Raw genomic sequence first — 72,089 nt, forward strand, 5'->3', positions numbered from 1 at the left:
GCAGTTGACCTGGAGAAACAACAGAGATAGGTGGATGTTGAAATATGGTTGCAATGGATGTTGCCAAAGTAGCCTGTGCCATGAATTCACACTGCCAGTTGTTTACCAATCCCATATAAGCTCTTTCATGGACGTTCCACACACTCTGGGGTAGTAGGTTTCGGGAGGGGACAGTTGCAGCACAACTGGGCATGTTGGTCATTCAATAGAGGTAATTCAACAAGCGCACAATGTAAGTTCAGGCATGATTGTGGAAGTTCCCTGTTATGGAGTGCCTTGGGCATCTGCCTATTGGACATCAAAGAAAGCATTCTAGGGTTCGAGGTCAGTTGTGGGAAAAGAGGCCTACACCAGTTAACTTTGAGATACAGGCTTATTGGTTGAAAGTATGCCTATGTAAGTAGGAAGCAAAATCGTTGTACTGGTGTTTTTTTTTTATAAACACATTTTTATTGATTTTACAGAAAATACCAGCCAATCACCACGATACCACAATAACAAAGAATTACTTGCATTACTCTGGACAACCTAAAGACCGTGGACATACAAATTCAGAAGGGCGGATAAGGGAGCATCCCCATCAGAATCAGGCCATACCGCCCAACCACTTCCCCCAGACCCTGCGATACTTCTTGGGGCAGCCACGTGCCTTGTACAGTGTCTTCTCGTGCGTGGTGCACCAGTCTACTGCGGCCCGCCACTTCCCCACGGAGGGAGGGTCAGGGCACTTCCATGCGGAAGCTATGTCTCTTTTGGTGACTACCATTGCTATATCGTAAAAAAGTTTTTCGTGTCTGGTCTCGTCCAACTCGTCAGTGATGCCTAGCAGTGCATGTCTGGGGGCGTGTGGGACCTCCCACCCCAACACCTCAGTGAGTTCCACCTCAATGTCGCAACAGAAGCGCGCCAGATTTGGGCAAGTCCATACCATGTGAAAGAAGTCGGCTGGCTCATAACCGCACCTGTCACAGGAAGGGGTCGGCCGGAGACCCGCGCGGTGTAAGCGTGCCGACGTCAGGTAGGCAGCGTGCAGAAAGTAGAGTTGTGTCAAGCGCAATCTAGCAGAGGCGGTGACTGTCCTGGGGGACATAAGGGCATTGTGCCAGTCTTCCTCGTCCAAGGAACCCACCCATTCCTCCCATTTGGCCCACAGTCGGTCAAGAGCTGTAGCAGTGTTATTATTGAGCGACCGATAAATGCGGGAGACACCCCCTCTCTCCAGGTCCCCCAGCATAATTTGTGCCTCGGGAGGGCTATGATCCGGGAGTCATGTGCCAGTCGTAAAGTGTACTTGAAGGGCATGGTGAAGCTGCAAGTATCTGTATAACTGCGAGCGATGCAAGGAATACCTAGCCCGGAGGTCTTGGAAGGACCGCATGTGGTCACCCACCCAAATGTCGCCTAGTTGGGAAATGCCCATAAGGTCCCAAGACCGAAAACCCTGCAGCCCATTGACTTCTCTAATCCAGGTACCATGCCACGGGGTGTGCACTGAGTCAATGCGCAGGTCCACCCGGTATGGCGCAGCGCGGCCAGGCCAGGAACACCGAACGCGTCACCTCCGGCAAGCGAGACGGGACAGGCGCCCCATACATCATCGACTGGAGGTTAGACAAGCCCAGTTCACTAAATTCTAATCTGTAGGCCGGATCTGACCATCCTCCGTTGAGCCAGTCGTGCAGGGAGAGCAGGCGTGTGGCTAGGTAGTACAAGTATAGATGGGTCATCCCCAAGCCCCCATCAAAGGAGGGGATCTGACAAACACCCAGGGCCAGTCGAGACCTGCCCTTTTCCCAGAGGAATTTTGAAGCCAAGCTATCGAGTTCCCGGAACCACGCTCTCGAAAAGTTGATGGGTGTGTTTTGGAGCATGTAGAGGAACCTGGAAAGAACCATCACCTTAAACAGAGCAACTCTTCCCATGGGGTTCAGTGGCAACGACTGCCATTTCGACAGGTACGCCTTGGTCCTTTTCACCAGGGGGGTAACATTGAGGGCCCAGCTGAGTTCGGGGAGGAAAGTCACCCATATCCCTAGGTTCTTAAAGGATTGGTGACGGAGTGGTATAGTTGATTGCCAATCAAAACACTCCCTGGACATATGAAGGGGAACCAGGACCGATTTCTCGGGATTGAGCCGGAGGCCCGATACCTGTTCAAAGGACCGGAGGATCTGGAGGCAATGAGGGCCCGAGTTGGCGAGTCCACCAAGTAGAGCAGGACATCGTCCTCGTAAAGGGCGATTTTATCTGCCTCCGTGTTGGGCCACTCCCAGCCCTGCACCGGCCCGCTGGAACGTATCAGAGCTGCCAGAGGTTCCATCATCAGGGCAAAGAGCAGGGGAGAAAGGGAGCATCCCTGCCTCGTTCCCCTTCAGATCAGAAAGCAGTCTAACAGAACGCCATTCACAAGGACCCGCGCCCACGGTCGAGCGTACAATAGTCGGACGTAACCTCGGAAGCAGGGACCAAATCCCATTGTTTCCAGAACGTCGTCCAAGAACCCCCAGTCCACCAAGTCGAAGGCTTTCTCAAAGTCTACCAAGAGGAGAGCGAGGTAAGGGTTGAGCAAGTTGCGGTAGGCCAAAGCGGTATGGAGCCACCGCAAACAATGACGGGTGCGACGCGCCGGCATGAACCCACATTGGTCCGGGTGGACCAACGTACGTAACATGGGCTTAAGACGCTGGGCAAGTATTGTAGCGTACAACTTCAGCTCCGTGTTAATGAGGGAGATGGAACGATAGTCCGCGCATCGAGGCGAGGGTGGTTGGGACTTGGGACGGACCACAATGGTGGCCATATCGGTTTTGAAGGGAAAGGAACCTGTCTCTGTCGCCTCCCTGAATAGTTGGGCGAGATACAGAGCCAAAGTCTCTCTATATAGGGCGTAGAATTCCTGGGGGAGGCCGTCTGGTACCGGCGTCTTGCCGGACGAGACGAGGGTAATCGCGTCCCCAATTTCTGCAGGGGTGATGGGACAGTCTAGATCTCCCCGGGCATCGGAGTCCAATTGAGGGAGGCTACAGGCACCAGCCTGCAACAGATCTGTAAGGGTAAGGGAGGGAGTCCTGGCCGTATAGAGCTGGCAGTAGTACGTCACAAAGGCCTGGGCCATGTCGGCCGGGGAATGATGCACCGAGCCATCCTGATCCGCTATTTCTGGAATTATTCGATTCGCTCTAGGGTAGGTGACTAGTCTGTGGAGGAGAGAACCTTTCTTGTCTCCCCATCCATACACCCTGGCGACAGACCATCGCCAGAGAAGCTTAGCCGCGTCCAGCAACAATTGGCAAACTTCTCCCGAATGTAGGCAAAGAGCCTCACTTCGGAGGCATCTGGGTTCACGGCAGTAGATCGCTCGAGGCGCAGGGCCTGTGCTTCACGTGAGGTGAGCTGCTCCAGCTGTGCACGCCGCTGGGTTTTGAGTTGTCCCTTGGCAACCCCACGTATCGCTGCCTTACCGGCCTCCCACAAGACGCCCGGAGACGACACCGACCCCTCATTTGTCTGGAAGTATTGTTTTAGCTCCCGCCCCACCACCTCGCAGAGGTCTTTATCCTGGAGAAACCACGCATTTATTCTCCATGTCTGATGCATCGATGCGGGGGGGGTACCCACAGTGAGTAGCACCAGGGAATGGTTCAATATACCCCTAGGGAGGATAGCGACTTCCTGCAGCAAGAGGCAGTCAATCGAGGGAATGTAGAAGGTGTCAACACGCGCGTGCGTGTGGTACGCGGCTGAGGTGTGGGTGAACTGTCTAGTCCGCGGGTGCCACACACGCCAGGCATCGCAGAGACCCAGGGATGCGGCCCAATCTGTTAGGTGTTTCGCATGCGCCAGTCTGCCATGTGAAGAGGGCCCAGTCGTGTTGAGCGCAGGAGAGGGGACCGCGTTAAAGTCACCCCCCAGGAAGATGGGGCCCATAGGCAAGGAAGCCAGGAGTCCCGCGGAGGTGGCCAGGGTTGCAGTCAGCCGTGATGGGGGTGGGGATTACAACAACACCAAGTTAAGGGGTGCTTCATTCAGGGTACCGGGCAGTGCCACAAAGGTGTCCTGGTCATCGTGTACCACTTGTGTCGCCACAAACTGGAGGGAGCGCTGCACCAGAATCGCAACCCCGCGGGACCGGCGTACAAAGCCCGAGTGCCAGACCCTGTCGTACTCATACCTCGCTAGGAAAGGGCAGTGGTTACCCAATAGGTGTGTTTCTTGCAGCATTAGTACCTCCACCCCCTGTCACTGCACATATCAAAGTACCGCAGATCGCTTGAGACGATCAAGGAGCCCATTGACAGGATGTGCAAGGATACACCCTGCTGGAACATGACTGTCATCTTAGTGGTTTGTCTCGGGTGGGGGGCGGCCCTGGTGCAGCTCCTGGGTGTGTACCTGGAGATGCGCCACCTGCCCCTTGAGTTGTTGAACGTTGTCTTCCACTGATGATATACGGGATTCTGTTGTTGTACTGGGTTTTTAAAGAAGGTTGTCCGTTGTGTTCCAAAGATACAGATTGATGTAAATGGGCAAATAATTTGAAATGTGCTGGAGGCAGTCCTTTGGTGGTGCAGCACATGACAGAAAAGGAGCTACAGAAGGGGTCCTTTTTCATATTCGCCCTTGAATAATTTAGCTAGTTCCCTCTTAGCAACAAGGTGAATTCAGATTCATACACCATTTATTCTGGCCTGAGGGTGATTCCATTAATAATGTTTTGCTACTCAGGATTTAAGGGTGAAGTACGCTCAGCTATGATACAACTGCCCTGTTCAGGAATTGTGGGAAAAGGGCTGAGCTGGCAAAGTCTGATATTAAGTCAGCTTTCAGATTGTTACTGGTTTAACCATATCATTTTTCATTATTAGGTTTACAGTTTGAGGGACACGTTTTGTAGATAGAATGCTACCAATGTGCTGTTTGGATTGTTTCGCTCCTTTTTTTCTGTGAGTTTTAATTTTTTTAGGTTCAGCCCAATTTTTTACTCAATGTTATTACTTGTTTTTAGACTTTATACACTGGGGCCCTGGCACCCAGTACCAAGTGTATGTGCTTTGACTTCTAAAACATGTACAATTGTCTGCTCCCTGATTGGCAGTTTTAACTCTCCTTATCCATAACGTATAGTGTAGAGACTAAATCCATGCCATGGAAACTGAAAAGTCACCTGAGGACTGCAGCACTTATTGTGCCGTCCACTAGTGTGACAAGGAAAACATGGCTTCAGAGTTACCAATGTAGCCTGGCACCCACAGTTTAAACCTGCAGCCCGACTTGTCAAAATAACCCTTTAAACAGGGATAAAACCTTTCATTTGAATATTAATAAGACACCTCTAAGTAGGCAGTGTAGTCTACAAGGTAGGATGCCTAGTATTTTAAAGTGGGACATGTAGAAATGCAATGTTGGCATGTCCCTACAGCGACTAAGCTATTTTAACAGTTGAAGGCTTTGGCTGTCATACAAGGAAAACTAGAGTGCCGAGTATTTTTAGATTATTCATTTTGCTAACTCAGGATTGGGATAAATTAGAGAAGTGGTTCACCTATTATTTTTAATATATATTCTTAAAAAAACAATTCAATGGTGAACTTATATTTTTTTATAAATAATAGGGAAAGTAACTTGTAGAAAGCTACTTTTTCACACGTGAAGATCTAAGAGGCTAATTTGCATTAGCTTGCAAGTGCTTGATCTCAATGGGGTGTGAAAACTGCTCTCAGAGCAAAGATAACGACTTAGGCCTGGTGACATGATGGGCTGGGGATGAGGTGTGTGGCGCCTGTCTGCCCAGGAAGAAAAGCTGGGAGAGTTCAGCATTTAATTCACTTAAAAAATACAAGGGTGAGATCTGTTCATTCACAGTCAAGTGTAAGGGGAAGCTTGAGGAAGGGAAGCCTTTGATCTTTAAGACCTCTGTATCTGATTGGCCTTCGGCCGGGGGGGGGGGGGGGGGGGGCTGATCCTAAAACCCTATTGATGTAGCTGAGGAAAAGGGAACTGCTCATTTCCCTAAACACAACTGTGGCTGGCCCACTCACTCCCTTCAGTGGCAAAAGGCCTGTGCCATTTTCAATTTCCCTTGAAATAGTGCAATCAAGGGTAATTTGCAGCAAGCTCAGGATGTACTAAAAACCTGGGAAGGGTTGTCCCATGGAAGTTTTTACTCTTTAATTAGGGAATGTCCGGGAGTCGCCCCCACCCATCAGCAAGTGACAGTTGAAACTTGCAGGGCTATTACCTTACTCACAGCTCAAGAGAACACTTTCTGGACGTCCAGAAGAACAGAAAATGACTGAACCTGCTGTCTGAAACCTGCGAAGAGACCCGGAGGCTGGAACTACCCCCATTTATGCCCAAAATAATGAAATGGACTGCATGGGTCTGCAGGCTGATCTCCTGTGTACTAGACAAAAGAGAGGGGACCCATAATCCGAGGGGATGGAGAAGAAAATAAATGAATCGCCTATAGATCTTCAAGCAATCAAACCACAAACTTTTATCATACCACAGAGCCTGTAACCATAAATTCATACCACAGCAATTTCAAGTTTGCAAAGAGTTTTAATTTCATATTGATTTCCACACAGGAATTAAAAAATGCTAATGTACACAATTATATTGTATAACTAGCAGCCCGTCCCGACGTTGTCCGGGTATGAATTGCTGCCGGCCAGTAGTATATTGTTTTGTAGGATTTCGTTTTGATAGCATTTCTTATCTGTGACAGGCCTGTGAAACGCTCGATTCACAGTGCACTGCTGATGCACTTAAGAGTGCGCGTTTAGTAGTGTGTGAACTCGAGTTTCCCTACTTTATTTTTCCTTGCAATATTATTTAGCGCGAACTCGACAACATGGCATGAGCCCAATTTACATTACAGAAGAACACATTAATTTGCGGTAGGCACGGGGAGACAAAGCGATTTGCCTGGAATCACAGGATGTTGAGCTGATGCCGAGATTCGAACGTAGCTCCCCAGCTCTAAAGTTCGCAATTCTAGAACTTGTGGCGGGAGGTGTGTCTAAAAGTGTATGTCGGTGCTGGCCATCAATGAGAGAAACCTGTGCATTTTTCAAATAAGTGGTGAAAAAATATGAGTATGTTTCTGGAGATGTGGGCCGCCGTGCCACCAATGTACTTGACGGGGGAGGGTAAACACCCATTATTCCGCAACTTTCTTTCCGCAAACCATGACTCCGCATACTTTCATTATGATAGTACCATGACTCCGCGATGCCATTATAAAGCATGGCATTACATTTTATATGCTTTTACCATTCATACATTTACAATTCGTTGTAAATGCATGAATGGTAAAAGCATGTTTTTTTTAATGTTAGGATAAGGTAAGTTTTTGTATAGGGGTATATGTTTTGGGGTACTGAGGTATATGTTTTGGGGTGTTTGGGTATTTTAAGGGTTCAGATATAGTTTAGGGTTATGGGGTACGGGGGTAGTTTTAGGGTTTAGGGATAGGTATGGGTTTTGGGGTACAGGGGTATTTTTAGGGTTCAGGGCTAGGTAAGGGTTTTGGGGTATATGGCTATTTTTAGGGTTCAGGGGTAGGTTTGGGTTTTGGGGTACAGGGGTATTTCAAAGGTTCAGGGCTAGGTTTGGGTTTTGGGGTACAGGGGTATTTTTAGGGTTCAGGGCTAGGGTTGGGTTTTGGGTAACAGGGGTATTTTAGGGTTCAGGGGTAGGTTTGGGTTTTGGAGTACAGGGTTATTTTTAGGATTCAGGGCTAGGTTTGGGTTTTGAGGTATGGGGTATTTTTAGGGTTCAGGGGTAGGTTTGGGTTTTGGGGTACAGGGGTATTTAAGGGTTCATGGCTAGGTTTGGGTTTTGGGGTACAGGGGTATTTTAGGGTTCAGGGCTAGGTTTGGGTTTTGGGGTACAGGGTAAATTTATAGGGTTAAGATGGGTTAGTGTTTAAGGGTGTTGGGGTATTTTAAGGAGTAAGAGTGGGTTATTATTATGGGGTACAGGGGTATTTAAAGGGAGCAGGGTGGGATTAGCACACGATATGAGACATGGCATGAAGGGCAGAACATACCACACGCCCCCAGCGTTTGTCACGCCCCCCAGCACACGCCCACAACACAATGCAGACACGCCCACAAGGGACTACTTTGCTTGTGCGGTTCTTTTACCTTTTAAATGTATATGGTGGGCGTCTGCATTGTGCTGTATGTCCTTCTGCTGCAACTACCCTTTCCAACGCTGTATTGGGTGTTGTGATTGGTGCTATGGTTCCTGAGATTACCCGCCTCAAAGGTGTGGGCTCTCTCTTTATTATATTAGTATGGATAATTATACAATTGTGAATCCACATTTCATTCTTATGTATGTGACAGAGACAGGATTTACATAAAGAAGATGCTCCATAGCACTGAGTCTCTACTGTACATACATTACCCCTTCCCCACAATGTGATGCAAGAGTTTAATAACAATTAAAATGTCCTCATCACACAACTTTGACCAGGACACATTTTTACAACGACTGAGTATGGCACTGACTGGCTGGGATACCATCCCCTGGATACTGGGCGGCGATACTAATGCTGTGCTCGACGTTGAAATGGACAGGTCTCATCCCCCTAAATAGCGCAGGCTTTACGTCCGCACTCGGTCCGGAAATTCCGTCCCGGAGGCGGAGCTTCCATCCCAGAGGTGGGGCTTCCGACTTGGAGGCAGAGCTTCTGGCCCGGATGTGGGGATTTAGCCATGGCTGAAATCTCCACCTCTGTGTCATGATTTGCCTTGATCCACATAAAGCGCCTACATGACTAACTCGTTCTGAATTGGGATTCTTTACTATAACACGTATTTAGACTACATGTTCCATACTGCCTAGCGACAGGGAGGAGTTTCGGGCAGTTATTTAGATGGCCATTTCCGGGCTGCAAGTTGTACGTGATTTTGCTACCCGAACCTGATGCTGGTTCTGATCTTGTTCGTGCTTTCTTGTTCTTACTTTCAGCGGCTGCTGAACGCCTGTGTTTCCCGAGGAAACATCGTGTCCCGGCTGGGTCACGAAAGGAGCAGGGGCCTTTTTGGATTTGTTTGCTGGCGTTGGGCGGCTGCCGAGCGTTTTCGGAACTCGCCCGTGTTTTTCTCCACATACGAGAGAGAGTGATTGGATTCCTTGCTACGGAGACACGCGTTCAGGCGGCTGCCGAATGCATATTTCGGAATTGTTTCATTTCTTTGGGCAAAAGAGGAAATAGCGAAAGGTTCTCGGCTGAGAGCTTTTTCGTTGAAGAAAACGGAGTCCCAGCGGTTTGTCAATCTTGTGGACTGATTGATGGGAATTCATCACTTCGTGAGTACTAGCGTTCTCGGATGAGACGTGTTAAAAACATTAGTTACATTTATCCGGATAAACAATCTCACGATAAAGAACCTGGCTATTGTAGTGATTGGAACATTTATTGTGGAAAGTGATTCGACTTCAGGAGGGTAAAGACTTATTTGTTCCTCATCAGATTGGATTAGTCGGGCAAGACTGTTGTTAAGCTTTGGATTAATACCAGAAATATATTTGTTCCACCTTTTATAATTTGAGTGCACAAGGGGATTCTTTTCCGTTAAAAAAGGGAAGGCTGGAAGGTATGCATGGTTCTGTAGAGAGGTGAATGTTGTGGCGTGTTGTGAGATCTTTTTGGTTTGATAATTTCTTTGGTTTATGTATTACAGAATTGGATGCTAGGGTATAGAGACGTTTATCTGATACCTGCCACGAAAGAGGAGGAGAGCAGTCCACAGTTAGATAAAAGTGGTAGGTGGTGCTCTAGCGAGAATTGAATGAGCGTAGTCAGTAATTTCTTGTACTTACCTTTCTATGTGTTCTTCTTTTCTCGTTTCAGCCTCCCTTCCCGTTCCAGTCCCTTCCTTACCTTTTCCCTCTCCTGATTTCCTTTATGCTCTGTGTAATTATTACAGTTGGAGTATAGGGCAATCTGGAGGTGGACCCCTTTTAAGCATCACCTGATCCTGTGGAAGCGTGGTCGTGACAGAATCACGTACCCAAGTATTTACTTCCTCCCGGTCAGGGGTGTTTGAGAGATGGCTACCATGGATGATGTGCTCCATGCCTTAGGCTTAGTGCAACAAGAGCTGGAGGCGTCAAGGGCGCAAACGGCAGCGTTGAAAGAACGCCTGGATAGGCAAGGGAGAATTCCTTTTGATGCAACAGCTAGTGGTTCCCCTATACAAGTCACTGTGTCCCCTCCTATACCATTGGCTAGTCCAGAGCGGTATGCTGGTGATCCCAATAAGATTCAGACATTCTTAATGCAGATAGCGTTACACTTTTCATGCCGGTCAGCCTCTTTTCCGACTAATATATCCAGAGTGGCCTTTGCGATATCCTACCTGACTGGGGATGCTGCTAATTGGGCAGTGCCCTTGGTGCGTAATGATGATCCTTTGCTGACAGATTGGGATGATTTTCGCAAAGAATTTGAAAGAGTCTTTGACAGGCGCGCTACTACGATAAGTGCTGATAGAGAGCTGTTGGGGTTGAGACAGGGCAAAAAAGAACTTGTCTCATACATGACTGCTTTTAATCGGTTGGTGGCGGAAACATCTTGGCCTGAAGAAAAGAGAATGGCCTTGTATTATCAGGGACTAAACGAGGATATTAAGGATGTTCTGGCGCAGATAGACCCCCAGCCCACCACTTGTACGGCCTTGATAAATCTCACCCTGAGGTTAGACCATCGCATGTCAGAAAGAGGAGGGGAGCGCAGAAAGGGTGATAGAGCAGGAGGAGGTTTGGAGACGGCAGGACGCACAAGACCAAAGGATGTGGGTCCTGAGCCTATGGAGATAGGGGCCGTTAGACCACCTTTAACTAAGGCCGAAAGAGAGAGCAGAAGGGCTCAGGGCCTCTGCATGTATTGCGGCAAAAAGGGGCATTACGTTAGGGACTGCACAATGAGACCTAAGAAGAGCAATCCTTTCGTTCCTGGTAAAAGAATAGCAATAATGAAGGCTACCGATACCCCCGTAAGCCAGCAAGACAGTACAAAAGAGCAGACAGTCCTTCAGTCTTCCCAGGAGTGGAAAATCCCCTCCCTGGAGGTGTCTACCTGTAAGAAGACGGAAACACACATAGTGTTGTCCATGTGGTTGTGCACTACACAGAGTAGTTATCCGGTGTCGACTATTATCGATTCCGAGGCCACTGGGAACATTATCGACCAGGGTTTAGTCGACAGATTAGGGTTAGTGAGAGTGCCGAACCTTGTACCTGAGGCAGTATTGGCAGTGGATGGCACGCCGCTGAAATCAGGTCCTATAGTGGCTCATACTGAGGAACTGGACCTTGAGTTACCCGGGGGAACGACTAATCACAGGGAAAAGATTTTGTTGAACATCATTGCAGCTCCTCAGTATGAATTGATTTTAGGAATGCCATGGTTGTGGCAACACAACCCTTCTATGGATTGGAGGACAAAATCCATTGCATTTGAGTCTGAGTGGTGTATGGGTCATTGTCTGCAGTCTCCTATGTCGCATGTGTTCTCTCTGGCCCAGGTATTTACCGCTGCTACTGCAGCGGAAAAAATTGTTGAGTTGCCTCAGGCATACGCTAGCCATCTTGATGTGTTTAGTGAGGTTATGGCAGAAGGCCTTCCCCCACATAGGGAATATGACTGCCGGATTGATTTGATTGAGGGGGCAGTGGTGCCTTCTTGTAGGGTGTATGCCCTGTCAGTTTCAGAAACGGCACATTTCAAGAAATACCTAGAGCACTTCTGTTCAATAGGGTTCATACGTCCCTCACGGTCTCCTGCTGCATCGCCGCTTTTTTTTCATTTCGAAAGCGAATGGAGAATTGCGGGCGTGCATAGATTATAGGCAGCTCAACAAAGTTACCATTCGTAATCGTTACCCGCTTCCACTCATCCCTGTTCTGTTGGATCAGGTTCGGAGGGCTGTTATCTACACTCGCTTGGACCTGAGAGGCGCCTACCACCTGGTCCGTAATAGGGCGGGTGATGAGTGGAAAACAGCATTTAAGACTTGTTTTGGACTCTATGAGTACTTGGTTATGCCGTTTGGGCTTTGCAATGCCCCGACGGCATTTCAGTTCTTCTTGAATGACATAATGAAGGAGTACTTGGACCGCTTTGTTGTTATGTTATGTTATGTTATGTTAAAATCAATTTATAAAGCGCTCGTACGCCCGTGGGCTTCATGGCGCTATAGGAAGTGTGAAGAATCCGTACAACATAACACTAAGCTAACAATGGCTAATGGTAGGCTTGAGAGAACAACCAGGTTTTTAGTCCCTTACGAAAGGTGAGCAAATCCTTACTCTGCCTAATCGGTAAGGGGATGGAGTTCCAAAGTGAGGCTGCTAGATGGCGAAAGCAGCAGCCACCCTGTCGCTTCCTTTTAAAGCGAGGCACCTCCAATAGGGATTTTTGAGCAGAGCGCAGGCTTCTAGAGGGGGTATATTTAGAAACCAGACTGCGAATAAAGGCAGGGCCTTTATCTTGTGTGGCCTTGAAAGTGATACAGCCAGCTTTAAAGGCTATGCGCTGGGAAATCGGAAGCCAGTGTAGCTTTTCTAGTCCTGGTTTAATAGAAGACCATTTTGGCTGTTGTAAAATGAGTCTAGCCGCCTGATTCTGGACTAGTTGAAGTCTCTTTGACAGGCCCACTGGAAGTCCCAGGTAGACGCTGTTGGAATAGTCCAGGCGGGACATGACCAAGGCAATAGTGACCTGGATTAAGGCAGACTGGGTGAGTAAGTGAGCAATTTTTTTTATTTTCCTCATTTGGAAAAAGCTTGCGGAGACCACGGCACCCACCTGGGTTTTTAAGGACAGGTCCGTTGTCATTTATATAGACGACTTGTTGATATACTCTGAGTCCCCAGTACAACATGTTAGCCATGTACTCTTAATCTTGCAGACGTTACAGGAAAACAGCTTGTATTGTAAATTAAGCAAGTGTGAGTTTGATGTGAGTGAGGTGGAGTTCTTGGGAGTGATCCTTAACCCGAGAGGGTTCAGAATGGCGGAGAGAAAGGTGTTGGCGGTCCTGGAGTGGCCAGTGCCTGGGAGTGTGAGAGACGTCCAGTGCTTCCTGGGATTTTCGAATTATTACAGGAGGTTCATTCCCCATTTTTCGCAACTTGCTTCCCCAATCAATCGTTTGTTGCGTAATGGTGTTCCCTTTACCTGGACTCAGGCAGCCTCAGAAGCATTTGAACAACTTAAACTGGCGTTCAGCACTGCCCCGATTCTGACGCATCCACAGATGGATGTGCCCTTTATAGTGGAAGCTGATGCGTCTGAGGTGGCGATAGGAGCAGTACTGTCCCAGACAGACAAACAAACTGGTCAAATGCATCCTGTTGCGTTTTTATCAAAAAAGCTCAATTCTGCTGAAGCTAATTACACCATTGCTGAAAAGGAGCTTTTAGCGGTGAAGAAGGCGTTTCAGGAATGGAGGCATTACTTATGGGGTGGGAACCATCCCGTGACTGTATATTCTGACCATCGTAATCTCAAGTTCCTTAAGACTGCTCGCCATTTGTCTCAACGCCAGATGCGTTGGATGCTCTTTTTTGCGGAGTACGAGTTCACTATCACATTCCGTCCGGGAGTAGAAAATCGGAAAGCGGACCCTCTAGTTGGCAGTTGGACTCAGAAGGTCATCTGAAAACAGATCCACGACCCATTCTCTCTACGGAGGTAGTGTTGTGTTCCATTCAGGCAGACCAGTTTATGGAAGTAGTGGCTAAGCATCGGACACTGCAACAATGGAAGAAGTGGGCTGCTGCCGACAGGCATCGTTCTCTCAAACATGGTTTGCCAATGGTACAGAATCGTCTATTTGTTCCTGTGCATGCTCTTCGGCTAATGGCCTTCAATTGGTGCCACAATGCCTTGGTGGCAGGGCATCAGGGACATCAAAAGACTGTTCATGCATTGAGACGTCACTTCTGGTGGGAAGGCATGGCCAAAGACGTGCATTTGTGGGTGAACCAATGTGAGACGTGTGCAAGAGCGAAGAATGTTCAATCAAAGGCATCCGGTCTGCTCATGCTACTTCTGACTCCCTCCCGGCCATGGCAGGTCATCAGCTTGGACTTTGTGTTGGGTTTGCCTCTAGATGCAGGTAGCAATGCCATCCTGGTGGTCGTGGATAGCTTTACGAAGATGAGCCACTTCATCCCCTGTAAAAACCTCCCGACAGCTACCCAAACCGCACAGCTGCTGTTAACTGAGGTGGTTCGTCTTCATGGCCTAGGTTATCATTTCGGACAGGGGTCCACAGTTCATCGCCAGGTTCTGGCGTACCTGGTGCAAGGCGTTGAACATATCTGCTGCCTTATCAACAAGCTTCCATCCGCAGTCTGATGGTCAGACTGAAAGTTTGAATCAAACCTTGAAGAAGTACCTGCATTGCTACGCCGACGAAGCGGCAGACTCATGGGTTTCCCTGTTATGGCTAGCTGAACTGTCCTATAATAACGCTTGGCATTGTTCCACTGGTGAGTCTCCTTTTCGTGCCAACTCGGGGTTTCATGCGAACATTCTACCTGTGACTATTCCGAGTGATGTGATGAACCATCCCACGGTGGCTGGCCAGATGAAGGCTCTTTTCGGGATTCACAGGAAGGTGCAGAAGCATCTGGAGAAGGCCAAGGTGACGTACAAGACATGGGAAGACAGACACAGGCGGGAAGGTCTGGTATATCAGGTGGGGGGCCGTGTGTGGCTATCAACCAAGAACATCCGTTTCCGTCTTAGGAGTGTTTTCCATCCCCGTTTCATTGGGCCGTATACGGTTTTGCGCCAAGTGAACCCAGTGGCGAACAAACTCAAGCTTCCTGCGTCGTTAAGAATCCATCCGGTGTTCCATTGTAGCTTGTTAAAACCGGCCCGATCGGCACGTCGGAAGGCTGTGCCTCCGGTTCTCTGTGATGGGAACCTGGAGTATGAGGTCCGTCGGATTTTGGATTCCCGTTTCCGGCAGGGGCGCATGTGGTTTCTGGTATCGTGGAAAGGGTATACTGCTGAGGATAACTCATGGGAGCCGAGCTCTGGGGTTCATGCCCCTCTTGCAGTGCGCAGGTTCTACGATCGTCATCCGGAGAAGCCTGGTGCTAGGAGGCGCTGAAGAGAAGGGCATACTGTCATGATTTGCCTTGATCCACATAAAGCGCCTACATGACTAACTCGTTCTGAATTGGGCTTCTTTACTATAACACGTATTTAGACTACATGTTCCATACTGCCTAGCGACAGGGAGGAGTTTCGGGCAGTTATTTAGGTGGCCATTTCCGGGCTGCAAGTTGTACGTGATTTTGCTACCCGAACCTGAGACTGGTTCTGATCTTGTTTGTGCTTTCTTGTTCTTCCGTTCAGCGGCTGCTGAACGCCTGTGTTTCCCGAGGAAATGTCGTGTCCCCGCTGGGTCACGAAAGGAGCAGGGGCCTTTTTGGATTTGTTTGCTGGCGTTGGGCGGCTGCCGAGCGTCTTCAGAACTCGCCCGTGTTTTTCTCCAGACACGAGAGAGAGTGATTGGATTCCTTGCTACGGAGACACGCGTTCAGGCAGCTGCCGAATGCATATTTCTGAATTGTTTCATTTCTTTGGGCAAAAGAGGAAATAGCGAAAGGTTCTCGGCTGAGACCTTTTTCTTTGAAGAAAACGGAGTCCCAGCGGTTTGTCAATCTTGTGGACTGATTGATCAGAATTCATCACTTCGTGAGTACTAGCGTTCTCTGATGAGACGTGTTAAAAACATTAGTTACATTTATCCGGATAAACTATCTCACAATAAAGAACCTGGCTATTGTAGTGATTGGAACATTTATTGTGGAAAGTGATTCGACTTCAGGAGGGTAAAGACTTATTTGTTCCTCATCGGATTGGATTAGTCGGGCAAGACTGTTGTTAAGCTTTGGATTAATACCAGAACTATTTTTGTTCCAACTTTTATAATTTGAGTGCACAAGGGGATTCTTTTCCGTTAAAAAGGGGAAGGCTGGAAGGTATGCATGGTTCTGTAGAGAGGTGAATGTTGTGGCGTGTTGTGAGCTCTTTTTGGTTTGATCATTTCTTTGGTTTATGTATTACAGAATTGGATGCTAGGGTATAGAGACGTTTATCTGATACCTGCCACGAAAGAGGAGGAGAGCAGTCCACAGTTAGATAAAAGTGGTAGGTGGTGCTCTAGCGAGAATTGAATGAGCGTAGTCAGTAATTTCTTGTACTTACCTTTCTATGTGTTCTTCTTTTCTCGTTTCAGCCTCCCTTCCCGTTCCAGTACCTTCCTTACCTTTTCCCTCTCCTGATTTCCTTTATGCTCTGTGTAATTATTACAGTCGGAGTATAGGGCAATCTGGAGGTGGACCCCTTTTAAGCATCACCTGATCCTGAGGAAGCGTGGTCCTGATACTCTGGGCCCGAAGCTCCACCTCTCGGCCACAAGCTCCGCCTCCAAGTTGGGAGATCTGCCTCCGAGCCCGAGTGTGGACGTAAAGTTAGTAGTCGTAAATCCATTCTGTGAATACCAAAAGTAGTAAGTGCATTCTATGAATACCAAAAGTAGCAAGTTTAGGATTTTGTCTTAAATTAGTTCTGTCAATCGGGCCAAAGATCTCCAATGAATATACCATACATAGGGGCACAAGACAGGAATGCCCCCTATCACCCCTTTTATTTCTCCTGGCATTGGAGCCATTAACGATAGCCCTAAGACAATCGGCCGAGCAACTGGGAATATCAATAGCTGGTACTGCACACTTAATCTCCATTCACGCTGACGATATACTTATTTATTTACGAGATCTTACAGCTGGGGTAGCACCCATTCCTAACATCTTCTCCACTTTCGAGCGCATTTTGGGCCTCGCCATCAATAGAGGAAATCTAATGCCTTCTCTTTTCAGGCTGGACCCCATTCAGATACACATCACTTTGGCACATATAATATACCAGTTGCACACACTACTTTCAAATACTTGGGAGTCCATATATACCGGACACCAACAGATCAATTGGATGGTAACCTCATGAGGGCAATCACGGCCCTACGCTCAAGTATCGCTTTCTGGATATCCTTGCCTCTGTCGGCAATGGGAAGAATTGCCATTTCTAAGACGGTGATGCTTCCCCGCCTCCTCTATTTTTTTTGTAAATGTACCCCTATTGGTCCCACAATCCACCTTTCATTTTTTGGACACACTCCTCTTAGAGCTCATCTGGGGAAAGGGTTGACATAGGATTAGCCTCAAGAAAATGCAATTTGAGCCCCATAAGGGTGGACTGGGAATCCCAGGCTTCCGAGCATATTATTATGCTAGCAAGCTCCAGTGGGTCTCATTCTGGACGGCAGGCAGGAACCTGCAAGAAATAGGCTATGAAACGCGCGACCTAGTCTCAGGATGCCGTACACAGTTTACTACTTCCCAAAACGAAAATTCCTCCAGATGGGGCCCCAATACTCACAATTGCACTACAGTGTTGGAAGAAGGCCTTACGTTATACCGCAAGCGTGACCCCATATGCAAGTAATATACCTCTCGTGGGACTCCCCACTCCCGGGGGTAGGCTCAAGAGGACCAGACTGCACGTCTGGGGGGAGGCCGGAGTGGAAACAGTCGGGGCTTTTTTTAGCAATGGCACAATCATAAACCATGACACTTTTGTGCAGAGTACGGCGCACCAGACCGCCTATACTTACTACATGCAACAATAGCTCATTACATCAGAGTGACATGGGCGCCCCAACGTACGGAACCCCCACAACACGAACTAGTGTGCATGCTTTATTACATGGGAGAGGGCGGACACCTAGTTAAGTGGCTCTATAGGGCCTCCGGGCGCAAGCCTCCATTACACTCACAGACCTTCGTACGAAATGGGCGGAAACCGTGGAGTTAGAGATTACTGAAAAAGCATGGGCGACTATCCTAGAACACCCCAAGGGAATTTCTCGCAATGCCAAACTCAAATTCATCCAAACCATGATACCCCATAGATCCTACTTAATCCTGAAGAGAATGCAGCGTATGTTCCTGGAGGCCCAACACTGCTGCCCACGATGCGAAACTGATGAGGAGGGCTTCATCCATATGCTATGGGCCTGCCCTCATCTTACTGATTACTGGGGTAAGGTCCGGGCTACACTTGGAGAGATTACGCATCTTACAACTCAGGACAATACATTGGAGTGCCTGCTAGGTCTCCGCAGACGCACCAGCGCCCTGAAGGTCCAACTGCGATTCCTAGACCTCGCCCTTATATTAGCCATCAGAGTGATCACCATGAGATGGAAATGGCCTAGATGCCCCCCCCCCCACTCGCAGTATGGCAGGACGACATCCTCAAATGGGGCAGTGTCAAAAGCGCAGCAATTAGGCAAGAGGAGGCAAGAGGATTGCGTAAACGCTCAATTTCCATTGACTGGGACATCATGGTGGAGGACTTTAGACAGAAAGACCTCCTACCTACACATACCACTACTTCTCCATGATTTACCCAACAGCATATGTAGGTATAGAGAAATGGATGCCCTATGTACACTATTGCGCTCCAGCGAAACGTCAACAATATTCACTAGTGAGAAGTAACCTAAAAATGTAATTGGTTATAAAATGTCCAGGAATGGGCAGACCAGGAAGGAGGGTGGAGGAGGGTGGGACGGTTTTAAGTTACTGGAATTTAGTAAAAATGTTGTAATGTATATATATTTAGAGATTCTTCGACAAACCGATCAATAGGCACCAACTGTATTATACTCGTGAGGACTGTACTAGGTTGCATGGACATAGTAATCTACTGTTTAGTTTGTATCACAAATGTCTTAGGAACGATTGGAAAAACACAAAAAGTTAACATTGCAAAATCCTGGATAAGACGCATGGGCGTCATGTTGTCACACAGTTTGTTAAAAAAAAATGTCATCATCACAAATTAATTCATTAAAATTAAAACAATGAAACAGGGAGAAACAGACAAGACACTATAAATAAAGTTATGAGTTGTACATAGTGTGGTCACTCTATTCAAAACACTTATTGACAAAACGTTGGCTTTGCTGTGCCCTCCATGAACAGCATTTTATAGCCAAGTCTCAAATCTTGTATCGAGAGAACTTGATCCTCCTCGATATCTTGTGTCGATCTTGGGCTCCTCAGACTTTAAACCTTAAAAATTAACGGTGCCCTATTTCCTTTCTTGGGGTCATTCAGTTCGTTTTAGTAGTATGTTAGGGGGTTTATAGCCTCTAATCTTCTGGGGTTCTACCGGGCCGGGGAAAATGTGTTAAATTACTGGGTAGACATCAAAAGCTGCAAGATGCCTTTTTTTGGAGCGAACAGTGACATGTAGCAGCTTGACGAGAACTGGGCCCTGCTAGCGGATTCCAGACCAACCATCCAAGTCAATCTGCCCAAGGTGCGACCTTGCTGGGCAAGAAAATCAGCTTGGCCCTACTCTGAGATTTTTGCAGTCTGATAAACCAGTTTAGTAGCCCTTCACTATAAGGCTATCGACTTTGGTGTGTCCTTCACGGATACAGCCTCCTGCCTTGCTTTGTAAACCTTTGTACGATGGCCCAAGGGAGTACAGGCCCTCAAAGGTAAACCATCCGACTGTCCACCCTATTTAGAATAGGACGTGAGATGACTTTTTTTGAATATTTGTTACTGCCCAGGAATATCCTGGCAGTGAGAGACAGTAAAAATTAAAAAATGACCAGAACACCATCGAAAAAAACTTTCATGGTGTTGGGGACATTAGTTTTAACTTTTTTTTAAAACAAACTCCGCCTTTAGGAGTTTGTTTTCAGAAAAGTAAATACTTTTAAAAATGTGGTTAAAGCATCCACCACTAATAACGGACACACTCCAAACTTTTAAATGGCTTTTTAAGAATCATCATGACGGTTGTTCATACATACCCATAAAGTTCACAGCGGGCCAGCAGGAAACTCTAAATTTGACTGGCAGAGTAAAGGCACGGTGGCAGATGTGAAGTCCTCTGCCACCCTGACTGCCTTTACTCTATACACCAAACTCTAAATCAGGTGGAAATCTTATTTCTGGCAGGCGAGAGGACTTCTCTGGGAGTGAAATTTGCCTTTTCCCACTATGAGCAGTTCTCAACAAAAGTAAAGGCTTCACAGGGACCTCACTATACACCTATCTGACTTTGAAGGGACTACACTAGATACATCTCGCTGCCTTTCCCCTTTGGAGGATTTTCAATTCCATTCCAGAGACTAAATCAGAGGGTAAGATCATTGACCTTAACCAAACCTTATTGCCATATCTGAGCCCCGCCCCATTGCATTCGGCCTGAAATTGGGCATAAGTCTAAGTCACATGTGAACATTTACTTCATGTTGGTGTTTTACATTTTCTTACCAATTTTTGTAATAAATCTTTCAAATGTCATTTCTCCAGTTCCCAATATTCCATTTTTGTCATTTTGGGGTATTTTGTTTATTTATTATTATTCTATTTTTATAAACTGGAGTAAGATTTTTATTATGCTGTGTTTTGACTTTTTAACTGTTTTGGTACTTCTAAATGCTTTGTTAAGTGTTACGTTAAGCCTGCCTGTTCTGTGCCATAGCTACCAGGGGTCAAGCTCAGGTATAAATTATTGAAACCTTTGTCTGGACCTAATATGTTACTGGCTTTACTGCTTGTGCGGACTGCCATCCACCCCAATTAATAGGCCACTTTCTGACAATTGTGGTGTAGTCCCACAAACTGCAGAGCCATGGCTGGAAATGTGGTTGCAGACAAAAAGCAATATAGCTTTCATAGAATTTTTCTTCCTGATTTTTGCTGTGGTTATTGTGGGGAAAGCTGTTGGGAGGCAGGAAGGTTATTTTTAATGTGGAAAATCAAGCATTGGTTTTTCTTGTTAATTCACATAAAGTGGAGGATGAGAGTGTTTTAATATTGTTGAGAGTTTTATTCTTAGGCTGTTTGAAATGTAATATTTTGTTTACAGCACAGTATGTACCTGGAGCGGACAATCACATCAACTATGTATTATTTTATTCACAGTGACAGTGTGAAATGGGACCAGGAACAGAGAAGGAAAAGATTAAGATGCCACAAGATCTCTGGGAGCTGTGGAAATTAGGTCAATATAGAAGTCAGTTGACTCTTCGACTAGGAAACCCCATATGGTTGCCTAGAAAGATTTTTTTGTCTAGTGCTGATCAAAGGAGGGTGGTGTCGGAAGATGCATTAAGGATGCGGTTATTGGGGGGGCGTGGCTAGTGATGTCAAGATGGCGGTCGCACTTTGAGAGTGCTCCGAGACCCCCTCCGTCATCCACCTGCCATCCGTCCAGTCCAGCCTGCCTGATCGGCAGCCATCGCCTGCCCGAGGCCTTGGGGCCGCCTGCTGTCTCCCCGATGCTTTGGGGCCGCCTTCGCCCCATTTTATGGCACTTCTACTCCTGACCGCGAGTGGCCTGTCCCTCCCAAGATGGCGGCCCCCGTGCAGCGCTGTTGATTCGGCGCGCCTGACCTGCTTGAGGCCTGCGCCGCTTTCTCCTGGAGGCGGAAGGCAGGGACTGTGGGTCCGGGGGGACGCTGTCCCTCACCCGAGTGCTGAGGGGTCCGGAGCTGCTGTGTGCGGGAGGCCGTGGACGCCATCTGCCGCCCTCGTGGCCCGAACCTGACCGGCGGCGGAGAACTGGGCCTGGAGGCAGTGGCGGCTGTGAGCGCCGGAGTGCGGCGCTGTCCTGTGGAGCTGCGACCGGCGCTGTCCTGAGATGAGGGCCCTAGGGGTTGGAGCGCCAGAGTCCCTGCTTGCCGCCTGAGCCCTGGGCCCTGCGGGCACTTGGGGGCCTCCCTCGCCTTGCCTGGCTGGGCCCGGGGTCCCCTCGAGGAGGACTGCAGTTTGTCGGGGGTCCGCGGCGGGCGACCCCGAGGCCCTTTACTTCACCTGCGTGGGACTGCTGACGTTGGAGCGGCGGTGCCTGGCACCCTGCGCTGCCGGGGGTCGGCGGCGCAACGACAGTGGACTTTCCGTGGGAATCTCCCACTGAGGAGCACACCGGCGGTCTGGGGGAGTCGGCCTCGCCGAGGTGGCCGGATTGGGCGAGGTTGGGGCCCGGCGTGCCCCCCCCTTTTTGGATTCTGCGCCCCCTGCTGACTGCACTGACGTCCCCGGGCCCAGACCTTGGCCGGTCCCCGAGACTGGGCCCTCGGGTGGCGGATTGCCCCGGGGACGTGCACCATGGGCCTTGTCATCTCTCCCTCCTTTAAAGACTTCGCCCACGCTCGACCTATAACCCGGCGGGGCCACGCGGGACTGGAGTCTTCCCGGGGCCTTGTTTGGCCTGAAGTTTGTATCTGCCATTTTCCCCGAGGTGCCCTGGGCCTGTGACGTTCCAGTTTGGGGCCCATCTACGGACGATATCATACCTGAAGTGGACCATCGGGGTGCTGCCTGACCTTGGGTGAACTGCCTGGTGCCTCGGGTGCTGCTCCCCTCCCCTCCTCGACGGCCCGTCTGTGAGACTCTGTTCTGTGGTGGCCGGGAGCTGGGGTGCCGCCTGACCGCCGGGACGGGAGGCTACGACACTGCCTTGCCTCCTACCTGCTCCCCCCTGCGTCGGGTAGCGGGTCACCGACAACCATGGGCAAACCCCGCGGCCCTCCGGCCTCCGGCTCCACGACCCAAACAAAGATGGATCAATTTGCAACACCGGATCGGAGGCCCGGCAGGGAGGTGGTGGTCGGCTCGGTCCCGGCTGGAGGAGACCTCTCGACCATCTTGCAGGCAATCAACGCGTCCCAGGTGTCCGTGGAGAACAAGATAGGAGAGGTCCGGATTGACATGGCCCTCATTCGGCAGGATCTTCGCAAGGCCACAGAGCGCATCACGGAGGCCGAATCCCGCCTCTCCACAGTGGAGGACGACTTCAACTCCCTCAAGTCGCAAATGGCCCATCTTCGATCGCAGACCTCGGAAATCCACCGCCGAGCCGAAGATGCCGAAAATAGGGCACGCCGCAACAACCTGCACCTCCTTGGCTTTCCGGAAGGGGTGGAGAAGACCAACACCGCCACCTTTTATCGAAACCTGGATCCGCTCCTGGATGCCTGAGGGCAAACTTTCCCCTTGGTTTGCGGTGGAGTGGGCCCACTGTTCCCTCGTCCCTAAGCCGCCACCTGGCGCCCCCCACCCGCCCCATCATCCTCCGGGTCCTTAACTTTTGTGACAGGGACGCTGTGTTGGAGGCAGCCAGAGAGTTGGGACCGCTGCATCACCAGGCCTCTAAGATAATGGTCTTTCCGAACTACTCGAAAGAGGTCCAGTCACAGCTCAAATCGTATGAGGAGGTTAAACAGAAACTGAGGGCACTCGGTCTGCGCTATAGACTCCTGTTCCCGGCCCAACTGAAGGTAATTTTCCAGAACAAGACCTTCTTCTTCGACTCCCCTCAGGCCGTTTGGACTTGGCTCACTGAGGAGCGGCCCCTTCTGCCACGAGCTTCTTCCCCGCCGCCTCAGCGGGCCCCGGAGTGACCGGTCTGGGCCGCATCGCGGCCCAGGAGGCATAGGACCGGATCCCGGAGGAGGGCCGGTCGCCCGGGTGGTGGCTCCCAATCACCCATGACGCGGACCCGGCGCTCCCCGTCCCGGGAGCAGGGACCCGCTCCCCGGCCATCGGCCTCCTCCCTGATCGACATCAGCAGTGTCCCCGGTCCCGGCGAGACTCAGACGGGTCGTGTCGGGCTCTGATCTCTCCAGAAGCCCTGTGGTCCGCGGCTCGGATGTGGATACTGAACCCTGACTGAGGCTACCCCTGGGGCTAGCGTCTCCACTCTGGATTTACCCACGGAACCCTGTGCCCTGACCGGCTCGTGCAGACCCCCTGCTGCTTGCTGGTCTGGTTGGGCGGGATATCTGTGGTGCTGTACCTCTGTCTCTCAATACCTTGTCAACAGTAGCTTGTACACTTTCTCTCTCTAAATTGCTGTTACCACTCTATCCGTACACATGGAGGGGGTCCGACTTAGACACGTCCTGATCTCGTAGTTGCTAACAGTTTTAGCTTAGCTGTTCGCCTCCTTGCAAGGCTTTAGTGATTGTTCTAGGGCGACAGATGCTTCCTGTTCTGAAGTATAGGGTGGGGGGAGTTGGGGGGCGAGGGTGGGGGGAGAGACCGTTGTCTCTCTTAGTTTGGTTGTTGTTGGCCGCCTCCGGGCTGCCTTGTTCTGCTCATGTGTGTAGTCACAAGTCCCAATGTCCTCCGCTATTGTCACATATGCCCCTGTTTTCCCTACCTGGACCCCAGAGCCCCACACGCTGCTGGATCCCTCCCCCGGGTGGGGGGAGACTCCCGAGTCCCAATTGCTTCACACCAGATCCCGCCCCTACACATGACCCACATCCCTGACACGCCTCTTCGCATCCTCTCCTGGAATGTGAACGGCCTCCTTGACCACATCAAATGAACTGCGGTGCTGCGTGCAGCCCGCCGCCACATGCCTGATGCCCTGCTCCTCCAAGAGACCCACCTTCTGGGTTCCCAGTGCCACTTCTTAGCACGATACGGGTTCGACCGAGTCTGGCACTCCGGCTTTGCCAGGGGCTCCCAGGGGTGGCCATTCTTCTTCGGAGAGGGCTCCCCTTCACCCTGACCCACGCCGTCACCGATACACAAGGTACGTACCTGGCCGTGTCGGGCTTAGTTGAGGGCAACTCCCTGAACCTCCTTTGTGTCTATGTGCCCCGGCACTCTTGTCCTCCACTCTTCGGCACCTCACACGAGTGGTTTCCTTCCTTCCCCAAGGCCTCACAGTTGTCGGGGTGACTTTAACGCTGTCCTCCAGCCCGCCAGGTATGTGTCGGGCCCTTCCTCGGCGCAGCGGAGCGCCTCTGCGAAATGTCTCGAGGCCTGGGCTTCGGCACTAGGGCTCTGCGATGTATGGTGGTATGGAACCCCCGAAAGGAACAGTATACACATACGTCTACCGCCCACCACAACCACTCGCGGATAGACTTGATTCTGATGCCCGCCACAGACTGCCAACTGGTGTCTGGGGCGGAGATTCTCACCCGAGGACTCTCCGATCACTCCCCCGTCGCCATCCGCATTGGGTCCCCGTCCACTGGCCCTGGGGCTACCTGGCGCCTCAACGCGTGGTATTTGCAGGACCCCGACCTGGTAGACTCCCTCGGTCAGGAACTCCGACATTACTTCTCCACCAATGTAGGGTCGGTCCATTCACAGGGAACGCTGTGGGAAGCGGGCAAGGCAGTGCTTCGGGGAGTCGATTTGTGTGAATATAATACCCAGGCAAATCTCTAATAAACACTAGCACATGAGTAATGGCATTTGCCAAACAAACAAAAATAAAAGTGATCAACAAACGTTTTTGCACATTGGATACATTTTAATTATTATTATAAAACATAATTCAATGATAAACATTTTTGGTACATTAATATACATATATGATAAAGTGTTTCAGCATTATAGCATATGCATAAATTCAGACATTCATCAAATACATTTACAATGCAATTAAAAGATGGTTTCCTGTCTACAATGCAATTAAAAGATGGTTTCCTGTCTACGCGTTTCGATACAGGTGTGTCTTCCTCAGGACTGTACCATCGTATTTCTGTAAAACATATTAAAAATTTTTACAATTCTATGTTTACAGTGCAAAAAAACGTTTGTGATTTGAGTTATGGTATTACATATACAGGGCTAGTGTTTCTCATATCGCATATTTGATGATACCTCTACTCAATGATGTATAAGTTTGCCAAAGAGAAAAAGAAAACATCATTTGTACATATATACACATATTTATATACAGATCTATACACACCTATTTACATAGTTACAACATACATCTGAAAACCTAATGTTTTCATTATAGGCTTATTTATCTTGATACCCTCCTATTAGGAAGTATATTATGTTTGAAACAAGACTTACTAACAGACAAACCTATAATAAGGGATAAAAGACCATATAGGATGGAAACAAAAAAAACAGAAGATATTTAGATAGATCTTTGAGTACCTTGGCCAGACATTAGGATTGTATATCCTAAATTGCTCATAATGATTTTATGTGGTATGTGCCACATTATATGATTAAATAATATTATTAAAGTTTCAAAGGAAATATGTTAAGCATTCTATAGTTGTCTCAGTATTATATTTCAATGTCTGCTTACCTAAATAGACTAGTAATGACGGTTAACATCATATATTGGTATATAGGGGAATAATGACGTTTTACAGCTGGAAACCGCTGATTAAATTTCCTGAAAATGGATAAAAATTGTTAGACTCTGCAAAAGGGGTCAAAATTCATTACAGTAATCCAACCTCATGGTAGACCCTGTTTGATGCGTTATATACTACAGCACGTTTTCTTATTATTTTATTAAGCTTATTTTGGATAGTTATGAATTGATTTGGATAAAGAAAAGACTGCTGATGTCTCATGTTTAGCCAGTAGTAAATTCCTCAGCTAGCTGCCTAATTGGTGTTTAGCATTTCCCAAAAACTATAGCTATGCAATGGTTTTCTTACCTAGTGAGAAACGACTTTGCTGTGATTTTCTCTGTGAGGGGCCACACGGTACTGGTTAGAAAGAACGTCCTTAGTGGAAAATTTTGCTCTGGACATTGAAGAAAACGTATGGTGCACATTAGGTTATATCACATGATCTTAATCTTCCATCTATTAGTTAGCTTTTAAGACCTCTACAGTTTTAAAACATATTCTATCCTAATGGGATCGCGAAAAATAGCCATCTTACCATCTTTAACACTAGCCAGTAGTATAGCGGTCTCGTTTCAATTGGTTGGTAGTGGCGCTACGGATGTCAGCGTCTTTACTACAAGTTTCAAAAGAAAAAACGTACGCAATTTTTATTGTTGTGTGTAAGTGTCCTAGACCTACTGCACCTCATGTCAAGAGTCATTATTTTTACCTGCAATATTGTCAGTTTAGATAAACCGGCTGCCAAAGGTTCCCGGCGTCTTTATGTCTACAAGAGAAAGACGGAAACGCAAGCGGCGTCATTATTAAAGAAGCCACTAAGTATAGATTACCTCTTTACAAGAAACATTATCTTTATTTTTACCTATTTCAATGTCAGATGCTAGTGAACCGGCTGCATGAGGTTCCCGGCGCCTTTATTTCTACAAAGGGAACACAAGCACGATTCGCATTATTTTAAAGAAGGCATAAAAAGACTGCTCCCACGTTTCTGTAATCTGCGACTTACCGTGATTTGTGTTGAAAAACGCGGACCGGTAGCATGGAGATCCCGGCGGTATCTAATTTTTCGGCAAGAATCTACAACGTAGGCATGCATTGGTTTATATAACGGCTGCACCTATTGGTTTAATTATGGTCACGTGCATCTTAAAGGGAAAGCATTTCATTTTTTATGTGTTTTCAGGGGAGTCGCCAGGGGACTTCAGCATGCAAAACTAGCGGCCCAGTCTGCCCAGCTGGCGCAGCTGGAATCCAGAGCCGTCCCCTTGGAACAGGCTCAGCTGGAGGCTGACGCTGCTGATTCCTCCAGACAGCTGGCTCAGGTCCGGGATGAGATTCGGTGGCTTTCCATAGAATCGGCCCAAATGCTCTGGCGATCTTCGGTTGCCCGTATCTACGGATGGGGCAACAAGAATGGTAAACTGCTCCACAATCCAGTCTCCTACCCTAGGGCCCACCGTATTATCCCTGAGATCCGCACGGCTCATGGGTCGTGCCAGGTGACCTCTCAGGCCATTGCGCAAACCTTTGCACAATATTATGCAGCCCTCTATGCCACACGCGCCCCCCGACGCCTCCCTCACGGACTTGATGGCAGACTTCGGACTATGCTTGCCGTGTCTTCCTAGGGAGACCGCGGATACCCTAGATGGCCCGCTCACTCCGGAGGAAATCCACGGGGCCATCACCCTGTTACACTCTGGCAAAACGCCTGGGCCGGATGGATTTCCCCAGGAGTACTACTCTGCGTTCCGGGAGGATCTGGTGCTCCATTTGACGGAACTCTTCCGCCATGTGGTGGACGACGGGTCCTTCCCGTCTGAATCGGACGTGGCGACTATTGTGGTCATCCCAAAGACACATCCACCCTCCCTAGACTGCTCCGACTTTAGGCCCATTTCCCTGATTAATACTGAAATTAAGATCTTCGCCACCGCCATTGCCCAAAGACTCCGGCCCCTCCTGAAAGACCGGGACGCTCCTTGGCTGGAGTATCTGTGCACATAATAAATCAATATAACATAACATAACATAACATAACCTTGTCCACCCTGATCAGGGCGGCTTTATGGCGGCCCGGGGTACCTGACACTGCATCCGCTGTCTCCATCTTGCCCTGGCCCATCACCATCGGCTTTCCCCCTACCTGGCTCTTCTCCTTCTTGACTTTGAGAAGGCCTTCGACGCGGTGGACTGGGGATACCTGGGAGACGTTCTGGAGACAATGGGTTTTGGTCTTCCCTTTCGCCACCTGGTCCAGGTCCTATACAACAGCCCTAGGGCCCGTGTGCTCGTTAACGACAGACTCTCCGAACCGTTCCCGATCCGAATGGGCACCCGCCAGGGCTGCCCTCTCTCCCCACTCCTATTCGCGCTACCGATGGAGCCCCTGGCAGCGCTAATACGACAAGACCCTTTGATCCGAGGGTGGCAATCGAATCAGAGCCACAAAATTGCCTTATATGCGGATGACGTGCTGCTCTATTTGGCTGACCTGGAAAGCTCCGGCCCCAGGTCCCTGAGAGCCCTTTCAGCCTTCGAGCGAGTCTATGGTCTCCGCCTCAACCCAACAAAGTCCACGCTGGTCCCCATCCACACCTCGTGGGCCTGTTTTGACTGGCAGGTTGTGATCCCCCTCCGGAGGCTGTCATTTAAGTATCTGGGTGTGTGGGTGACCCTCCTGCCTGAACTGGAGTGGACACTTAATATTCCCCCCTAGTCACCCGGATGAAAACTGATCTTCGAAATTGGCAGTCCCTTCCCCTTAACCCGCTGAGATGAAGCGCCCTTTTTAAAATGATGATCCTTCCCCGTTTCCTCTATATATTACAGAACACCTCGATCCCCATCACAAGCGGCTGGTTCCGGGAACTGGATAGCGTGCTCATCCGGTTTTTATGGAGGAGGGGGCGCTCACGGTTGTCCCAGTCCCACTGCCGAATTCTCCCCTTTGACTGTGGTATGGGAGTCACCAACCTCTATGCCTATTACCTGGCCACCAAACTCATTGTGATCCACGAATGGTTCGCGGGTGGCTGGTCTGACCCCGCTTACCGGGTAGAACTCACTGTCCTCGACTTCACACAACTGCACGGCTTCTTCTACGGCTCCCCGGTGCCACAAGACATGCCCTCCATCACCAGATCGGTCCTTCTGGCTTGGCGTGCCGCACTTCGACTGGTGTGTTGGGATCGGAAACTGACCAGACAAACGCCCCTCTGGTGTGGCACCTGGTTGGGAGAGACCGCTTCCCTGGAGGGGTTCCGCCGATGGGACCTGGTGGGAATAACCCTACTGGGAGACGTGTGGGTGGGGGACCACATTTGTTCCTTTTCCGACCTGCAGCAACGACACTCGCTCCTACACTCCCAGTTTTACTAATACTTACAACTCCGCCACACCCCTCCACACTCACCTCCCCATACCTACTTCCCTTCCAGAGTTCGGTCCCCTGGAGGCCCAAGTCATGATGGGAGATCTGGGAAGGGGAGGGGTGTCCCGAATATATCGTGCCCTGATTAATAACTCCCCTACATCTTTGGATCCTTGGATCACCTTAGGGAGCGCTGGGAGGGCTGGGTGGGCCCCTTGGATGACGCTGATTGGCGCGATGCCCTTATGGCGCCCAAAACGCTAACCACATCTTCAAAGTTACGCCTGGTTCAGCTTTACTTTCTCCACGCGGCCTATTTGACTCCGGCCCATCTCTTTCGGGCAGGTACAAGATCCTCCCCGGCCTGTGCCCGGTGCGCTGGCACTCCGGCCGACTTCTACCACATGGTGTGGTTGTGCCCGGCCTTGGAATCATTCTGGAGGGGGGTGGAAAGAGAACCTACGAGTGCATTGGGCTGGGTGGTTCCACACGACCCGAGACATCTGCTCCTAGGAGTGTTCGATGGACTGGACGGCTCCCGAGCCGATAAGCGCTTCTTGGGAACGGCGCTGGCGGTGGCGAAACGAGACATTGCAGCCAAATGGTCTCAGACGGAGGCACCAGCTCTGCGGGGTTGGAGGAGGGGGGTGGATTGGTGTGGGACACAGGATGAAGCTGTTTTTGAGGCCCGGGGTTGTCCAGAGCTGTTTCATAAAGTATGGGGCAAATGGTTTGGCATTGTGCTCCGTCGGTACCAGCGACTTATTCTGCTACTGCTGATATGCTCTGCGATGTCATGGGGGGGGACGGGGGTATTTTAATGGACTATGTGACTTGTTACGAATGAATTTCTTTGTGTTGAAAATTTCAATAAAAATTGATTATCAAAAAAAAAAAAAGGATGCAGTTATTTTTATTATGGAGCAGATTAGTAGGGATTTTTAAGCAGTCACCATATCAGGTAAGCTTGTGAGTATTTGCATCTATGGTAAATGTTTTTCGGGTTATGACCTGGGACTCCTTTGTTAAAAACATGAAAAGCAATTTTTCACTCCTAATTGATATGTGGTCAGGAATTCACATTCTGTGTACGAAGTTGATACAGACGTGGGGCGGAGGCATCGTAGCCTGGTGAGTATGGGGCTCTGGTCGGGGGTATGGCCAAGAAATAGGCAAGGGCAAAAGGGGCTGAAGAGGTGATTACAACAGTGTATCGACTAGTCGGACAAGGTTGAAGTGGGTGTGGCAGCGTGTTAGGGAGGAGGAGGGGTAGGTTAAGTTATTAGGAGTGGGATTTGTTAGGAAATGTTTGCATGTTTTAGTGAGGACAACTTTGTAGTCTGTATGGCATTTGCCTAGGGTTGTTGTTATTCCTTTATCCAGACCTAATCAATTAAAGCAGTCTTTTTCACTTTGAATGAGAGTGTCGTGAATTATTCACCTACTCGCTCGATCAGGAGCAAGGAGCTGGGATAGAGAACAAAGCCATCTATTAATAAGACTAACCAAAAGCCCACTGGATGTATATACAAAACCAAGTTTAAGCCCTGGAAAGGCTCTGAACAGCACTCTGATATTGTTTTCACCCAATGATCATTCTACCCTTGTTATTGCTAAGCCTTGTGCTTCGCTCTGAAACCTGGACGCTTGAAGTTTGCTCTAGAGAGACCAATGTACACAAATAATTAAAAAATGTCATGAAAGCTCACTTAGTTACACAATCAAAACTGATACCTGCTGTGATCTTTAGGCCACGAATCAGTACCCTGGCAAAGCAAACTCAACCTTCATTCTTCCGAGGTCGGTAAACTGAGTACTGTTAAATTATAATAGCACTCAGAAATGGCAGAAGTGTGGCACGAAGTGATATAAAAAGTATACTGTTTTAGGACCAATAAGTTGCCATAATACAATGAATCATAGCTCTCCAGTTCTGCCAAGTGTCACGCATCAGGCGTGACACTAAGACATTTCAGTGTGGTACTCCGCCTTACCGCACTGAAATGGAATGTCACACATTTGCTTGTGTTAGCTCTGCCACTAAAACCCCTGATTAAAGCTGAGCCGCCAGTGGCAGCGCGCCCCTCAGATTTGCGCGTGCTGCTCCAGAGCAGTCTATTAGCAGCCCCCGTCAGCTGCTTGCTACAATATCACGATTGCCTTTACAACCCGGGCGCGGCTCTCACTATTGGCCTGACGTCATCGCAGGGGACGTCACGTCACATCCTGCTACCGGAGCGCGAGGTTAGTTTTGAGAGCTGAAAGGCGTGTAGCTACTTTGCGGGCAGCGCTGTGTATCATGGCCGGAATGCTGGAAATAATTAATGGAATACATAGCTGCCAAGGTTTCAGATTGCTATATGTGACATTTTCAAAATTTCAATGCAATTATGAGTGACATTTCAATGAGTATGAGTGACATTTTCCTGTGAGCATAAAATCAAGCAATATAGACAAGGGAAACACACAAATGTGAGAAATTAGATCAAGAAACTCTAAAAAGATCTTAAAACTGGTGCAAACGACTGCAGTGGCTGACTTATAATTACAATGAAATAATGAAAATGTCACATATAGCAATCTGAAAACTTGCCAGCTATGGGCAGGCAAACCTGAACCCTCATCTGGGACAATGCCTGACCAAGAGTTGATGAACACCTTTGCCCTCCTTATCATTAATGCTTAAGTCCTAGTGAAACAAACATCCTTTGTGAAGTATACTCAGAATGGTGAATACTGGACCCAGGGTCCCAACCTCACCTATCTCGAGTGTCATGATAGTATAAGATGCTGATCCCAATGTGATGTTGTTGCAATCCCGTATCTGAAGAGGGACATGAAATGGGGGTGTGAGGTAACAACAGGTCGTTTGTCTTTGTTAATCAACACACTTACATGCCTTTGCAGTGTACAAACTAACATGCTCTCCATGACGGATTTTGTCACTGACCTTTCCGGTGAGAGTCAGATTTATATGACTGGAGTTCTCTTCTCAGGCTCCGCTTTAGTGCATACCTTTCGTGCTAACACTTGCTTAGGGCTGACCACATACATATTAAATAGATGCACATTTGTATGCACATGTTCACAAATTATCGCACACATGAATACAATCAAACCTATAGTCAGACATGTACAAATAGAGAGGGGGGCGTGGACATGAGCTGATGGAGTGAGGAGCAGAAATCGAAGCTCCCAGCCGGCGGGTCCCATCCATGGTGGTGCTGGGGAGTAAGAGTCTGCCCCCGCAAACAAGACCCCGTTAACGCTATTAAACTGCTCAACATGCAGTTGGGCAACACTGCGCATCAGGACATTAACAGGCTAAGGTCAGACAAATATAGGTGCCACTGCTGCCACAAGCACAAGACCAAACTGCCTACCGGTCCGAACCTGTGAAAATGACCTTAAGGTACACTCACTCACAGAGGCAGATTCGGCTTGATGTGTGCGATAATTAGGCATTGAGGGCATGCATATGTGACCTTTAAATCGTAAGTTCTAATCAAGCCAGACTTTACTTTCGCAGCTGAGTTCAACTTGTTTGTGCAGACTACATGCAGAGCTCCTGTATGTAACTATACGCAGGCTGAATGACGCATTACTAAAAGTAAATTACAGTAGGAATTCAAGAAGAAACAGTGCGTGACACTTCACTTGCTCTGTGTCAGCGCAGAGCCCCATTGGCCATACGTGGACATAACACGGGGCAGAAGCAATGATTGCACAGTCCCGGGCAGCGACGGGATTGGACACTCCTCTCCGACTTTCGTGGCATTGGCAGAACTGGCCACACTGGACTGCCGGCGGCAACTGAGGCAGTCATGCTGATGCGCCACCCACGGCCGAATCATTAAGCCTTTCGGGCCGTGTGCCTAGAGCTGAAGCGGCAGGCCCAAAGTCACGCTGGTTGCCAAACAACTGAAACTAATGCCGCGCAGCCGCTCTCGCCCACGGTACCTATGGGGATTGGGCAAACTAGCAAGCTGTGGCGTGGTCAGGTGCGAGCTACAGCAGGCAGCGCTGAGCGCAGCATCGTCCATGCCTATGCCATGAATTATTTCCAGCATTCCGGCCATGATACACAGCGCTGCCTGCAAAGTAGCTACACGCCTTTCAACTCTCAAAACTAACCTCGCGCTCCGGTAGCAGGATGTGACGTGACGTCCCCTGCGATGAAGCCAGGCCAATAGTGAGAGCCGCGCCCGGGTTGTAAAGGCAATCATGATATTGTAGCAAGCAGCTGACAGGGGCTGCTAATAGACTGCTCTGGAGCAGCACGCGCAAATCTGAGGGGTGCGCTGCCACTGGCGGCTCAGCTTTAATCAGGGGTTTTAGTGGCAGAGCTAACACAAGCAAATGTGTGACATTCCATTTCAGTGCGGTAATGCGGAGTACCACGCTGAAATGTCTTAGTGTCACGCCTGATGCATGACACTTGGCAGAACTGGTCATAGGCATGGACGATGCTGCGCTCAGCGCTGCCTGCTGTAGCTCGCACCGGACCACGCCACAGCTTGCTAGTTTGCCCAATCCCCATAGGTACCGTGGGCGAGAGCGGCTGCGCGGCATTAGTTTCAGTTGTTTGGCAACCAGCGCAACTTTGGGCCTGCCGCTTCAGCTCTAAGCACACGGCCCGACAGGCTTAATGATTCGGCCCTGGGTGGGGCATCAGCATGACTGCCTCAGTTGCCGCCGGCAGTCCAGTGTGGCCAGTTCTGCCAATGCCACGAAAGTCGGAGAGGAGTGTCCAATCCCGTCGCTGCCCGGGACTGTGCAATCATTGCTTCTGCCCCGTGTTATGTCCACGTATGGCCAATGGGGCTCTGCGCTGACACAGAGCAAGTGAAGTGTCACGCACTGTTTCTTCTTGAATTCCTACTGTAATTTACTTTTAGTAATGCGTCATTCAGCCTGCGTATAGTTACATACAGGAGCTCTGCATGTAGTCTGCACAAACAAGTTGAACTCAGCTGCGAAAGTAAAGTCTGGCTTGATTAGAACTTACGATTTAAAGGTCACATATGCATGCCCTCAATGCCTAATTATCGCACACATCGAGCCGAATCTGCCTCTGTGAGTGAGTGTACCTTAAGGTCATTTTCACAGGTTCGGACCGGTAGGCAGTTTGGTCTTGTGCTTGTGGCAGCAGTGGCACCTATATTTGTCTGACCTTAGCCTGTTAATGTCCTGATGCGCAGTGTTGCCCAACTGCATGTTGAGCAGTTTAATAGCGTTAACGGGGTCTTGTTTGCGGGGGCAGACTCTTACTCCCCAGCACCACCATGGATGGGACCCGCCGGCTGGGAGCTTCGATTTCTGCTCCTCACTCCATCAGCTCATGTCCACGCCCCCCTCTCTATTTGTACATGTCTGACTATAGGTTTGATTGTATTCATGTGTGCGATAATTTGTGAACATGTGCATACAAATGTGCATCTATTTAATATGTATGTGGTCAGCCCTAAGCAAGTGTTAGCACGAAAGGTATGCACTAAAGCGGAGCCTGAGAAGAGAACTCCAGTCATATAAATCTGACTCTCACCGGAAAGGTCAGTGACAAAATCCGTCATGGAGAGCATGTTAGTTTGTACACTGCAAAGGCATGTAAGTGTGTTGATTAACAAAGACAAACGACCTGTTGTTACCTCACACCCCCATTTCATGTCCCTCTTCAGATACGGGATTGCAACAACATCACATTGGGATCAGCATCTTATACTATCATGACACTCGAGATAGGTGAGGTTGGGACCCTGGGTCCAGTATTCACCATTCTGAGTATACTTCACAAAGGATGTTTGTTTCACTAGGACTTAAGCATTAATGATAAGGAGGGCAAAGGTGTTCATCAACTCTTGGTCAGGCATTGTCCCAGATGAGGGTTCAGGTTTGCCTGCCCATAGCTGGCAAGTTTTCAGATTGCTATATTTGACATTTTCATTATTTCATTGTAATTATAAGTCAGCCACTGCAGTTGTTTGCACCAGTTTTAAGATCTTTTTAGAGTTTCTTGATCTAATTTCTCACATTTTTGTGTTTCCCTTGTCTATATTGCTTGATTTTATGCTCACAGGAATATGTCACTCATACTCGTTGAAATGTCACTCATAATTGCATTGAAATTTTGAAAACGTCACACATAGCAATCTAAAACCTTGGCAGCTATGGCTCTCCTATTGTTTCATGGTCACTTGTTAAAAACTGGCACTGGTCATTTCTTGATGTAAACAAACTAGACTTTAGAGCAGTGGTCTTCAAACTGAGGGCCGGCCTCCCTTAGCGGGGCCTCAAGTGATCTCAGGGGCACGCCAGGCTCTGGCCGAAAAGAGGCATTATGCTGATAACAGTCCTTTGTTTTAAGCAGAAAAAAATGAGCGGCACTAAGCCGCTCTGAAATGGGCCATCACTAACATCTTTTGTCATTTATGTCCTAGCTGGGGAGCATGTGTCAAAGGGGAAAGAACTCCAAATATTCTTCACAAACCCCACCCCCACTTCTAATAGGCACGCTGCGGATACTTTTACACGTTAGTAAGGCCTGCCTGGCCAGAATAGTATGTTTGGCAATCATGTATTTGGTTGCATTTTTAAACGGTAACAGAATTTAACTGCAATCTTTAAATATGTTTCTTTTTCAAATAAGGTGAGACATATTTAAACATGACAATTTAATAGAATAATCGGGAAATTTCTGAGGGGGGCCCCGATACATTTTATTTTTTTCACTAGGGGCGTTTGAAGACCACTGCTTTAGAAGCACTGAGAAAAAATAAGGACTTTTTCAATTGAGCTGTAAAACCAGCAATGTGTGTTGCAAACAGAGATTGTGTTTGAAACAGGAAACATCTGAAAGGAAATATGCCTCTGCGAAAGCGAAGATCAGCCATATGATATGCCACACATAATGAAAAGGAAACGTTTCATTTCAAATAAAAAGCGCGGATCTTTCATTCAGGTCAACGGAGTTTCGCGCCCAGGCAGCAAGTTCATCGTCTCCGTACGTGATGACGAAGAGACAGGAAGACGTTCGTTCAAATGAATTGGCTACTCCTGTAACAAAGACAGGAAGGAGATCGTAATAAATAATTAGGGAAATTCCCCTTTCAAGCACACTAATTATGTCTATGAAAGAAAAAGTCTTCTGAAAAGTAAAAGTTACTCAGTTGTGATATATTGCTTCATCAGAAACGTCCATGTTGAATTAATAAAAACTCATTTTGGGGGGCGGAGTTTACAAGACCCCGAAATGGTAGCACCTTAGAAATGGTAGCACCGTACGCCCCTAAATCAAGCGACATGGCAGTGCCCGAGCTGCTCGAGCAAGAACACCTGGGCACCGGCACACATTGCATACATGCCAACATTTTAGGACAGGGACGTGGGAGAATTAAAATAAAAAATTGTGAGAATGAAAACTCCCCATTGACTTCTATTGTAAAAAATGCAATTTCAGGCGGGAGACAGTTGAAATAAAGCCATTTTTGGCAAGAAAAATTGGTAGTCTCCCGCCTGAATTGGGTCTATTGGCATGTATGACATTGTATGCAGCGGAATAGTGTGAGAGGCGGCAAAGCCTCTCACACTATTCCTATGTGGAGAAGTGTGGCTCACTGGTTAGAGCAGGCAGACCCTGAAGCAGAGGTCAGACCCGGGACCAGGGTTCAATTCCCGACGCGGCAGGGTCTTGAGCTCAAATGTCCATGGACTTGATAATTCTCGCTTGGGTGCCTGACCTAATCGTGGGTTCACACTCTGCAACTCTGGGCATTAATCTTGCTCAATCTCCACATGGGCCCCCCGCGGCGGGATGCCTGGCTTTCACCTTGGGGATGCCCTGTAGGGGCTATCTCACAGGGAAAAGCCAGGACGGGTTCCCAAGGCAAGCGTGGAGATACCCCTTCGGGGGTCGATTCAGGCGCTATATAAGAAACATAATAATAATAAAGCCCTCGTGAATTCCGACACTGCGGGTAGGGGGCCTCAGGAGGGCAGCGTGGCAATAAGTATGGAGGGCAGAGGCACTGGTACAGGAGTGAAGTGTATGGAATCAGGCCGCCTATGGCTGCATTGGAGGCCGAATAAAGTTTTATGATAATGATGATGACGTCTGGCCTTTGAGGAGTAACCATTGCATACAGACGTTTTAACACAAATATATGTGACTGCCATTTAGGATAAACTGTATGCCATTCCTCTTGGGCTGGCCTCAGGACCAGACTGGTTGTAGGGGGCACCAGGCATTTTCCCGATGGACTGGAAGGGTGGGGGTCGGTTTTTCAGTAGTGCTGCAAAATCAGCCTCCTGTAAGAAAACCAGCAGTAGTTCTAAAGCCGAAACAGTGATGCTTCACCCTAGCACTAACCCCCCGGGCCGGTCTGGCAGAATTGCCTGTGCTTGCTTGTGTTCCCAGTCCGGCCCTGGCTGGCGTTGAATGCTTAGCATGACCTTACAATTATTCGTGCCACACAAGCACCAAGAGCAGGAGCAATATTAATGTTTCCAGTCGCCTACAGGCCAGACACACTGGACTGGAGCGCTGTGAGGTCTCACCAGAGCAGTATTGCGTTTGTTGCATTGATAGAAGGGCTTCCTTTGGCAGCCATAAGCATATTCACTCTTAAGTATTTGAAGCTCGACCTGGAACAAAGCAAACAAATAAAGGGGCGTATAGACACGTGCTTGGTCTGAAATGCTCTAGATGGGAGGGCTGCTGAGGTCGGGATCTGCATGGAAAACAACATGCTGTCCCTCTTTGTGAGAGAGCGACCTCCTAAACAGCACAGAACAGCTCATGAATAAGGCAGGTGTCACTTGATTTCACTGGAGGAGGCGGGTGCAGCAATGAGTTATAAAGAAACAAAGGTGATGCCGCCACATCAGTGACTGTCTGAGGCACTAGGCAAGAAACTGCAGCGTGGCCACAGTGAAGTGGTGTTTATTCTTACAATGACAACAGACAAGGAGCCGTCCCGATTTGCATGAGGGGGCTGCCAGAATCTGGTGGATTTCATTGTTGACAATCCCAGCATTGATGACCATGCACTAGATCACCATTGCGTTATGAGACATGAGAGGTAGCCAGGTGCGACTTCATTGGAGCAACCGCCTGATTGCACCTTAAACAACACAGTAGATCAATAATGAGATCTGTAAGCTCTTAAATAGCAGAGACCTAAGTGTTTAACACAGAGCACTGCCTGCTTCAATGGATCACACTGCAGCCTCATTGGCGTGCCTTGTATGTTGGTCCTGGGGTGGTATAAAAGCGTGACTAATGCGTTTCAGTGCAGTGATGCAGACAACAGCACTAAAATGCGTTACTCAACCCCTGATGCGTGGTACTTGGCAGGGCTGCATCCGCTCCACCAGCTGTAGGTGCAACCCAATAACCCATTCACATCTAGAAAGTAGTATTGCCACATACTTCCATTCAGTGAACTCGCTGCATCTGCAACGGCTGCCCTCAGATGGGCTACACGGGTACACTAACCAACTATTTCACAGCAACAAGACTGATTCCATTATCAAAATAACATTATTAACATTTGAAGGAATTTGCAAACTGTTCCAAAATATGCCCGACAAGGGACATGACAGTGACTACAATGCAGCAATAGCAGCACTCAAGGCACACTTCAACCCCCAATCCAATCCAAAGTAGATTTATTCGAGGTATACTCATAAAAGCACAAGACAAACAACATTTAAATAAAAACAATAAAAAATTCATACATTACATAATTAAAAAATATTTGATCACACTTCGATCACATTATGGGTGGAAGAAGTAAAAATAACAGAAATACAGCTAGCTTTGGATTACAGAACACATTTGCAAAAATTAAAAACCAATTTAAAAATGGTCAGTGTATTAAATAGTCATGCTTAGAGTGTTACAATTGATATTACTCAAGATTTAGTAATTCAACCTTATGGCCCACGCCCATCTTAAGTATTTAGCTACCGCTATTATAATAAACGGTAGAGAACTGGTTCGCATGAGCCTTTCTGCTTCGGCGCTACTAGATGTGCCCAATAATTTAGACATTGTGGTCAGCCAAACTCGTCTAGGCAGCGCATAAGCGGGAGAAACAAAAAGCATGTGGCCTGTTGTTTCACTGCTACTCCCACACACAGGGCAGATATCATCGCCTGTATGGGTCCACCTAGCCTTAAGGGACTGCAAAGGTAAAGAACCTGCCCTGAATTGGAAATAAAGCCTCCTGTCTCCAGGCCTAGTAATGCTATCCCAATATGATTCTAATCTAGGGACAAGTTTTGCTTCAAGGAAAATTCCTGCCATAGATGATGAGTCGGTATTATTCTAAGCATTAAAAGCAGTCCATTTCCAATAATAATAATGTTTTTGGAGGGGAAGGAAGCCTCTACTGGGTTCTCCCATAGCGTTCGCAATCCCAAGCCAATCAAGCTATTCCTGACACCCCTTAGCCAACTAATATTGTGGAAAACATCAGATTTTATTACATCTAGAAAACCTAGAGCATATGATGAGAGTTCAGGTGTCGTCCACAACCCGCGCCAATATAAAATAGGGCGCAGCTTGGCGACATCAGTAATAGATTTTCTACCCAAATCATATCAAAGTGGCGTAAGAGGGGTGCTTTGTGGGAGATTGGCTATGCTTCGGAGAAACTTATTTTCAGATAATGTTAGAGAGGCTGCTTTCTCAAAACCCCACAATTCGGCCCCGTAAAGCACGGAGCTAACAGCTTTAACTTTCGTAAACTTGGAGGACTGGTCTCATAGGTTTAGTTAAAGACTTTTTGTGCTCCAGGCTTAAAGCTCCCGTAACCTGTCGATGTTTTAGGGCAGCTAAATCTATATGGGAGTCCCACTTGAGGTTCTTCTCTATCTGTATACCTAAGTAAGAAAAATCTCTGACCTGTTCAAGAGGTTGTTTATTCGTAAAAACCCTCCCCTTAAAACTTCGATGCAGATTAAAAGCCATGAATTTTGTTTTTGACACATTAACTTCCAGGCCTCGAATGGCACAAAAGTCTTTAAAAATTAATAAAGGTCGCTGGAGGCAGCTAGGAGTCTTAGAGATTATTAACGTGTCATCGTCAAACATTAAAATCGTAATTTTTACACCTGCTGGAGAAGGAGCGTCTGTATTCACTGGCAGCAGACGGTCCACTCTACCATTAATATACAAAGAGAATAACGTTGGAGCCATAGCACAACCTTGTCGCACTCCTCGCTCAACAGGGAACTGGGCGGTGACCCTACCCCGCCCCCCCACCCCCCCATTGGACACTAGCATAATTGCCCTTGTGCAGCCTCATTACGAGAGTAAACATTTCTACTGAAAGACCTAATTCCTTCAGCGTCACCCATAGTCGAGAATGGGGGACAAGGTCAAAGGCTGCACGCAAGTCGACAAAGGCTGGAGAGAGGCTGCCCTTGCCCAATACCACGGTCTTCCAATATAAAAGAATAAAACGAAAGACTTGGTCAATAGTGCTAGTGTACTTGCGAAAACCCGTTTGGAAAGGGGACAATATACTGTTCTCATCAATCCAGTCTAAGATTTTATTCAGGCTCAACCTCCCAACTACCTTCTGGATCGAATCAAATAAACTGATCAGTCTATAGTTCCCTGGTTGCGATTTATCTCCTTTTTTATATACTGGAATTATCACGGCTCCTTTCCAAGACAACGGGATCAGGGCACCCTGGGCTGTTGCATTTGCCAACAACTTGATATATCTACTCCATCATACTTTATCGTGTAAGAACACGTCCGCAGGGACACCATCAGGTCCGGGGGCTCTACCTCCAGCAACTGCACTAAGAGCAACTAAAACTTCTTCCAGTTTAAAAGCCTCATCAATATAAAAAAACATAGTTTACTTCTTCCACTTGATCATCTAGGGCAGTGTTTCCCAAACTGTGGTCCGCGGACCCCCAGGGGTCCGTGACACATTCCCAAGGGGTCCGTAGGCAACAGTTTTAAAAGCACAGAAACATTTCTTGTATAATTAGTAGCTTTCCAGCAACAATAAAAGTGTCAAGAGAATGCCAGTGATTAATGTACCTGCTGGAGACTGAAGAGAGTTTTGTTCAGTGGCAGCTTTGATTTAACTAATGTAGCACAGAGGGTTAATGTGTCTACTGCAAAGAACGTGTAACATGCATCTTAAAAAGCAGTATTTTATGTGCCTGGGTTCGTGGTTAGTGCTTTTGTCACAGAGATTCTTTTGTTACTGTGCACTTTATAAGTGACAATCGTAATCTAGCAGAGGGACCTATAACCTGTCATCAAAGAGCTGCTTGCAAACTGCATGGTACCAGTTAGTAACTTATATTTTGCCCCAGTTATTAATTATCCTGATGCTGCTAAAAAGATATATTTGGGTGGAAATACATTTTTAATGTTAAAGTCAATGCTAGCCACTGTGTTATGTTCTGAATCCTGAGTTTGTGCTTTTCCTGACCAAGCACTCTTTAAACATTTTATATACACACTGATTTACACGTATGATTCAATGTCTCTATATGTGTGTTATGTAAAGTGCTCTGACATCCTACAATGGTATGAGAGATGCTATAAAACAAATGAAATACATGTGACAGAGGGGCTATTACTTCAATATACTAAGGGCCAGATGTACGATCTGTTTTTATATGCGCGAACGGGTTCGCAAACCCGTTTGCGCTTACAAAAACCTATTGGGCCATTTACATAGCCCATTTCGCGCGTCGCAATTTGTTTGCGACTCTCTAAATAGGTTTTGCAACTTGCTATTTGGAAGGGGCATTCCCTTCCACATAGCGAGTCTCAAAACCATGTACAAATGTTTGCGGTCGAAAAACAGTCACAATTACCACCTACTTCAAGTAGATGGTAATGCATTCGCAAATGGACCCCTTCCCCTTTGCAAATGCATGCAAAATAATTTTTTAAGGTCAGGTAGTGGTTCCCGGGACCTCTGCCTACCCTTAGAAAACGAAAACAAAACGTTTCGTTTTCTTTTTTTTTTTAAATGCATGGTAAACAGGCTGCATTTTTTTTTAAACTGCTTTATTTAAAAGCAGTCCGAGACATGGTGGCTTGCAGAGCCCAGCAGGCCACCATCGCTGGGAGGGCTGGCATTCCCAATGGGCCTGCAAATTGCGAGAGGCTCATTAATATTAATGAACCTTGCAATTTGCGACCCCATTGGGAATCCCAAACAGTGTTAATTACACTGTTGTACATTTCATTTAGTGACTCACAATTTGCCACTCGCAATGTGTCGCCATTTGCGAGGCGCTAAATGAAATGGTCGTACATCTGGCCTCAAAATCCTTAGTACTTTGAGTATTTGTTTTGTGTGCACACGTGTGTATTTTTTTAGAATTACTGTTTCAATGTTTAAAATTTAACTCATACAAATTGCTTGGGGGTCCCCGGCTTCCAGTGGTAACTCAATGGGGGTCCTCAGGAGTCAAAAGTTTGGGAACCACTGATCTAGGGGATTACGCGCGTACTGAGGCCTAAAATATTCGAGCCACCCCTCCTGAGAGACATGATTTAAAGGCTGATCAGGTTGCCCCCCTCTGCCCCACTTGATGATATTCCAGAATAGTTAAGTGTTATTCTGTATACTCGCCTCATTTAAGTCCTGCCATTAACCCCCAATTAAACTCTGACTACAAATGTTTTGTCGCAAGACAAGACAAGCAAAAAGGAGAGATGATTGACACATTATATGTGCGCCTTAGAGAACTTGTGTGCCTGTGCATTTATGTGCCTAGACCAGGAACAAGAAGATGCAAGCATATCTAATCCAAGGATGCCAATCAGCGGGCCTCCAATGATGGATCCTACACAAACCCAGGATAAGTCTAGATAAAATCCTTACAATGGACAGATCTGAGAAACTAGTGGACATTTGCGCTGCCACCATGAAGACAGCTACGGCCGAGATGAAACTTGGTGACAGCAAAGACACCATGAAACCAATTAAAGTTAAAACAGCAGATGCAGTCCAAACAAAACCACCTCCCAGACAACCCTTGAAGTGTGGTAGGAATCAAGCTAGAACACTCCTGCTCTGTCCTGCTCCCTCCTCCCCAGTGCCCCTCCCTGAAGCCTATTTATTTAAGGCCACAGCGAAGCCCTAATTGAGCAGGCCTCCTGCTCTCTCTGCTACCACCAATGCCCTGGGCTGCACCTGTCCTAGCAGCATGCCCATTGCCAGCAGCAGTAAGCAGACCTCGTTAGTGGTGGCTCCTCCGCTAAGGCAGAGGAACGTCACCCCACCACCAGGAGCAGCAAAGAAAGGAAAAAATAAAATGATAATAACGTAATGTTATTATTTTACTTTTTCCTCCTGCTGTGGCAGTACATGAGGGGGCGCAGCGGAACTGCTGGGGAAGAGTGGTAGACACTCCTGTGCGCAATGACTGTTTGGTCGGCCCTCTCTGGCCGCCCATAACAGTCATGCGCACTCCCCTGTTCTCCATGCAGGTTGCAATGGCCTGCATGGAGAACATGCCCATCCATATAGCCCCTGGCTGAGCGTCTCTCCATTGGAGCGTTGTGATTGGCTTAGGGGTGGGAGCCTAGCTGCCTGCTTCCTGTTCCTACCTGGAGACAGACATAGCAAGCAGGAGAGAAGACGCAGGACTCGGCTGCTTCAAGGTACGTTTTTTTCTTTTTTTTTTTAAAGCATCTCGCGAGCCCCGACCTTCGAGCCGTGCAGGCTGCCCCTGTCCCTCGTGTTAGCATTCGTCTGGTTGCAGGCCCCTTTGCCTCCTATCAGCACACCTCCCTCCAGGCTTCTTGCCACCAGGGCCTCTCCCCATACCCTCCTCTTTCTGCCTCCCGCACTGCTATTATCCCGCTCTGCCCCGCTCCCGCCTCCCCAGCGTCCCGCTTCCTCCCTGAGGACTAGTAATGAAGGCCGCAGTGCGGCCGCGCCATCGGCAAGCCGAAGGTGTGCCAAAGGCTAGTCTGTCTGAACCTGTCTGTGCGAGGACCACGCCCAGCGCTAGGCGCCCTGCTTCTCCCACCATCGTCATTACTACACAGACAAGCTCCTGGACCTCAACACTGGACACCAGGACTCCCGCTGCTGCACATTCTTCCCGTGCTCCATGAAGGAACTTTCACCTGTCATCACTGCTGCTTCTTATACCTCAAAGGACTGCCTATCCACACAGGACCCAACATCACTACTTCCCAGAAGACGACCAACCACTCGGAACCGCTACATTGCACCCTGCCCATGCTCGCTCCCTCAGCAAACACGCCATGGAAATCTGAGAAACCATCACCACTCTCACCCCAGACGTCCCCTTCATCACCGAAAGATGGCTCAACCCCAACATCGGCACCGCCACCCCCAACGCATACAAGATGATACATAGGGACCGCCCCCAACAAGCAAGGTTTATTTAATATTCAAGAAAACTATCCAATGCTCTACCATCACCGACGACCCAACCCCTTTCATGGAGCACCTCAACTTTCTACTACACATGAACACAAAGACAACCATAAGAGGCACCTCGTGTACAAATCACAAGGACCCCGGCCAGCATTCTGCGACGCCATCAATGCCCCCCTCGCCATCAACTCCCTCCACTGTGTTCTGCTAGGCTACCTCACCTTCCACATCGAGGACCCCAAGGACACCAACTCCACGTCCCTACTGGAGAACCTCAACAACTTCAGACTCACTCAACTAGTCTCCAAACCCATCCACAGAGCCGGACACACCCTCAACACCATCTTCTCCTCCAGCGACAATCAAATTAACCCACACCCTGAAGCCAGCAAAAACCAGCAGATCACCAAGACAAGCCAGTTGGTACACCCCGGAGCACAGAACCACCAAGCGCAACTGTCTACTCAAGAAATGATGGCGCATCACCAAGGACCCCTCTAACAGTGCTGCACACAAAACAGCACTCAACGACTACCATTGGCATATCAAGGAGGCCAAAGGAGCATCCATCATGGGTCGCATTGATGCCACAGCGAACCACACTAAGGAACTTTTCAAAATCATCAAGGAATTCTCTAACCCGACTGCCACGGAAAACACAGTACGTCCCTCCAAGCAACTCTACGATTCATTATCAGACTACTTCAGCAGCAAGATTGCCAACATTTACAACAACTTTGACCCCCAACTCATCTCACTCAGCCTCAACAACCCCATCCAATCCGCGAACCCCAGACAACCAAGACCATCATGTGCTCCATCCACTCCGGGGCACCCACCGACCCCTGACCCCACCATCTCTTCAACCTTAGATCCAACATAATGAGCCCTGAACTCACCAACCTCTTCAATGCTTCCATCTCCACAGCATCCTATCCCAGACAGAAAGAAGCACGCATATATCAGACCCCTCCTAAAGAAACCCTCAGCAGATCCCCAAGACCTTAAAAATTGCCGGCCGGTCTCATTGTCTACCTAGTACAAAACCACCTACTCAACGCATCACAATCAAGTTTCCGGGCCAACCATAGCACTGAGACCACACTCATCACCGCACCTGATGACATCAGAACCCTCCTCGACCAAGGAGAAACAGTGGCTTTATTTCTCCTCAACCTGTCTGCAGCATTTAACACGTCGCCCACCACATCCTCATTAACAGACTACACAACATAGGCATTCAACAACACGCCCTCAAGTGGATCATCTCAATCCTACCAGGATGCAGCCAGAGCATCCGTCTACCTCCTTTCACCTCAGATCCCAAGGCCATCATATGCGGCGTGCCCCAAGGATCAGCCCTAAACCCCACTCTGTTCAACATCTACATGACCCACCTCATGGACATTGTCAGATGCCACGTACTCAACATCTTAACCTATGACAATGACACTCAGCTCGTCCTCTCACTCACCAAGGACCCCTCTAACACCAAAGCCAACCTCCACAATGCCATGACCGATGTAGCCGCCTGGATGAGAAACAACTGCCTCAAACTAAACTCGGACAAAACTGAGGTACTGTTCTTTGGAAAGAACACATTCGCCTGGGACCACAGCTGGTGGCTGGTAGAACTCAGACGCACACTGGCTTACCAAGCTTGCAACTTCGGCATAATCCTGGACAGCCAACTCACCATATAACAACAATTTCAACGCAGTCTCATATTCCTGATTCCACACCCTCCGCATGCTCCACAAAATTCTCAGATAAATTCCAGTAAACACCAGAAAGATCGTCGCACAAGCCGTTGTCACCAGCTGCCTTGACTACTGCAACACGCTATACACTGGTATCTCCACCCAACTCCTCAGAAGACTCCAGACAATACAGAACCTGGCAGCCAGACTAATCACGGACCTCTCCAAGCATGCCCACATCTCTCCTCACCTCAGAAACCTCCACTGGCACCCTTTCTAGAAAATATACCAATTCAAAACGCTCACACACGTCCACAAAACCCTCCACAAATAAGGACCTTGCTACATCAACCACCGGATGAACTTCCATTTTCCCTCGAGACACCTGCACTCCACTTCACTTGCCCTCGTACATGTCCCCTACATCCATCGCCCCCGCAGCAGGGCAGCGCATTCTCCTACAGCGCCGCAAAATCCTGAAAAGACACCCCCATACCTCTGAACTGGCAGTTTTCAGAAAGCAACTCAAGACCTGGCTTTTTGACAAAGATGCAGCAACCTTTGCACCCACATACCGCTAGGGGTGATAGGGCTGCGCTTTAGAAATGATTGATTGAGCACTATGGATGAATGTGTTCTGTGAAAGGGATAACCTTATTGCCCAGATCAAGGCAAGACTTGCTTTGCATAATGGGGCCAGAACCACTTTGCATGAGTGTGCAAAGATGGGCATGGATGACAAGAGTGCTGAAGATGGTCATTACCCACGAAGAGAGGAATGTAGGTGCAAAGCAAGGCTGTGTGCCATAGTGGGCATGCCCCACGGGGTAGAACGATGGTGTACAAGAGGTGGGTATAGGAGATGGAGAGGTTGATGATGAAGACATTTTCCTCTTTTCGGCCTTAGACCAAAGGTCCAGAACCAAGCATCTACCCCCAAGATGCTAGGTAGCCATCCATGGAACAAGGGTCACAGTGCTCATTGACACAAGGGATGGGGGAACTCGTTGTGAGTGTTGTGATAGACATCAGACAATTCAACTAAAACCCCCACCTGCACTACATGTGACCGAGACATACATATTTGCACCCAACAACCAAGACCAGGTACCAATCACATCAGCTTTCGGCATCCACATTCAACAAATCAATCGAAGAAATGCAAGAAACATCCTTTGTTGTAAATGATGGTGTTAGACATGGCCCTGCTTGCAGGGTCATCCCGAAGCTTTTTGCCTTTCCCCTAGCCCTTTCGCTGTGATGGAATTGGTGGGTTCAGGATGTTGGACACTTTGGCGCTGGTTAGCAGTGCAAAGTGTGTGTGCTTTCTGCCATACATAGGTATATTAGTACCCCCCCACCCCACCCCCCTTTAGGGGACATCTCCCCCATGGTAGGAAATGTATATGCCATGTGTGGTGTGAGAGGAAAATAATAAATGCTGTGTAATGGTGTACGCACCTTTATTTTCACCATTGCAGAAATATCACTTTTAAAATTGACGCCATTAATGTCTGCTTGTGCCGCCTGCCTGAGGTGGGTTGGCAGTCTAGTGTTTGAAGTGACAAGGTGCTCTACACTTTCCCCAGTGGCAGTGAGGCTGGAACTGCCACGGACCTTCTAGAAGCTTCCAGCTCTTTCTGGTAGGTGGGAGGAGGGGTGTATATGTAGAGCAGTAGAGATGCCATGTGCTCAGACTGAAGGTGGACTCGATTGAGAGGGGACGCTCTGCCAGGTGGTACCGCCGCATGGGCCTGTGTACTGGCCCCTGAGCCCATCTGTACCCTTTGCTGGAGTGAAGACTGCTGTGTCAGGAGGAGTGACACTTTATGGGAGATGACTGCTTCTAGGAGCTGCTGTCTTGTACTGATGAGTGCCCACTGTCTGCTGATCTTGCCCAGCCTGGCCTGTTTGCTTTGCAGCCCTAGCGCCTCGTGAGTGCTATACTTTGACTGCCTGCACTCCAAGGAGGTAAGGAGCATGGGCGCTACTCCCACGGGTGGGACCCCGGGAACTGTGAGTCACCTAGCGCCTGGTGAGCGTCATATTTTAAGTGACTGTGCTGCTCTGCCTGCACTCTAGCGCCTGGTGGGCACTATTTTCCTGATTACCAGAAGAGGTACACTATCTTTCATCCCTGAAGCTTCTAGTAGGGCCTAGTGCCTCGCAAGCACTATATTCAAGGTGCTAGGGGGAGAGGAGCTGACACCTGCAGCGGTGTGCTGTCAAAGCGCTATATTTCAATTTCCCTGCGTGTGCTACATTTGGGTGCTGCCAGAGTGCTATATTTGCATTGACTGTGCTCTGCTTGCTGCCAAGGCGCTACAACATTGCCAAGGAGAAGAGGAGCGGACGTCTGCAGCGCCGGGATTCTAAAACGCTACTAGCTTTAGTGATTGCCCTTTGTGTCCTACCCCCCCCTGCTTGCAAACGCGGATTTATCGCGCTGCTTGACTCTACCGAATAAGGGTGGAGATATGACCGCTTGTGAGGTTTTTTTAAAACTTTGAGAAGAGTCATTGGACTGAGCGCTGCATTCTCGCTCATTTACCTCCTCCACTGGGTGTACAGCCGACTCAGGGCTGATTCATCTGGGCCACGCTCGATCTGACGGCGGCGGCCATCTTGGATACGGTTGTGCATAAAAACAGTTGTAGGACTTGCTCGCGAGGACATTCACCTTTAGTATTGCCTGAGGCTTGAGCCGGGCTGCTTGTATTTTAATTGCTCCTAAACAAATTTTAACCTGCTTTAGTGATTGCCCTTTGTGTCCTACCCCCCCCTGCTTGCAAACGCGGATTTATCGCGCTGCTTGACTCTACCGAATAAGGGTGGAGATATGACCGCTTGTGAGGTTTTTTAAAACTTTGAGAAGAGTCATTGGACTGAGCGCTGCATTCTCGCTCATTTACCTCCTCCACTGGGTGTACAGCCGACTCAGGGCTGATTCATCTGGGCCACGCTCGATCTGACGGTGGCGGCCATCTTGGATAGGGTTGTGCATAAAAACAGTTGTAGGACTTGCTCGCGAGGACATTCACCTTTAGTATTGCCTGAGGCTTGAGCCGGGCTGCTTGTATTTTAATTGCTCCTAAACAAATTTTAACCTGCTTTAGTGATTGCCCTTTGTGTCCTACCCCCCCCTGCTTGAAAACGCGGATTTATCGCGCTGCTTGACTCTACCGAATAAGGGTGGAGATATGACCGCTTGTGAGGTTTTTTAAAACTTTGAGAAGAGTCATTGGACTGAGCGCTGCATTCTCGCTCATTTACCTCCTCCACTGGGTGTACAGCCGACTCAGGGCTGATTCATCTGGGCCACGCTCGATCTGACGGCAGCGGCCATCTTGGATAGGGTTGTGCATAAAAACAGACGGCCATTGCTTCGCGCAGCGAACGCGTACAGCGGGCGCGCCATAGCCGCGCCGGAGTTCAGCCAGAGTTCTGCCCGTCTGCGCTCGTCCGCGCTAGGCCGGGCTTCTGGGCTCTGGCATAATCTTCATCTGGTGAGTGAAGCCATCCTTTTCATCATGGTCATCACTTACTCCTTCAAGGAGATATATGCCATACGTAACCCTCCTAATTTCAATTGCTCCTTATACCCTATCCCCCCCACCAAGTTTCGCTGCTCCCACTGCAACTTCTATCTAAAAAATCCTACCATGTGCAGATCCTTATGCCCACATGGCAGACGTTACAGACAGGTGCCTTCCAGGACAATCCCGCCCAGTCGTCCACTACGCTTCTGGAGCATAAACTGTAGATCCTTACCTCAACACAGATACAACATACATGATTTTCTGGTGGAACATCAACCTGATGCGATATTTCTAACCGAGACTTGGCTCAGGGACTGCTCAGGTCCGGATATTGCAGACGCCATCCCCTCCAATTACGCTATTCTTCGCCAAGATAGAGTCTCTGGCAGAGGAGGAGGAATTGCAATTATCTATAACAACTTATATAATTGCAAATTGGTCGATGCCACCCAAAAAGACTGTGAGTCTGCTCTATTCCAACTGTTTATAACCCCTCAATTCACGCTATCAGGTCTATTGGCTTATCGTCCCCCTGGGACAGCGAGTTCGTGGATAACTTCATTACCGGACCTACTCGCTCCAGTCCTGCTTAAAGCATCCAATTTTACTATTCTAGGAGATCTAAATATCCACTTGGATGATAATGAATGCTCACATAGAAATCAGCTCCTTTCCACCTTAGAAGCTCTTAATCTTCAACTACTTAACACTGGTCCCACACATTGTGCCGGCCATTTACTTGACCCCATTTTTTCTAATCTGCCCTTAGACTGTTCCCGTGAAGCTCTACAAATTACCTGGTCTGACCATTCAGCAGTCCCTTTCTTCTTAGACTTGGCTGATACAGTAACTAGATCTCTGACAATAAAACCAGGGCTATCCCGGAATTGGGGGAAGGTCAATATTACAGAACTCAACAAATTACTGATTAAAACTCTTCCGTCCATTGATGCACCGGTCACTGTCCTTGATAATGCTACGAAACTTTGGCTTACTAGTGCGGTAGAACGGGCGTTACCAATGACATCTAAGCCTAAAGCCACACACCATTCTCCTGCCCCATGGTACTCGGAACAACTCAAGAGTCTTCGCTCTCAATGTAAGATCTTGGAGCGTAAATGGAGAAAAGGCTACTCTCCTTCTCGAAAAATCATATACAAAGAAGCCTTAAAAAAGTACCATAACAGCTGTAAAACGGCTAAAGCAAATCACACCACTAAAACAGTGACTGAGGCCCAAAACTGTCCTAAAGTATTATTTTCTGTTGTGAAAAAACTGACAGGTGCAAATTCTACTCCCCCCCCCCGGCTCTTGATGCTGTCCAATGCCAATCTTTGGCAGATTATTTCATAAAGAAAGTGGATCTCATCTATGACCACTTTTCCCCAAGTCCAGAGACCTTCAATATTTCTTCTAGTGTGGCCACTGAACCAGTGAATACAATCTCCAATGATATCATTACTACCTGGCAGCCGCTAGATGCCAGCTCTTTTGTGTCCTGTCTAAATAGCGTGCGATCTGGCTCCCCACAGGACGCGCTCCCGGCAAAAATCCTAAAACAATTGGATCCCCTTACCCATCCCACTTTCATTAAACTACTTAACACCTCACTGAGCGAGGCCCTGGTCCCTCAACCTTGGAAACACGCCATGGTGGTCCCTTTATTAAAAAAATCAGGTGCTGATTCTTCCAACCCCGCCAACTTTCGCCCGATATCCTTGCTGCCGATCTTTTCGAAGATATTGGAGAGACACATTAACTCGCAGCTTTCAAAACTGGTCGAAAACATCGCCTTTCTCCATCCTTCGCAGTCGGGTTTCCGGCCTAGGCACTCAACTGAGACAGCACTCCTGGGGGTTACGGAGAGTCTGAGGCACGGTGTCGACCAAGGTAACACCATGGCGCTCATCCTGTTGGATTTGAGCGCAGCGTTCGACACCGTGTCACATTCCATCCTTATCGACTCTCTGAAATCTCTAGGAGTGGGCGGCCAGGCCTTGGCCTGGTTGGTGTCTTTTCTTAACGACCGTAGTTTCCAAGTGTTCTCCCCTAAAGCAGCTTCCACCATTTGCCAATCCACCCGCGGTGTTCCTCAAGGCTCAATCCTTAGTCCTTTATTATTTAATATTTATGTTAAACCATTAGCATCCATTGTAGAACAGGCTGGACTTACCCTGTACTCGTACGCGGACGACACCCAGATTGTCTTCTCCCTATCAGGGAGAGACGAGAACAACATCTCCGCACTCAAATCAGGCCTCACTCTTGTGGCCGATTGGATGCGGAGAAATTGTCTCAAACTGAATGGGGAGAAGACCGAGGTGGTCATCTTGGGCCGGAATAAACATCTCTGGGGTCCCTGCCATTGGCCCATTGAACTGGGTACTGCGCCAACACCTTCCACCGCTGTCCGCAACCTGGGTGTTATCATAGATGATAGATTATCTATGCGACAACAGGCCACCAAGGTCGCAGCCATCTGCTTCTCTACGTTACGATGGCTCCACAAGATTCTGTGGATGCTTCCTCTCTCTTCCCGCCGAACCGTAGTCCAGGCGCTTGTAACATCCCGCCTGGACTATGGCAACATCCTTTATCTGGGCGCAGACAAAGCCACCTTACAGGTGTTACAGGTAGTACAAAATGCAGCCGCACGCCTTCTAAAAAACATTCCCAGACGTTCCTCATCCAAGGCCGCCTTACATGATCTTCACTGGCTGAGTATTCCTGAACGCATCAAATTCAAAGCACTCTGCTATATGTTTAAGATTAAGCAAGGTTGTGCCCCAACCTACCTCCAAAAACTGATAACACCGTATAAACCCCTACGGCCACTAAGGTCATCGGACATGGGAAATTTTACCATGCCAAGATGGAAGTTGACAAAAATGGGAGGTCGTTCCTTTTCCACCCTGGGACCCAAATATTGGAACTCACTCCCACTGGCTCTAAAATTAGAGACCAACCTGTTCCACTTCCGCAAGGCCTTAAAGACACTACTTTTTACACAACGTGTCAAATAGTCTGCTATGACTCAATTCAGGTGAAGCTGCCTCCTTTTCTTCTCTAGTCTATCCCTTGCGCCGGGAAACCCACTGTGGGTAGCTGTGCGCGATACAAGCTTAAATAAATAAATAAATAAATAAATAAATAAATAGGGGATCCCAGCATGTGGGATTCCCCCCTGCCTGCTTGGTTGACAACGGGCAGCTGCAACATATTGGCCATTTTAACTTCCGGAGTTGGGATCTTAAGTTCCCTGTGGGGCTCAGTGGTGATCCGGTTGGGGTTGTTTCGGGACACATTGCCGGTGCCCGCCCCTGGTGCCAGTACTCTTTGGGCATGCTTCTCCTTCCAGAGTCCCAGAGAGGGGCTCCAACGTGGCTATAGTGATCTTAGCTCACCGGCTGCCCCGCGGGACAGTGGCAGCTGCTCCTAATGGGCAATTGTTGTTCGGGAGACCAAATTGGGCTTCCCTGCCACATCTAGTGCCAGTACTTGTTTTGAGTTGTTAAGGTGGTTATGCTGATGCCGTTCCCTAATGCTGGCACTGATTGATAATGTGTTGCCCAGGATGATGCCTACATGATAAGGGGGCTTAGGTTGGTCTGGTATGTAAGGTATTCTGGTGTCTATGATACTGCCATGATGCTTACCTTTTATGCCTAATGATTTCATGCCTTCATGCTCAGGTGACTATGCCACTGTTTATGGTTATACAGAATGTATTTTTATGTTCAGGGTTATGCCAGACTGCATCGATGCCTAATATGTTAATCCTATAGTGATGCCATGACGTTTCCATTTCAGGCTTGTGGCAGATGTGTTGATGACTGATACCAGGCTGTGATGTTGCGTTCGATGCCAAATGTCAAGATATGATGGTCTAAGTTTAGGCCTCGTACCAAAGTGATGTGTGCCTTCATGCGCTTAATGTGTTTATATCCTAACCTGATGTTGTCCTTCTAGACCTCATGAGTAGGTCCCATGCGACTGGTGTGCATATATGCCTAGGGAGGAGCCTCATGCTTTATGTTTAGGGTAATCTACGCTAATGAGAGGCTGCATGCTCCTAGGTTGCTGCATATGCTAATTTTGTGTTATGCCCCTAACGTTCCCATGTTTATGCCCACAGGTGTATGCCGATTGATAATGCTTTATGTTTATACCAAGGTTGCTAAGGCTATGCATAATGGACTTATGAAAATGCTGTGGTGCTAATGTTGTTACAGTGAAGCTGAAAATGTTTTCCCCCTAAGGTTACAGCTGAAGGACTCTTCATCTATGCCTTGCACCTACTTTTATTCCACGTACTCTTGTGACGGTTCTGGCAGCGGCCAGAGTGGCCGTGCCCTGTAAATAGTCCCCTCTGTACATGACTACCGGGTGCCAGTTGGCGCTGTGTTCACCCGTGATTACGTCTTGCTGTGTTGTGCATAATACATATGCTATTTTTCACCTAAACTGGTGTGGTCTCTTTTTGTACTGTGCATTGTGTGTTGCCTGTGTGTGCTGCGCGGATGCTTTACACATTTCCTCTGGAGTTTGGCCCACCCGCTCTGCACCACGCTACCCGTTTTTAACTGATGGCATGGACACTCATCAGTTGCAACACAGCAGAAGCATGAGGCGTAACTTCTTTTACCTGAAACATCAATGACAAAGAGGTTGAAACTCTTGTACATGAAGTCCCAGACCTCTTCACAAAGTTAGGGTGCCTATAAGAAAAGCTTGTCAAGTTCCACATCGACTACACAATCAGGCCAGTCGCTGTCAGACATGGAAGAGTCTCCTTCCACCTGTGAATAAAAGTAGATAAAGAATCGGAATGTGAGGACGAATGCGAACTGAGTGACAGTGTCGCTGCTTTTTGGAAGTGATTTCCAAGGAAACATTTCCATGTTGTTCCCATTCATATACACATATAGAACGCTTTGGGACTTTTTGCTCCAGCCGATAAGGGTTGAAACACCTCAACACTGGACACCTCATATTAGCTAAGGATTATAACTTTGAGGTAGTCGAGCAGTGACAGTGACAGTAATATTGGCACTGTATTGCTCCATGTGATCTGGATTTGATGGATGTTTTTTTAATAGGAATAGTCCAGGGTTTAAAGATGTTTTCTCCATTGTTGAGGGAAGGACCAAACTAAAAGGACAATAGCAGAGTGGGCGCATTATGTGCTAGGAATCAGATATTTGTTGGGAGGTGTATTTGTACGTCCTGAGGAAGGTAGTATATATGCCACCGAAACGTGTTGACGGAACATAAAAACATTCCCACAGTGTATGGACATTTGCAATATGTGACTGAACATATTCATTCCCATCCAGTGACACTTGAAGTGGGAGTGTATTTTCTTACATGAAACTAATTGGAGTGTTTTATAAATTCTCACCCCTTTGTTTATATTGTTTTTTTATATTGCCTTTTTTGTTGTCGTTGTCATATTGGTACATTGATTGTGCTATGTAACAAGATTTCTAATGTATGAATTTTAATTATTATATAATTAAAGCCCTACATTTTGTTTTCAAATTTTCGTGGAATTGAATCAGTTTGAGTGATGTGATGTGATGCAAGTGCACATACTTTTAAAGGTATTCATCAAGGGGAACCTTTAGTGCTTTCTGGTTTTCAGAACTGTGTCCCCTTTTGAGGGTTATCTCTCAAATGTTGACACAGCAGCATACTTGCAGCCTTGGAACACTCTGTTTGACTGGTCTCACAAAATGCCTGCCCAGGACCATGCCAACAGAGGAGATTGACAAAAATGGCACTGCAGGAAAATAAGTGGAATATGTCCCTAAAAGCGCATTAAGCAAAAGCCGAGGACACCCAAAGGACACTGGCAGTGTTGGGAAAATCATACATGAAAAGATCCTTGCCAGAGATGCCACACTCCTGCGAGGGACCTAAATCATCATCCCAAAAGTTGCCTGGATCGCATTGGCTTACTGATGGCATCATGGTATTACAAAAACAAGGGCTCAAGTGAGAGACAGGTGTTATTCTCATTCAAGGACAAACTTGTGGAGTCCACAGTCACACCATGTCTTCTTTGCAAGCAGCCAAAACACAGAACCATCCTGCCACCATTGTAAAGGGAGCAGTAAGTGAAGAACCCTGGACGATAGTAAGTGCTGACCTATGCAGCTTTCCCAATGAACAAGAGCTGTTGTTTCTGATGGAATTGTGCTCAAAGTACCCCACAACAGAAATTGTAGAATCTACCGCATTCGTGAAGATGAAACACTAGATGGAAAAGATCTTTGCAGCATACAGATTCCCCCAGCAGCTGCTGGAAATGGACAATGGTAAACCATTCTGCAGCCAGGACTTCAAGGAACAAATGCAGGAGTTGCAGGTATGACATCAGAAGATTATGCCTCGCCGGTGAGGTGGAGAGGTTCATGAGCACCCTCAACAAAACGATGCACGAAGCTGTGGAGAAGGGAGCCAACATCCAGTGGATACGGCACACTTCTTTGAGCTTGCACCCGCTGTTGCCCAGCAAGTGTACTATTCAGAAAGACTCCCAGAGACACCATTCCAACCACTCTTGCTGATGTCCACCAAGTACAGACCATGAGCTTAGCCAGCTATGGAGGAGGGTGACCAATGGCACAGCAACGCAGAGGAGGGCTGTGATCCCCGATGTGCAAATCGGAGATCGTGTATTGGTCAGTGATCACCACTTGGGAAGAAAATTCAGGCTACCTTTCGAAAAGAAGCCCTGGGTAGTTATCAACACAAATGTAACCATGGTGCCTGCCAGGGGCAGTGCTAAAACTTTACCGGGGAACGTGTTCATGTTCAATAAAGTGACTCCCTCTGTCAGTAGGGTGACCCTCCAGAGGTGGTGGCAATAACTAGCAGGGAAAAGGATGAGCCCATAATAACACAAACCCCACTGGCGTCTGGTGACTCCTAGGTTTTAAACCTCCCAGTGCCACGTCCAGAGAGCAGTGAGATGGTCTTTCGCAAAATCAGTAGGATACATATGCCATTAAGGATGTTACGCCCATCATTTAAAAACTAAGTAAACTTGTTTAAGCAGTTTGTGAGTGTGTGATGTTATTTGGTTGGTGAGTGGTGTTTTATGCCACCCAGCATTGCATAAGGCATATGGGTGTGGATGTGGCTATACGAGCACGCACCATGAGCAGAATGAAAGGAATCGGTACAAGGAGTGCATGCAAATCTGAAACCAATGTGGTGGGTCCTAGCTGGTCTGTATTCACTGCACTACCCCACCGAAGCTTCCTGGGCCCCTTCTAAACCATGACCGTCCACCTCCAGGATCCAAAATTGCATTTATCTCAAAGTGTAAAATAAAACAAAATAAATTAGAATCACTTCAGTGTAACTTTTGCCATTTATCTTACACAGTTCACTGCTCATAACTTCTGTAACTCTGAGACGGTGCAGTGTTGTCCCTCAGGAAGTACCCCAGGATCTACACTCATCTGATTCCATCCTAGTCACAGGGGAGTAACCACACAGGCTGTGTAACTTTCCCATGTCCCTCAGCTTCTTCCTTTTTTGTTCGGGTCATAGGTTGGTGTGGACCTTCACCCAGGTCTGTCGCCATTCCATGCTGGGGATCAGGGCTTCCAGAGATTCTGGACTCTTACCTTGGCCCTGAGATTACCTCCTCTAATTTGCTCACTGGGATATCACACGACTTCCGAAACCGGCAGAAGAACAAGATGTTTCTGGCTACTTCTTCCCTCCCTCTCCTGAAATTCACCATCATTGCCTTTTATTGGATGACCGCCCACAGTTGGGGCTTGAAGGGCAATGGAATTGTTCCCTGGATGATGGTCTTCAAGAGGCACCAGGTTCCCCTCTGCCAAACATGACTCTTTAGCCCTATGGCACAAGTTAGTTTGTTCATTCATTCTCTGTCATCTGTCAGCAAGACGTTTGTAGTCCACCAGGGCAGACAGCCAAGGATCTAATCTCTCATTATTCGACGAGAACGTAAGTGACTGGGTGCCTTCTGCGTACTAAAGTGAGGTGCCTGGCTGTACTAGTTTAGGAACAAGTGAGCTGCCTATTCAACTTATTGTTTGTTGGCTTGAACGATGGGTATGACTTTACCAGGGTGTGCATAAACCTTTACGCATTTTAGCCTGTGGCGTATTCTTGCACTGTATGATATTCCATACTTTGAAACAAAGACCCATTGTTGGTGCAGTTTTCATGAGCTGACCATGAATGCCTACAATCTTCTCTATTTTTGGAATTATTTCTTCACCGGTAAAGCTACTCACAAGTTCTAAATGTTGAGCAATCATCAATTATCACTAGCACGTATGCTGAAATGCTGCTTCATGTGCCAACTCCCAAGAACAAGTGTTGGTTCTGATGAGCTCACATAAGGAGCTTATTAATCTCCGGCAATAACTGACCAATATCAAGAAACTTCAGACATCAGTGGTTACTCTATTTTGCTGAGAAGTGATTGCCAAAAATAAAAGATGCGATCCCTGAGGAACTCACAACATGTTTCAATGAATAGTAAGCCCACAGTCTTTGAGTCTTTGGGAGACTTTTGGGCATAGTGTTCTTCTGCAGATCAGGTATGCACAAGAAAGTCAAAGGCAGGATGTCCTGAACATTATTTTGGAAAACCTCAGCTGCACTAGAGATACTAAAATGTAACCTCTTGTACCAGTGGAGGCCAAGTTGGGTCGAGAATGTTGTAATCAATCAGTATTTGTATAGCGCAGCACTGTCACCCTTAGGGGTAGCTGTGCGCTATAATATAAATCAACCAGGGTCTAGGAGATATGGTGGCAGACCACCTGGAGGGTCATATTTAAGTACCATTATGCTCCCATGACTTCGCTGACCAGGTTATTTACCCTTGGGGTCAGGTGCCTTTCTTTTTTATGGCAGTGTTTCAGAGGCTATATCTACGCACAACCTGATCTTGCTCGGTTGTTTGGGCTTGTAGGCAATGAAGATTGGGGACATTCACAGAATGGGTCCTTTTACTCTTTGAATGGCAGATTTCTCAGCTGTTATTCCTCTTTTGGGTAGAGATGAAACGCCACCTGCAGATGCCTCACTGCCATGGTTTGTACTGATTGGTCAATATGGAGTTGCACCATCTTCTTTGGCAGACCCTCCATGCCACTAAAGAAGCTGCCGAATTCTTCCAGTATTGTCTTTAGCTCAATGGCATGCACACCACTTGTGAATTGTATGAACTGAAGCCTATCAGCCCCTGACAGCTGAGCAGTATGCCGATACCTTTGTAGGAAACATACTTTAGTTGCTGTTTCAATGTCCTCATGAACTATCTGAGTAGGGAACACCTCTACTAAAAAGAGTGGCCAGGGATGTCCATAGGCACACAGTCAGACTTTTGTCAACTTAAATGGCAGTAATTTGAGGAGTTCTTGTTCAGTTGCAATATTAGTCTTTAGGGTAGACCACATGCACTGTCCCTTCCCCAACTTCATCATGATCCATGTTCTCTTCCTCTGCGTTTTGCGCAGCCAAGTTTATCTACTTCTTGGGTCCTTTAACACGGTGGAACGTTGAGCACCGTATGGCAAAATGATTTGCTTTTCCGCAGGATGCTCCTTTCTTGCACTAGCTGCTGGGCACTCTTCCGGGTGATGAAATGGACCTCAGCAGTATCCACAGGCTATCCTCAGGTCTTGTCTGACTCTCCTCTTGGAGTGTTGAATGCTTGTGTTCTGATTTATTTGTTCACTTATTATGGACTTTTATAAAACAGCTTCCCTGTGTGACGAGAGGGTTTTCAATAGATCTTTTGTCCTCCCTGGCGTCAAGATGTCCTGAACCGGCTTTACAGGTTTGGAATATCTGTTCTCCCAGATAATGCACACCCCTGAATGATCTTTGCTCTTATTTATTCTGTCACATCATGCACTGTGCTAGTTTCTTCAAGCGAGTGTAGAAAGCGTCAATGGATTTTTCGGTCCCTGTTGAGCTTCGGGCAATAAGCACTCATAGTCTAGATTTGCCCTGGGCATGAAATGGTGGGTGAGGGTTGCAACAATAGTGGTGTAGCGTGTGCGGGAGCCCAGCTTTTAGCGGAAACTATGAGAGTTTATATATCTACTCCCAGCAAGATGTAAAAGGAGTGGGCGTTTCCGGTTTTCATCCACACTGGTGACAACAAAATACATCTGAAGCCGTTCAACCCATAATTTCCATTTTGAGGCCTGTGCAGAGGGCTATCATCAATGGCAAATTGAATTTACCAGGGGTGGGGGTGTGCACACATGAACAATCGCAAATGAAAAAATATACATACAAATTAAACACTTACTGAGATGCACAGGACCTCTTCCTTCCTCTTCTTTCTTCCTCTGCAGCCCGGCCACAAGGAAACTCCCTCGACCAATCCAGGCGCTGCTCTCATACTATGAGAGCAGCACCCTGATTGGATCGAGCGATCTCACTCTGCGCTCCACAGCACTCCGGAGGCCTGCACTTACTCTCAACCCAGCTGTCTTAAGACAGCTAGGTTGACAGGTTTAAAGTGTGCATGTGTGGCTGTCTGTAGCAAGTGGGTCAGCAAAAAAGACATGCGCACTATAAACAGTGCATTTAACAGTCCACCCACCCCCTGTCACTCAGCAGCGGCCCACCACCATCCAGATGAAGAATGAAGAATAAAATGGTAATGACATACCATTTTATTTTTTACCTATGGCACTTTGGGAGTGATTTAAGTGGGACGCTGCTCCTCCACTCCAACGGAAGAGCAGCCCCTGGCTATCATTACACCACAAAATCGTCAACTGCTGGGATAGATGCTATCATGAAGGTAGGCACTGGCTGGACCACCTAATCACAGAGCTGCATCTGCTCAACCTCAAGCTATTTCATGACCTGCCACATGGTTGCCAATGGAAGTTCGATGAGATCTTCACATGCTCTCTGCTTCTCCTCCCAGCCTGGGCACCATTTTGCACTTTTGCCTCTTCTGTATAGGCTCAAGCTGCTCCGGTATCGGCCTGCCCCACAACCTGGGTGGGGAGAAACATAAGCTGAACTGCTGTCATGTTCCCCTGATTCCAGACCCTCAGGGCATAATGATCCAGTGTGATCTTGCAGCACCCATGTGGGTGCAACTTCCTTCATTGCAAGCCTGCACCATTGTCGGGGTGTCTTTATTTTCCTGGCAGGCTGTGGATAACGATTGTGTGGACCGGCATGCATGCTGGTCTCAAGTTCCTACAGTCTTCTGGGTTTTTGATAGGCAGCAAGTTGGGATAGTAGGTAGGTGGGTAAATATCATCACCTGTATCACCAATTGTGGCCGTCAAGACAGCATAATGAAAATATCTCAATAACACATACACATTGTGGCGTGTTAATTGGTACTCCAGGCTCTTTTTTTGTAAATCAGGACATCATCAGGGTATTATCATGTGCACCCAAGGAGAGAGGGTGATGCCCAATTACACCAGAGCGTGATTACTTCATCCCTGGGATCTAAAATTATAGACAGGACTCTGAGGTCGGGCTTGCCACTACAGAAAGGCCAGTTTTTAGGGATGTTACATAGAGTTGATCACAGACAGCTAGACGCGTCCAATGATGCCCCTTAAGGGCAGCAAGCAAATCTCAAGAAGGTCAGAGGAGGATTATTTTTACCCTGAAGGCTGCCTAGCAGGAAAAGAAAGAAGTGGAGGTACTGCCTCTGCTGAGGAGACTCAACCTGGATTCTCACAAGGGGAGGCCATGACAATGCTGGCGCTGAAAGTACTACAACACACTACAATCCCAAAGAGGAAAAAGTTAATTGGCTGGAGGAAACTATAGAAGAATGTCAATGTCGCACTACCACCACAGAGTACAAGTTGGGTGTCCTGAAAGAATACATCACATCAGTCATGTAGTCTGCGCAGGCTCATGAAGCGGCGATTTGGATAAAGAGGCAAAGGACACTAAACTTCGTATCCTCTAGTTACTGGCCCTAACAGAAACTGTGAACTTGAGACTGAAGGCAGAATGAATCCTTAATGAGACATGGTTGAGAAATGACCAGTGAAACTGCAGAAAGCAAATAAGCTGACCCCTAGAAATCCTAAAGCGTATAGAGCCAATATGTGCACTGTTCTTGCCAAAGTGTTATGCCCACTTCAGCATGAGAGTTATGAAGGCAAGGCAACAGCACAGAAAGACAACTAGGTGGTGAATGACTCCACGGTGCATGTGTTTCATGATTTGAATTTATAGACTATGAGATGTGGGTTATCCTACTGGTTTTCTGCAAAAGTTGGAACGTGATACAAGGGTAAGACTATGGTATTTGTTAGTCCAGAGGCAGTGAGGGAGTTTTATTCTGCAAATTAACAGAAGTGCAGTCAACCTGAGATTCAATTATAAACCAGAAGGCCTAGCACGGTGGCTTGCAGTATTTTTCCCATGTCCATATTAAAACCAGTTAGACCCAGAAGATGTTCTCCAAGCAAATGCTATGTGGAATAAATGCTTAAAACAGTAGCATAAATGCAAAGTTCAAGTGAACTTTTTTTTCAAAGAAATACATTTTGAAAATTCTTTTAGAACATGCATATCCTAATATCAGGGAATCGGGTCATTTGCGACCACTAGAACCCCTTTTAGCATGTATTAATCCCATTTTGTGAGTTGGTAACCTATTACCAACTAGCAAAATAGGGTTTGTGAGTCGGAATTATAAAGGGGCAGGCCAAGGGCGTCTATTCCTAATAGCGAGTCGCAGGCACATGTATAAATGTTTTGCAAAGGGAATGCCTTTGCTAAAAATTCATCTTTTAGCAGGCCAGTGAAGGACTTGGCAACTCATTCGCAAACAGAAAGGGGTCAAGAAGGCACCCTTTCCCCTTTGTGAATGTGGGCACCAACATTTTTTTAAGAGTAGGCAATGGTCCCACCGACCATTGCCTACTCTTAAAAAAATTGCTTTATTCAAAAAGAAATCACAGACATGGCGGTGTGCTGACCCCAGCCGTCCACCATTCCTGTGATTAAAGGCCATTCCCAATGGGTCGCAAATTGCGACCTCCCTCATGAATATTGACGAGGCAGGTCAATTGTGACCCTATTGGGAATCGCAAACAGTAACAGTGTCTAAGACACTGTTGTACATTGCATTTTTTTTGTGTTGAAATTTTTATTAGAAATTTGAAGACAGAAGTACAGATGCAAATAATGATACATAGTAAAATCTTTGGTAAGTAAAAAATAGTACAGTTGAAGAAAAGTACTACACAAAATATAATAAATATAATATAAAAATAACGTATATTCCATAATCCTAAATGCAATGATGATGAAAGATTATAAAAAGATTATAAAATAAGTATAAGATGAAAGGAGAATGAAGGAAAGGAAAAAAGAATGGAAAAAAGAAAATAATAAGAGAAAAAAGAAAAGAAAGAATAGACAAGAATCCCAGAGCAACACAACACAAAGTTGCATAAAAAGAGGTAAGGAAAGAAAATATAATACTGAGCAATACGAAAGGAAGGACTCAAAAGAATAGGATTAAGAAAGAGAAACAATCAAAGGAGAAGGAGGAGTAAGGCCAGGATCCTCATGCACAGTGGCTTCCAGGAAAGGAGACCACACCTGGAGAAAAATGGAAGCTTGATCCTGCAAATGATAAATTGTACGTTCATGTAGAGCTGTTTGCATCATCGCCACCAGCCACTCTTTCTGCGTAGGAGGGAGAGGAGATTTCCAATGTCGTAGTATGCTGATTTTTGCCGTGGCAAGAGCGGTATGGAGAAGACGAGTTTGTGGTCTAGAAAGCTTCGGAAGGGCACGAAAATCATGCAAGATAATATTCATAGAGGTAAGGGGTAGAGGGAGTGACATAGTAGTGACCAACGTCTTCCGCACAAAAAGCCAAAAAGGTGTCGTATGGGGGCATTCACAAACAATATGCGTAATATCACAGCCAGAGGCTGAACCCCTCCACACAAAGTATGTGATATTAATTTAGCATGGTGTAACTTGACTGGAGACCAGTGCCATTCGCGTAGAATTTTAAAAACACAAAATTTAAGACGGGCTTCACGAACTCCCTTATGTAACCCTTCCAATATTGAGTATTGGAATATGTAACCGAGAGGCGAGACTGCCATTTCAACTGGAGAGCTTGTGAAAGAGGTTGTGAAAATAGAGAATACAAAAAAGTTTTATAAAGACCAGAAGTCACACCTTTAAGATTCCCCCACAACTGTAGATAGGACCAAAAAAGGAGATACAGATAACAAGTCAGGCGGGGGACCCAAATGTTTCGTGAGAGCTTGTTGGAGCTGGGTGTATTTGTAGGATTGAGTGGATGGTAGATGGAATTCCTCACAGAGTTGAGAAAAAGATTTAAAAGTATTATTGTGAAACAACTGGTCTATTGTCTGAATGCCAGCTTCCTGCCAAATAGGCCAGGACAGAGTGCGACCTCCAACCCGAACAGCAGCATTAACCCATAAAGGAGCTTTGATATGGATGCGTGAGTTAGATTTAAGTAAACGATGACTCCTCTGCCAAGATTTGGACATTGCAGATAAGATAGGGTTTTTAGGATCAGAAGAACTAACCCCTTTACCATAGAGAAGGGACAAACCTGGACCAGAGGCTAACAAGTGTCGTTCAAGGGGAACCCATTGAGGTATATCTTTAGATTTGGGTAGAAAAAAGACAAGTTGCGACAGATGAAGAGCAAGTGAGTAATGCTCGATAGAAGGGAGACCCAATCCTCCTTGCAGCTGATGAGATTTTAATTTTGCAAATGCAAGACGCGGTTTAGCCGTGCCCCAGACAAAAAGCTTAATCTTGGAGTCAATGGATCTTAGAGTGGTTAAGGGGATGTGAAAAGGAAGCATACCCAAGACATAAAGGAAGCGAGGAAGAGTAACCATTTTGACCGCCTGTACTTGCCCCCACAAGGACAAACCGAGAGCCTTCCATTTATCAAAGTCTCTTTGCATTTGCGTGATTAAAGGAGACAAATTGTCTGTGACTATATTATCCAATCCTCTATTTATTAGGATTCCTAAGTACTTAAGCCGGGATGGTTGCCAACGAAAAGGGAAACCAGAAATCACATCTTTTGTTGTACCAATAGTCATGGGTAATGCTTCACTCTTATCCCAATTTATCTTGTAACCAGAAAAGGAAGAGAAATCATTAATGATGCGGAGGAGAGCAGGAAGGGAGCGGGGAAGATCAGTGAGTGTGAGGAGCACATCATCTGCATATAAATACATTTTTGAGTGACCAATTGGAAGGGGAACACCTATTACCTCAGTAGATTGTCGTACCGCAGCAGCTAAAGGTTCCATTGCGAGGAGAAAAAGAAGAGGTGAAAGAGGGCAACCTTGACGAGTACCTCGTCTGATTGGGAATGGAGTGGATAGGAAACCGCCGCAATTGACCTGAGCTGATGGGTCATCGTAAAGCAGCCGTACTTTATCTATAAACTGAGCTCCTAACCCAAACCTTTGCATGACAGAAAAAAGGTATTCCCACTCAATACGATCAAATGCTTTTTCAGCATCTAGAGACAGAAGTAACGCATTATCAGTAAGATGTTTAGCGGACCATAAAGTATGAGACAGAGTGCGTAAATGATTACGAGATGACCTACCCGGAACAAAACCTACCTGCGAATTATGGATTAAAGAAGGTAGGACTTTACGAAGACGTGAAGCAAGAATGCTGGCAAGTATCTTGACATCAGAATTTAAGAGAGATATCGGCCTATAACTACTGCACAGCAAAGGATCTTTGCCAGGTTTCGGTAAGACAGCTATGACGGCCTTGTTTGAAATAGGACCAAGAGAAGATTCCTCTACTGCCTCCCCAAGTGCTGCATGTAAGGTGTCGATCATATTCTGACCGGTCCATTTAAAGAATTCAGGAGGAAAGCCATCATCTCCCGGAGCTTTATGATATGGTAATGCCGCTATTGCGGAAGATATTTCATCCTTTGTAATAACACCCTCCAGTAGGGCTCTACCTTCATCGGAGAGTTTTGGGAGATGAACTGTATCTAAAAAATTAGACATCGCAAGTGTGTCAATATGAGTGCTTGGAGAGTAAAGAGATCTGTAGAATGAAGCGAATTCTTCAACAATCTCTTGTGGCCGAGTGAGCACGTCACCATTACTTGATTTGATAGCTGGGATAGCCATATTGGCCTCCCTCTGTCGCAATTGCGCAGCCAATAGTCGACCAGCCTTTTCCCCCTGCTCATAATGACGTCCTTTCATTCTTTGTAAAGCGTATTCAGCTTTAGAAGTAAAGAGACTATTAAGGGACATTCGTGCCTTCTCCAGCGATTTCCGAACCTGAAGAGTTGGAGTTAAAATATATGATTGAGAAAGTTGACGGATGTCCTCCTCCAAGGCAGTCTGTTTATGTGCATTTTCCTTATTGCGAAAGGCAGCGTCCCGCATGAGTTGACCTCTAATCGTTGCCTTGGCCGCTGCCCAAACCATTCTCTTAGAAGAGACTGATGTATCATTGAGAATAAGATAATCTTGGAGTTGAGATTGCAAAAAGAGTTTACCTGCTGGCGCTCTATACCTAGCAATATTCAAACGCCATGGTTTACGACCTGGTTTGGAAAGACCCAAGTCAAGGGACAGGAGAACAGGGGAATGGTCGGAAATGGCTGCTTCCAGGATCTGGGACTGTGTAACCAATTGGACTGCCCGTTGTGAAAGAAGAAAATAATCGAGACGTGAGAATGTACCATGTGAAGGGGAGAAAAACGTATATTCTTTGTCCTGAGGATGACTCAATCTCCAATGATCAACTAGACCAATATCAGCAAGAATGTCCCGGAAAATGGCTCGATCTGGAGCATTAACAGTGTCAAAACAACCTGTTCTGTCCAGAGTCGGATCTGGTGCCAGATTCCAGTCTCCTCCGATGAGAAACTGGGAGGCATCGATTTCCGTGAAAAGGCGGTTCAGTTGAAGAAAAAACTGTTTTTTGGATCCTAATGGGGCATAAATGGAACCAAGACAGATGAAAGAGTTTCCAATCTTCAACTTGGCAAATACATACCGACCTTCTGGGTCAGACCATGTTTTGAAAATTGTGAAGGGAAGTGACTTATGAAGAAGTATGGCTACCCCGCACTTACGAACAGGGTTAGGGTTGGTGGGATCATGTTTGGAGACACTACTATGAATCACCTTACCGACCCAATCTCTGCTGAGTTTGCTAGATTCAATGTCATCTAAGTGCGTTTCCTGCAATAAAGCAACGTCCACATGTTTACATCGTAAGTATGTTAGTACTTTTTTACGCTTAATATAATGAGTGAGACCATTAACATTCCAGGAAATCACTGACAACGAATTAGGAGAGGACATGGTAGGGGAGGTCAAGAGGTAAATAGAAAGGAAAGGAAGCAAATGGACGAAAATTAGAGAAGAAAAATGTTGCACTGGGAAGTAATAGAAAAAGTGAGTCGAGGAAAAGGAAAAGAAGAAAAAGAAAGAAAGAGAAGAGGAAAAGAAAATACAGAGGTAGTTTAGAGAGGTAAAAGGAAGTATCTAAGATAAACAAATCAGGTGGAAATGAACAAAAGAAAACAATAAAATAGAAAAAGAGAAGAGAACCTAGACTGTTATCTACGGGTCTGGGCGCACTGAAAGCAGCGCCAAGGGGTAATCGGACCCCCTCCGAGGAAAGAAAACTGGGGATCTAGAGAGTAAAGGATAATATGGAATATACGAGCCAAAATAGAGCAAGGTACCATTTTAGCAAAACGTGTGAAAACCTTAAGTATCATCATAAAAAACAGCCAATGAATAAAGAGAATGATTAAATGCACTGTAGAAATACCATACAGTAAATAATAATTCGAAAAGATAAGAAAAGAAGACTAAAGGAAGTGAAGTAAATGAAGGAGTCCCCATAGCATAGTAAAAAGAGAAAAAATAAGATATAGAAAGGAAACATGAGAAATAATGTATGAAACAGAACAAAGTAAAGAATGCTAGAGGAAGAAAGAAAGAATTAGTGTAGAAAAGAAGAAAAGCACTCATGGGGAAACATGAGAGCATGATTAGAAACAATATATGTATAAGTGACTAAAACAATATAATAAAAGTGTATCATATCAAAACCCAAAGTATCTGATAAAACAGATGAACAGTGTACATCTAAACACAATAACTAGAACATGGAAAATGGGCATAAATGGGGAGTAAGTCCTATATGTAATAAGCAATGCATATACAGTATTTAATGAGCAAGACCTACAATGCATAAATACTCTATTTTGTTAGAAACTTACAGTAGAACAATAAAATAAATATCACAAAATAAAACAATGCGCATAGTTTAAATACTATAGATTTACAGGTGAAGAAGTAACCAGTTAAAACATCAGATAATAGGAATTATCCTAATCCAAAAAATAGCAATAATACAATAGAGCAAAAATATCAGTCAGCATCTAATAATATCGAAAAGAAAAGAACAGTAGAAAATGAAGCAACATAGAAAAACACGAAGAAGAGGAAACCTTATTGTATCATGCATTAAAGTCGCAATAAGCGAAATAAGAAGCAAAAACATGATGAACAACAGATATTGCTATAGGCCTTCAATCAGCATCAGAAGGCGTCTTAAGAGGCGACCTGGACTTGTCTCTCTGATGCGCGTTAGTAAGAGAGCATACAGAGTGTAGAGCTGATTCCCTGTCATCTTGAGAGCGAGGCAGGCGAGTAGGATCTCTTCCGCGTTGTCTAGATTCAGGGGATACATACAAATGAGACGTTGGCATATTCGTAGATGGAGACTTGGACTGAGAAGGGTGGATATTTGAAGAAGACTGGGTTTCCATATCATCGGACTTGATATCGTCCAGAAACTGTTGTAGGAGTGCAGGTTCATAAAAGTCTCTGGATTCTCTATTCCTGGTAATTCGAAAACGTGCAGGCTCAAACAAGCCATACTTGATGTCCATTTGACGTAACTGTAGTTGCATTGAAAGAAAATCCTTCTGCCGTTCATTCGTTTCTTTAGAGAAGTCTGCAGCCATATGGATGGTATGACCTTGAAATATAAAGGGGCCACGTGTACGGGCCAGTGATAAAATCTGTCTGGTTTGTTCATGCGTGAAGAAAACAAGCAATGATTGGTCTAGGCCTGACAGAAGATCCAGAACGTGGAGGACCCAGTCGATGAGCACGTTGAAGTTCAAGAGGAGGAGTAAAAGAAATACACCAGTCAAAGTGGGAAGAGCATCACAAAGAAAGGACTTCATATCTTGGTTTTCAATGTTTTCTGGAAAACCAAAAAAACTGATGTTGTCTCTACGACTGCGATCTTCCAAATCAACGATCTTACTGTGAAGAAAGAGGAGGTCGTGATCCGAACCCTGAACAGAGTCCAGCCGGCCCTCCATTGCCATTATTTTGGAGTCAATGACGTCAATCCGTGTGTGAAAAGTAGTGAGTTCTGCCCTAATAGACTTAGTTTCCGTAGTCAATGAACTCATGGCAATATCCAGACCCTCTAGCCGCCGGTTGACCCCAGAGATCTCCAGTAAAATGCGGTCCATAGTGTCAGATAGTGATTTACCGTTCTGGGGTGATGTAGCCTGTGAAGAAGAAGGTGGCGCAGAACCATTGCCTTTAGCTGTGGAAGTAGAGGATTGCTTGACTACATCAGTGAAAAGACTCTGTTTAGGCCCCCTGCCACCATTCTTGTTATTTGACATTGCTGCACACCGTTGTAGTGGCAGTCTACAATAGCGAATAGAGGTTATATAGGAATTGGAGGCAATGGTGAAAACAGAAATTCACTAAAGAACAAAAAGGCAATGAAATATGAGCATTCAGTAAATAACCAACATGAACAGCATACAATTAGCGACAAAATCACCTCAGAAGCAAGACATATATAGGTCAAGTTAATCTGACACAATTGTCACTTATGGCACAAAAAGCAGGGAATCAAAAATGCCAAAAATCAGTGGTGAGAAGTTAAAGGGAGAGAATGGATCAGCACTACTGCATGCAAATCTGCTAGTACTGTTAAACTTTTCCCCCTTCAAATGATAGCTATAAAGTGCCTCCACTGACAGAATAAATAGTAGAAGGAATAAGTTAGGCAATATTTAGCTGTGCCATAGCTGATAGGACCACTGGGCACACGTGCACAGTTAATAGAGTAAATACTCTTCGTTAGAATAATAATTAGGATAGTCTGTGAGCCGTGCCTGCATTCCTGTCATGGTGCCTCTTCCAATTAAACTGTATTGCTGGCAACTTGTAAAGGGACAAGAAAAGTGCGTGAGCAGTGAGGGAGTTCACTAAAAGGCAGCCTGCAGCAGTCTGAAAGCGCGCCTCCACCGTCTGAGGAGGCGCGGCCTTGTAGCTGAGGAGGCGCGGACACGGAAGTGCGCGAAAGCCGAGGCAAGCACAGCCAATGTCGGTCACCTCACCGTCACTCCGCTAACGAGGGAACCACAGCCGCTACCCGGGAAAGAAGACCACCGCTGCATCAGACACGGACTCCGGAGCCCTGGCATCGCTGGAAGGACGACCCACTGGAGCAGGTGAGCCCTAGAAGCTCGTCAGGGGTCCGTCCCTCGGCAGAGCTTCCCTAGCAGGCGGCCATCTTCCTGCGTGGCCAGACCACGCCCCCTCTGTACATTGCATTTTGAGGTTTTCTAATTGCGAGTTGCAAAGAATCACAATGAGGATGTCGTAAAATGCTTAGGTAGTACATCTGGACCAATATTATCTGTCATTGGGAAGGGAATGTCTCCTGCCTGGTAAAAGGTAATGTACCCCTCCCTGAATTGCCAGAATGCAAGTGTAATGGGCATACTGACTCAGTGGTGGCATCATATGGTATACTTAAATCTATAGTGCGACTAGACATTTTTCCAATGTTGATAGGCCATCTTGTGTAAAGCTCTGCTGTGAAGTGAAAACCAGAACCTTGTGCCGACATTTTGTGTGCAAACTATAGACATGTTCCTATCTAATACCTGTGTATGCACTAAATGTGGCGTCACATATATGGTAGCAGGACTCTTTTTTTTGTATTTATTTTTTATCTTTATCTTAGAACAGGTCCTGATATACAAAATAATGCAGAGGTGGCACGCAATAAATTAGATGAAATTGTACAAAGGGATACATGGTAATGCATAATAATAAGTTCAGTCTCGTACGTACACATAGTATTACTGAAGAACTTCCTCCCTCCCTTCCCCACCTCATCCTCCCCCCCCCCACCCCCCCAACAACTCCCCCTCTGGATTCCCCAAGAGTAACAACCATAAGAGTGACATGGTCGACCAAAATGTCTGCGAATGAGTCCAAAAGTCAAAATTCCAAATTGTGCTCGCCAAGCGAGTCGATGTCCCCGGAACGGAGGTAGATGTTCACTTCAGGTCAATAGGCTAACCCCAACTTCCCCCTCCCTCATGTAACCTCGATACTCTGCAGTTCACAACATAGCCGCTTTCCCAAAGCATTTTCGCACCTGATTCACGCCTCTAACTCAGCCACAACTCTGGCTTCAACTGTTTCATCCTCTGTGTTTTGACCTATGAGATAAGACATCAGGGTTCTCCAGATATCCCTGGGCCGAGACTTCAATGGCAATTGTTCTGCATAGTTATTGTGGGTTTGTAGGCCCATCTAATCACGCACTGTTCACTTGATGCTTCCGCACCTCTCTTTAATGTGTTGATTTATTCAATGTACTCCTTGTTTTACTTTTATCATATTCTTTTTATTCACTGTTCAAACTGTTATCCACAATTCTACGAAATAAAATTC

The 72,089-nt window shown here is 47.1% G+C and overlaps 1 long non-coding RNA gene across 1 annotated transcript; it reads right to left on the minus strand.

The window, feature by feature from the left end:
• Positions 1-26,209: 26,209 nt before the first annotated feature.
• LOC147706901 (uncharacterized) lies at positions 26,210-27,327 on the minus strand. Its single transcript, XR_015296432.1, has 6 exons — positions 27,271-27,327; positions 27,127-27,184; positions 26,974-27,030; positions 26,800-26,877; positions 26,571-26,658; positions 26,210-26,299 (listed from the first exon to the last, which is right to left on the minus strand). It is a non-coding gene; the product is annotated as an uncharacterized LOC147706901 (long non-coding RNA).
• Between the last annotated feature and the right edge of the window lie 44,762 nt (positions 27,328-72,089).

Source organism: Lissotriton vulgaris, chromosome 6 (assembly GCF_964263255.1).
Source record: "Lissotriton vulgaris chromosome 6, aLisVul1.2, whole genome shotgun sequence".
In the NCBI taxonomy this organism is placed as follows: Eukaryota; Metazoa; Chordata; class Amphibia; order Caudata; family Salamandridae; genus Lissotriton; species Lissotriton vulgaris.